Here is a 72,089-nt window from a genome sequence, read left to right on the forward strand (position 1 = left end):
AAACCCTCTGACGACGAGTGGCGCTCTGCTTTTATCCGGAAAGTGAGAAAAGTGACACAGTGCAGTGAATTAAAGCTTTTACTCTGCAGATCTGAACTTTTTCATGATAAAATAAGAGCTCCTGTTTAATGTTGTTCACAGTGATGAATCTGTGTTCATGTTGTCGTTTAGCATCAGTCTCCTCTTTTATCCTGACGTGCAGATGAACAAACATCTGTTTATACACTTACTGTCAAAGACTTGGTTCTTATTTAAAACATTCTGCTCTGTGTTTGACAGAATAAAATCAGTTTATACAGTTTTTAAGAATAAAATGAAAAAAGTTTAACAAAAGCAGTTATCAAACTGATCAATATGTTTATTGGTTGTTCCAGGTGTCGACTGTGGCAGCTGTTAAACATCTGCTTGTGGAAATTGTGTCTGATTTGAGAAAAGAGGAATTCCAACAGTTCAAGGAGATCCTACAGATGTTTATCTCTTGGAAGGGTCTCTCAAGCTTCTCCTGGGGTTTGGATAAGTGTTCAACCGTGGTACAAGTCGTGGACGTGATGGTGCAAACACTTGGCCGGCAGTCGGTGGAGATGTCCCGGCAGGCTCTGCTGTACATGAACAGGACTGATCTGGAGCAGAGGTTTCCAGACACCAGCTCAGAGCTTGAAGGTAACATCAGGAAAATCCTCCGGAGTCTGTCCTCTGGATTCTTAGGAGGACAAATCAAGGACCAGGCTGAAGGAACAAAACTCAGATTTGAAGGACCAGCACTGTGGGAGAAAGTGAGTGTGATTTTACACAACACAGATTTGATTCATGGAGACAGAAATACTCACGTTTAAGATCAGACAGTGTTGATCACCTTCAATTCCTAGCAGATTGAAGCCTTTTATCCTGTTAAGTGGTTTTAAAGGCTGGTTCTGTCGTTTCATCAGATTTGATTTCACCAAACGGTGAAATGGTTCCTGATCATCATTTAGGATTTCCTCCTGGAAGATGACGGTTCCCCCACAATCCTTCCAGTTTTAATGATGCGTTGGACAGTTTCCGACCCGCATTTAGTAGTTTCTGCATCTCTTTGAATGTTTTCTTCACTTTATACCAATAATCTGACCCTTCTGAGACAGATGAATGTCTTTTCCACGTCTACATAGTTGTTTGAAATGAGAAGCTCCTCCCTGCATCAGTGAGACCTAAATAACTCGTTGCTGAAAAATCATCATCCATGCGGGAATTATCCGAATGTCCGGATGTCCAAGTGTTCAGATAAAGATGATAAAAACAGTTACTGACAAAGGTTGATAACTGGAGAATCAGCACCTCAAACTCTGAGGGCCTGGTCCTCAGCTGGAGGAGAAGCAGGAATGATCTACTGAATCAGGAGCAGGAGTTCAGGGCTGTTGTACTGACACCTGGACCCAGTGATTTACACTTGAGAATAATCTTTCTGAAGGAATTCCGCTTTAAAAAAAAGAAAAATGCTTCCCAACAATTGCCTCTCTAAAGCCCGTTTTACACCGGTGGACATCTCGTGTTTAAAACCTGAATATAACATGTAGTTGGTCGTTTTTACATTCACTGACGCGGGTCAGGGGTCGAGCTCCACCTGGAATCACTCGCCTCTCAGGGTACACTTCATGTAAACCTAGTGACGCGGTGGTGAGTCCTGAGAAGGACTTGTTGATGACCTAACCTGAGTGCAACCTACCAGGGGAGGTTTTGTTTTCAGGATAAAAAAAGGAAGCTGGGACCTTCAAACTGACATCACTTTCTGATGTTACAGTGGTGAGCAGCACCTGGCTGCTACCAACCTCCTAAACCCTGCAGAGGCAGTTAGGCTGCTCTGGGTTTTAACACAAAAATGTTATATTAGGTTTAGTTTTTGTCCGTAAATAAACCGTAAATCCCTGGATAAAGAAACTTTCTTCTTATTGATTGTGTTTTGGATATTTCAGAAAGCAGAGACTAAACGGATCCTTTCAGCGAATCTTGCAGACATCAAAGGAAATGAGCTCCTGAAGTTCAAGTGGTTTCTGCAGTTCACCTGCTTCCAGAAGAGTCTCCCACAGATCCCAAAGTACAAATTGAACTGCGCAAACACCCCACCTAAACTGGTGGATCTGATGCTGGAGATACTGGGAGAGCGCTCTGTGGAGGTGATTCGAGAGGTTTTCCAGGATATGAAGAAGATTCTGGTGACAGAACCCAGTGCATCAGCCGGAGGTAAGAACAAGAAACTCTCACTTTTCAAAGAAGTTGAGCATCAAACTTGGTGGTGATGACATGACCATTAAAGTGGACATGGCAAGGATGAATAATATTCATCCTTGCCATTCATTGAATATTTACCATAGATGTCGTCAGGAGCTCAATAAAGAAGCAGAAGTTGTGTGTGGTTGTTCGGTGGGCTGGAACCTGCCCAGGTGTGTCCTTGAGTTTCACCCTAAGTACACTGAGATACGCTCCAGCAGAGCCCTGAGATGGATGGATTGAAAACATAAATAACCTCAACGTTTTGTTCATCCTGTCTTTGTTTAGAGCGCGGTGTTCCGGTTCATGTCAGGTTAAGTCAGTGCTTCTCAATTATTTTCTGTCATGACCCCCCTAGGAAGAAGAAAACACCTTGCACCCCCCCGCGTATCATTTGTCTATAAAATTGTTATAAATACACCTCTGCATAACACTGTATCCTTATTAACGTATAAGAGAATAAAAAAGAAAGAAATATGGACCCACTTACAACAAAGAATAGCTTTATTAACTGTAACAGAAAATATTTAAAGTGCATCTGAAATTCAAAAGTAACATTAAATCCTTAATTAAACTATAAACATTTTTGGCTGACCATGTCAAACCATATGATACTGAAAAATAAAATTACATATATATTACAATAAATAATAATGCGTTCAAACTGATCACCAGCATTAACTCAGGATCACAATATAAAAAAAAAACTTTAACTTGCAAAACAAAAATATATAAAATAATTTGTGCTGATTTTTTTTTTTTATCAAAGTTGATGCCTGGATTAATTAATTAATGGCTACAATGAGCATGTTTTGCAATGCACATCCCTGACATGCTGCAGGCCGTATCAGCTCCTCTGCTATGGTGTGGGTTTTTTGCACTGAGCAATTTGGTACAGCGCCTTATATGATGCCCACAATACTCGCTGGTTTACTGAAGTAGCAGTCACAAAGCGGGATGATTGTTGGCAATATTCGGCACGTTTTCACTGAAAAAACTCAAGCGCCTTTTCAGCGTGATTGGGGTGTAATGTCTTTAAGTGACACCTTCATTTATTTGGCTACAGTACATGCTGTCCACTGCCAACATTTTGACACAGTAAGCACACCGGTCTTTCTTTGTCTCCCACCGTAGTCACAGTGAAGCCGAGTGCTACATACGCTTCATCATCTTTCCTCGTCTTAGCTTTTGGGAGACTTTCGTTTGTCTCTTTATCTCCGTCTCTCTCCGCCTTTCTTCTCATCCCTGTTAAATATGTTTTCATGGTGTCACTTGAGGGTCTGCTACACTTCGTGTGTACACTTCATACTCGCAAACACAACCCCTACGCCTACTCCGCCCCTACCCCAGCGCACACTCTACCAATGAGAGCGCCACTGCCCCCTAATCTAGTGGAGGTGCAATTGCACCTTTTCTAGGACAATAAAAAAATCTAAATAAAAAAGCATGTTCCCTGAGGTCAAACGCGCCCCCCTTGAAGGAGTGGGGGCGCGCCCCACTATTTGAGAAGCATTGGGTTAAGTTCATGTCAGCTTTCCCACCGCTTACGGACAGATAACAGAAATCATCAAACCGTAAGACATTTCATTTAAGGAAGCTCTTGTTAAAGAAGTAGTGTGACTCATTATGTAAATGTAATTGTAAACTCATGTCGTGTGATAAAGATTTGGTTTGTAGAGACATATGGAGATGTGGTTTTATATTGCAACGTGACATTATTGTAATTCATGTCTCCGTATCTTAACCAGGACCTTCAAGAAGTTTGCAGCCTGAAAGTGTTAAGGTAATTAATAACATTTATTTGAGTAGAAAGTAAGCCAAAATGTTATTGTATGACTGTTTTTTGGAAAGCATCTCACAGTTAGGGAGCAGAGCAGGATAAAAGTCTTAGACCTGCCATACCCATTCACTTCCAGAACATTATCTCTCCTGAAATGGCTCTGATGCCCCTCCCACTGTCAGTTTCCACTGGTACAGAATGTACCAAATCAACTGCAATGAGGCGGGGCAGACAGCAATGATACGTATAGGAATGTCCGAAAGAGAATGTGTCCAAAATCACCCCTAATCCACTGGTCCATTTAGAGAACTACGCAGTGATCATCAATTGAATGAATGTCTGGACACGGCTGCTGTAATTCGGTTGTTTGCCTAATCGATTTTAAACCAGTGAGAAAAATAAGTTCTGTTTTTTTTAAATTAACATTGGAAATACAGTTATTAATTTCTTCAAATCAAATCAAACTTTATTTGTATAGCGCTTTTCAGGCATAAAAATCCCTGTGGACCCTCCCGGCCCACAGGGGGGCTCCACAGAGGATAGAGGAGTCCACACCACAGCGGTAAAGCCACCACCATCCAGGCCAGAACGACCCCCAGGACGACGCCCCTGCAGGCCAGAGTCAGTCCCAGCATGGAGGCTCCCTATGAGGAAACACTGGAGCTAAAAGCTACAAGAAAGCAGGAAAAGATAGGCTATGTAGTTAAAATACACACAAAAAAAGTATAAAAGTATAACATAAAATCCTAAGAGTAGTTCTAAAGAGCAAGCTATTAAAAACTGAGAAAATAAAACAATAGAATGTATAAAATAGACCATAAATAACGACGTTTAAATATAACATTGAGATAAAACAATGAGATAATAAAACAGGATAAACTAAACTAAAAATTAATATAAAACAGAGTAGTAAGATCCAATAAAAATAGGGGTGAGCATAGAAAATTATAGAGTATATTATAGAGTTAAATGAGTCAGGTAAAAGCCTGATTAAAGAGATGGGTCTTGAGCCTCTTTTTAAAAACATCAACAGTCTCTGCGGCCCTGAGGTTCTCCGGGAGGCTGTTCCACAATCGGGGACCATAATAATTGAATGCCGCCTCCCCGTGTGTCCTGGTTCTAACTTTTGGTATGGTTAAAAGGCCGGAAGACCTCAGGGTCTGCGAGGTCCATAGGGTAAAAGTAGTGCAGACAAATAAGAAGGCCCAAGTGTCATGGTTTGGTTTGCTAGGACCCAAGTGCAGGAGAGCAGGAGCCAGGAGTTGCAACAAAAAGGGTTTATTTTCAAAAACAAGGCGCTGCAGAGCAGGATCAACAAAAACCAGGATCAGGACAAAAACTACGAGGAGACATGGAGGTAGGAAACAGTGGCAGGAAACAGTACGGTCCGACATGGGACAAAGGAATGACAAGACAAGATATACTGAGGGGATAACGAGACATGACGAGACACAGGTGCAGACAATCAGGGCAGATGGGACACAGGCGGGGCAAGACAGAAACTGAAGGCTGGGGGGAATGTCAACCTTGACACCAAGACCATTAAAACACTTAAACTCTTGCTAATGGCCAGGGAGTGAAAATAGATGGAGGCTGGTGCCATTCACATAGCAATGGAAAATAATACACCTTATATTCTGCAGATATAGGTGGGGCCCCATGACAGAGCCATGGGGCACACCACTACTGACAGGGGAGGGTTGAGACTGGTTAATATATACGACCAGAAAGGTGTGAAGTGAACCAATAGCTGTGTGTTAGGCTGTTAAGTTGTAATTAGGTCAAGTAGGATGAAGAAGGGGTGTAGGGTGAAGAAACCCAGAGTTCTACCATCAGAAGGTCCATGTCTGTGCTGTGATATGGATGAAAACTGGACTGACAGTGTTCATAGGGGTCAGTGAGATGAGCGTGGACCTGCAAAGCCATTTTTTTTTTTTAGGTTCCTTATTTTCATCCAGTTTGTTCATGTTCTTGAATTTTTTTTAGTAATGCATGTTTTGTGTTAAAAAAAAAAACAAACATATCTGCACTAAATGATTGTCTTGTGCAGCAGGAGTCCATTCGGTGGACTGAATGTAAACCAGAAGTGAGCAGCAACGACGGAGGCCAGGCTACAGCCTACAGGTAAAAAATAACCTCCTAAATAACCAAACACAGAAAAAAAACATTTAAATTTCATTCACTAACGGATAAAACTAAATCTTAATTCTGAAATAGTTTACGTTTACCTAAAAGGTTTTAGTTTCATTTCAATTTGTTTGTGAAGCACCAAATCACAACAAAACTAATCTCAGGGCACTTTAAAGAGAACATAGACAAGTAGAGTTAAATTATAATTAAATCAAATTTGTTATAATGCATTTATAATCAATTTCATCCAAGTTGAGATTTAAAAAAATGCTGAATAGCTAAATGGGGATGCACAATAATGTTTGACAGTGTCTTTTCATGTTGTGACTGGATGATACAGTCAGATAAATGATCTCACAGCTCTGTGATTCGGTGTGTTGACGGAAAATCAGTTCTTTAATGTTTCCAAAGTACAACTGGCTCTGAACTTGACCTAGCATCCGTTTCAGGTGTACGGATTTAACAAAATATTTTGAATTTAACAATAACCTAATAAAGGGAACTTAAGATTTAAAAACATGATATTTTTCTCATTAAACCATCAGCTGGAGGCTGTTCAGAGGAAACTGAGGATGTCCTACCAGAGATGAAAGCTGCTCTTCAGTCCATCTGAAAATGGATTTTCTAAATTTTTACAGCTTTATGAGCTAAAGGAAGCTTCTGTGAAAAACATTTTCTAACGTGCCCTCCTGTGTCCATGGCGGCTGAACTTCATTCCACCATGGCCTGCAAGGACTTTGCCAAATTCTTCACAGACAAAATCAAAAATATCAGACCAGCAGTTGATGTATCAGCAGCAGGTTCAGCATGTGTACCGTGTCCACCGAAAACCGGTTCAAACACCTTGACACATTTTCAACCCATTAACAGCAAAGACCCGAAGGACATCTTGCTGTACGTCAGCTGAGCTCCTCCTCTTCCTGTTTAGACGTCCTGCCAACAGATTTTTTCAAGAAGGTCTCAATTATTTTGGAGTCACACCTGTTACTGATGGTGAACTTGTGTGTTTCCGGAGCCACTAAAAACAGCTGTAATTAAACCTCTGCTGAAAAAGGACAATCTTGGCAATACACAAATGAACAACTAGGCCCATCACAAATCTCCCATTTTTAAGTAAGATCTTTGAAAAAGGCATTTTTTAAACAGCCAAATAATACCCTTTTAACACAAAACAACTGCCTTCCAGACAGGTTTCAGACACCACCACAGCGCTTTCTGACCAAAGTGATTAATGACATACAGTATGTCTGAATACAGATGATGGAAACATGTCGGTCTTAGTTTTACTGGATCTCAGTGCTGAATTCGATACAGTTGACCACAATATTTTAATCAAACCACTGGAGTATTGGGTGGGTCTTTCCGGACCTGTACTAAATTGGTTCAAAACATACTAAAATAACAGGAAGTACTTCATATCAACAGGTAACTTGACATCTGAGCTGACAAGAATCACATGTGGAATTCCCCAAGGTTCCATGCTGGGACCTCTTCTGTAATATATATTACAATGTCACCAGGAGACCGAGGCCCTGTACAGGCTCTTGATATAAACTAACATAGCTATGCAGATGACACGCAGATATATATTAGTGTCACCAGGAGACCGAGGCCCTGTACAGGCTCTTGATATAAACTAACATAGCTATGCAGATGACACGCAGATATATATTAGTGTCACCAGGAGACCGAGGCCTGTACAGGCTCTTGGTAAATGGATTGAGGAGATTAATGACTGGATGTGCCACAACTTTCTCCAGTTAAACAAAAATAAAACTGAGGTAATTGTCTTTGGAGCCAAAGAGAAATTATTTCTGGTCACCAGAATCTGTGAAAACAGTGAGGGCCCTTAAAAGGAACTGCCGCAAATCCGAGCGCAAGTGGCGCAAGACCAAACTGCAGGCTGACTATAAGATCTATAAAGATATGCTCAGCACTTATAACAAAGAAATAAAACAATCTAGACAGCAGTACTTCTCTCAAATCATCACTGACGATTCACATAACGCTAAGTTTCACTTTAGCACAATTGACAAACTTATTAATCCTCCGAGACCAATACCCACTGAGTTCCACTCCACTGATGAATGTAATGAATTTACATTATGCTTCAAATCTAAAATCCTGAACATTAGGAACAATATTGCGGCTTCCTCTGCTGGTGGATGTGACCACTCTACCTCTGCTCAGCACCGTAGTTTCCAACTTCACCCTTACTCTGTGCAGTTGTTAGGTTCCTAAATCAACATACATAAATTAATAACTTAGGAAAGACACAGAGACTGTTAAAATGATTTTTCAGGCCTTCTGCAGAAGCGAAGCACAGTCGGAGCTTGCAGAGCAACATGGCCCTCTCGGATGCTCTCGACAAATGCTTGCTGGGTCCTTCTTTGCAGGAGGTATTTATTGAAAAACTGACAGGCGTCGGCTATGTTAAGACAACCAATGGTAGACAGTGGATGGACAATGGGAGGAAACAAACGTGTGTGTGTGTGTGTGTGTGTGTGTGTTTGTGTGTGTGTGTGTGTGTGTGTGTGTGTGTGTGTGTGTGTGTGTGTGTGTGTGTGTGTGTGTGTGTGTGTGTGTGTGTGTGTGTGTGTGTGTGTGTGTGTGTGTGTGTGTGTGTGTGTGTGTGTGTGTGTAATTATTGTGTATAGGCAATATTATGTTTGCATAATGTTATGTTCGCATGTGTTAGCTAGTCATATTTAAGGAGAGGGGGAGAGAGTTTATAAGTTTTACTTCTTCTCACTCCCTTTTGAATATGTACTTTGTTATGTTTCATGTTAAGACGATTGTATTATTTCTTTCTTTTTTTTATATGATTCATATTTGAAATAAACACTACTACTACTACTACCTTTTATGTGCGCTGCGTCAGCGCGTTGTGTCGCATTAAATGTAGTCCGGGCGAAACACCTGCTTTGAGCTGGTGAAATTAAACGATTCCTCGAGGCAGAGAAAATTCCTCGATCATTTTTTGTAATCGAATTACTCGAATTATTCGAGGAATCTTTTCAGCCCTATTTGTTTGTTTATGTATTTTTGAGCACATTGAGTCCATGCTCGTAATGTGAAATGTGCTTTATAAATAAAATTGACTTGACTTGACTTGACCACAGAGCCTCAATCTAAACACCTAAAAACCACCAACCAGGCCAGAAATCTGGGTAGGGTGGTGGACTCAGACCTAAACTTGGAAAAACACATCAAGGCAATAACGAAGTCAGCCTGCTACCACCTTAAGATTATATCCAGGTTAAAAGATCTGATGTCTCAGCAGGACCTGGAAAAACTAGTATTCATCTTTAGTAGCTTGATTATTGTAACCGCATCTTTACAGTCCACCTTAAAAGTCTGTTAGACAACTGCAGCTCATCCAGAACTCTGCTGCTCCAGTCTTCACTAGGACCAACAAAGTGGACCACATCAGTCCAGCTCTGAGGTCTTTAAACTGGCTGCCTGTCCATCAGAGGACAGACATTAAAGTTCTGATGCTGGTCCATCAAGCGCTGAATGGTCCAAGACCAGAATACACCAGGGACCTCCTGATCCATTATGAACTATTGATCATTCATCTGATTTTTATCAAAAGTATACATTTTAAAAATCATGCTTTTTATTTATGTTTTAATGTCTGTAAAGCACTTTGAATCACCTTGTTGAATTGTAATATACGGATAAAATAGCCTTGCCTTCATATTCATGTAAATCAAACTTTTTTCCCTCTAACTCACATCTCAGACTGCAGTCTGGACCGGGACACTTTGAGTGCAGTGTTTCAGGTTTACGATGGGTCTGTCAGCAGAAGTCCATCTTGAAGTACCAGTTTGGCTCCTGGCAGGGACACGTGGACAGGATGGAGAGCAGACAGTTCATGCCTGCAGGTCCGCTGATGGACGTCACCGTCATTGAAGGGAAGCTGAAGGAAGTCTACCTGCCACACTGGATCTGCATAGGTGAGGGGAGCTGAAAAAACCTTTTACTGAATATTTATTGATGTGTTTTTCTTCTTCTTCTTTCTTTTTTCTGTTCATGCAGAAGACAACCCTAAAATCTTGGACGAGTTTGCGGTTCTGCACATAGACGACTGTGGAGATGTTGTGGAGAACGTGTCAGAGGTCACAGCGACGCACGTCAAGTTGACCGAACCCACTTTCTCTGTGAAAGCCGTCTTGATGAAAGTTGGCCTTCCTGTGAAATACAGATGTAACGTGTTGATCTACAAGACCAACACAGCTTTCCTCACGCTGCATGTTTACCTGATCCCAGATGATCCTGGTTTACAGAAGGTCATCACACATTTTACTGTTACTAGAACCTAGAACTGGTGTGACAAATACATCAATAATGATGAATGCTGTTGATTACTGTAACATTGTGATAATCATTTAATGAAGATCTGTTTTTTTTAAAGACAATGGACCAGAAACAAGAATCCTACGGATACGAAGTGATCCGAAAGCCAGACCCAGAGTCCTTGAAAATATGTGACCGCTTCATCCTCATCACAGATTTGAAAGATGCAGAAATCACTCCTAAAGTAAGGTTAAAATGTTCTTCATATCTTTGATGCTTCGTAACAGACCATGAAAACTTGTTTTCTAAAGGAACCGCACTAGTTGACCTTTTAGGAAGCAGTCCAACATCACACGTCTCACCCATATTTAGACCATTAACATCGTCAAATCCCCACTAAGGTTACATCTTTTTCTTTGTAGTTCATTGTCCTCTTTTTAGTGTTTTTCTGTTTCATTATGCTACATTTGAACTATTTTATAGTTGTATCTTACTTGTACAGGGCTCTTTGGTACCTTCTTCTTATCATTATCCATTCATTGATCCATTTTCCAACTCTGATTCTGGGCTGGAAATCCTCCACCTGTTCTGTGCAAATAAATTCTGTCCATAAAGCTCATTAACAGAATCTGTGAGAAAGATTAGCTCTTGTCTTATTAAAACTGGCCCTCCAGTGAGTCCTGGGTCTGCCGTCAGGCTTTGCTCTGGAAGTCCAGGTCCACTACACGTCCTACTTGACTAGTTACTAGTTGATTAGTTACTAGCTACATCATCTCAGCTGGATCATGGAGCAGTTAGTCTTCTCTGAGTTTCTTACCTCTAAGAGTTTGTCCATCCACCTTCATTTTCTTGGCCATTGGCCACAGCTCAAGACCACAGTGCAGGAAGTGGACTGGTAAGTCCATTTTTCCTTTGTTCAGTCAGTGTCATGCTTTGTTCTACTACTACTACTACCACCACTGCTAGTGCTACTACTAATAAAACTACTACCACTACTTTTCTACTCCAGCTCCCTCCCTATCTGCCCTGCAGCTGCTCTCTGTCTTGTCGCTCTATTGGAGCCTCTCTTTTCACATCCTCTGAAACTTTCTACAATCATGGAATTGGTTGGCTGGTCTCTCAGTGCAATTGACCAAATTTTCTCGACAAGAAGACAGGGCAAAGGGGAGCCCTCTTGCCCCGACGGGACGTTTGCTGCTGGATACATGATGGACTCCTGCAAGACGTGGAGGATCATGTGTCTGTCCAAACTGTCGGTCAAGGTTGTTGAAGATGCCTTCATAATTGGATTTCTGATAACAGGATTTTTGCTTTTTAGAGCTGGTGGTTTCCTGGCATATCGACAAATTCAGAAAAAGTCAACAGCTATTCTGGCCTTTCAGAGCTGCCTGACGCGCCTGAAGGGATAAGCTGTGCGACAACACTCAGACTCAAACATTGGGGGAGAAAAATCGCAAGCTGGATGTGATTCGTGAACAGAATCACAGGCTAGGTGTCGTTTTGGAACTCATTGGCAGTGTAGAAGCCAAGCCAACGCTTTAAGCCACTGAGGTGTATTTCGACGGAAGAACCTTTTTGACGCGCTTACTTTAAATATGCCAGATGCATGATGAATGAATGTCCATTTCAACTTTCTTTGCGATGCACAATATTCATTTATTTTACAGACACGTAATCCAGTTTTCCAGTTACATACATACATCAGCCTGGTACTGCATGTCAATCCGTGCGTACATGCGTGCGTGCGGTCGATACTGTTTCCTCCTGCCAGTCGGAAACACACCTGGTGAGCCAGCACAGGTTCACGGGCTAAATAGGTTTCGCCATCACACTGAAGCCAATCAGCACCTTAATCTGCTCTTACAGGCAGGGTGGAAGAGACCTTAGAGACCTTGGAAGCTCGGCGTGGCGGGAATTGACCACAAATTTGTCTGTTTGGAGTCGCCATTGATGAACCAGAGACTTAAGGCAGACGGAAAAGTACTGGAGCCTTCCTGACCCAAATGCAATTGTTGATTCTACAATCACACTACCACTACCACCTCTACTATTACTACCACTACTAAGACTACTACTTCTAATACCCCTACTATCACTACCACCACTATCACTACTACTACTACTGCTAGGACTACTGCTACTACTACCACCATTACCACCGCTACTACTTCCACCAACATTACCACTATTACTACCATAACCACAACTACTACTCCTACTACTACTACTGCTGCTACTAATACTATTACTACTACTGCTACTACTATCACTATTCCCCCCACTACCACCACTATCACTACTACTACTACCGTTGCCAATGCTACTATTTCTACTACCATTACCACTACTGCTACTACTCCCACTACTACTATTATTTCCACTACTACTACTACTACTACTAATACTACCCGTACTTTCACTACCACCTCTATCACTATTACTTCTACTACTAATACCCCTACTACCAACACTACCACCACTACTACTAATATTACTGCCACCACTACTACTAATGTTATATCCATGACATATCCTGGGGGGGTAGTAATGTCACGTACACAGAGGTCTGAGAAACCTAGGGTGAATACTCCAGGTTCCTCAGAAAAATTCAGTGATAATTGGGTTTCCACACATTTCCATTCCCTGCACTCCTGTGCAACGATCAGTGACCGATCAAAAGACCGACATACAAGTGAAAATGACTCCACACTGGCTGTGTGGTAGTTTCTGCAACTTTGGTTTACCAAATTTTGATAATATGCAGCTGAAGTTTTTCTTTCCCTGACCTGTTTATTTTTCAGTCTGGACTAAAGTTTGAATATCCAAGAGGGAGGCCGAATTTCTTTGAAGTGTACATTGAAAAGCCAGACGGGGGCTTCACGCTCAAACTCACACCTAGAAAGGAGCACCAGACAGTGTGGGACTGCGTAGTTCGAAAAGGTCAGTCAACAAGAAGTTATTTGAGTTCTTACAACAAACATAATTTGAGGCTACTAACAACAATTATTGAAAAGCTCTCAGAGAACTATCATTTTAACGGATAAGAACCCTCGTCTGTGGGGTCTGACACTGCCTATTTCTTATCAAGCTGCTTTCCAACCTATAATTTACAATTATAATTACAATTGTGAAACTGCCATTTATTTTGCGGTATATGTTTAGGTTAAACCTCTTTAACACGCTCTTTCCAACTAGGTGAATAACTGGACTGAAAACTGAGTGTCTAAGTTACCAAGAATAAGACTTGAGAGAATAATTCAGATTTTGGTAGATTTAATTAAAAAATTGCATGCAAAAGGGTCAGAACCTACATCAGGCGCCTCGATGCAGAATGACGATGTAACAAAGGATCATACTGATTTTGAAGCGTAGAGGATGATACATTCAAGTAGACAAAACATCGGTGTGCCCACCGCTAATCTTTGTTTGGGCAGAGTACTAGTCTTCACCTGATTTCGGCCAATGCTACATCCGGCTGCTCTCAGCGGTTTTGTTTTCATCAAGTATGGGAAACACTTTTTTAATATCACATTTCACACTCACACTCTTTTTCTTAAAGAATCACTTACTACACCACAAAGGTGAAGAGTGTTTCATAGTTAATAGAATCCCTATAAAGATGCAGCACCAATCAACTCTGTGGCAACTAGAAAAGACAAACATCAGACCCCAGAAATGACAGAGGTCTGTAAAAGACTTACTAGAGACTTAACTACTCTCTCTATGGGTAAAACCCTTTATTAAGGGAAAAAACCCAGAACCCACTAAACTACAAATATAGCAGAACAATTTCAAAACCACATCACAGTTCATCTTCTGAGCTGTGTTCAGAACACACCGGATTTGCCCGCCAGTTTATACCCGGAAGGGAGGTTGCTGGAGCAGTAAAAAGATTTGAAGCCGTTGTGAAAGGAGCATTAATCTCTCTCATAATCATGGAACGTACACATGGAATCATACAGCAGAACAGAATGCAAATCACACAGATTATAGTAAAAATGGCAAGCACCGTTTCAGCATCACAGAATACCAGGAGCCCGATGTTAACCACTGCCACGCATCGAATCCCCAGGTTCCTGACGAGTCGCGGCTTTTTGGGCCTGTAGGAGATTATTAACCTGCGATACTACATGGGTCATGTTATCAGTAAATCTGGGACGTATGTGCAACACGTTTCCCCAACAATGTGACAAACACCCCTCTGGGCCGCCAAGACTCGATCCAAGGCTATTCTATTCTGTAATGCAACGTTACACAGGGCCTTTTGTTCAACTGAGAAAGCTTGGAAACCCTCAGAGGTCAATGCTGTGACATTTTGAAGATCCAAAGCTACATCATCCAGACAATAAGCCAAGATAACCTGTACCCCACCAAGGAATGAGACTCCCAAATAATTTTTCCCCCGCAGAAGTGCGAGGAGTGTCACTGGACAGATCACGTTTAGAAACTTGAGTGCTGGAATAAAAATGTGCATAATTAGTGTGATGGTATGACAACTTGTAACATATACAACTTATATATGGTAAGCATGGTTGCCATAAACCCAAATATGGCAGAAAGGTATGACACAATGGTCCAGGACATTTGTGAGGGCAGCATGAGAGGCAATGAGGTGTGGATTAGGCGTAACAGAAGTGTGTCAGGTGGAGGTGGGGCTGCATCAACAATCGGCCCTGAGCTGCTTCTTGTTATCCTGGTGATGGATCAGTTTATAGTGGAGGTCAGACAAGCGACTCATGGACTATGATGTCTTGTGGATTATATTGTGATCTGTGGTCAGGGTTCACCAGCCTTACCTGCCAATTAATAATTGCAGAAAATCGCGGAGACAATTTCCCATTCGAAAACGTGTGTTGTTTATTGGAAAACCTCAGAACGCTGAAACTAAAAAATTGAGCAGCAGCTAAACTAGCTAACTGGAGCTGAACGTCAAGACCACATTTAAAGGGACCACGATCCCTGAACAGTAATAGTTGCATGAAGGACAACATGCTGCATTTAATAATGAACGGTGTGTAGAACCACACTTAATAAACAAGGTGAAGTATGTCCGTAACATTCACTACAAAGGTATTATTTAATTTGATCGATTAATTAATTAAGGATCAAGATGACATAATATGGGGCCTTTATGTAAAAGGTGATGTTTTTCTATTAAACACAAGAGAATAATGTTGTCCTCTGTTTCTTCACAGATGAATACCAAAGCTGTACACAAGGTGAGACATGTTCAGTTGTTTGTGTGAAGAAGTTTCACCAAAAGAAATGTAAGTTTCCTTGTTTAAATTTTTTACCAAAAAGTCACGGCTGAATTTAAACCCAAAGGGAAGTTTGTCCACTGCTGTATAACCGTCTGTTTGCATCTAACGTCTTTACTTTGGAGCATCCTCCCTGTTTATCTGTTTTTACTATGACTTATATTTATTATTGCAACTAAGGCTTATTTACAGTACAATTCATCCCCAACAGTGATATAAGGATTGTACTTTATTGAAGCATAGTTTTATCTGTCCATTATACGAGAACATCGTTGTCTATCTTACGCATTCAGAGCTTAGTTCTGCATTTACAAAGTTCTGCTCCTGAACAGGTTTTAAAACATGCTTTGAGTCTCATTCTGATGTTGGGTCAATCTGTCTGGATAAAATTAAAATAAAATAGTGGTAAATGAAATAATTACATACTAGGGGGAGAGGTAAATGTGCGAAGCAAAACTCCTTGTAAAACTAGTGGTTGGTTTCAAAACACTTAGACCAAGTTTATTAAAATACACAAAACTCATGATGATCACTGATATAAATGATTAGATAGATAGATAGATAGATAGATAGATAGATAGATAGATAGATAGATAGATAGATAGATAGATAGATAGATAGATAGATAGATAGATAGATAGATAGATAGATAGATAGATAGATAGATAGTACCCTTGGGTAAATTTGGTTTACAGTCCTCATACAATCCAAAATCATACACTCAACAACACAGGATAAGATAAAGTGACGACAGTGCTTTGGCTAAAAGAACAAAGAACAAAAAGGACGGCCCCAAGATAAGCAGCAAGATAAGTTAAAACATCAGTAGATAACAACACTAACATATTCAAACCAAACCATAGAAGCTACAGAAGCCAACCTGCCCAAGCACATGTGAAGTAAAAGAAGACCTGTAGACATCACGATATACTGACTTCTGTTCGGTCACACGCGATGAGTGGATGTGGTTTTTAGAGATTACATTTATTATCTTTTAACCTAAATGCATTTCACTAGTAGTTTGTTTTTGGTGTAAGGAGAATTTCTGATGGTGTACCAAAAATGATGCAAAAAAAAAAGAAAAAAGCTCTCCTATCCAACCTTTAACACAATGTTAAACACAAACCAAGATCAGCAGTGAATTTTTGCAGCCCATCAATAAGATACTGGTTTCCCACGTGCCGAGTCTTTCATTGTAGAGGTTGAAAACATGCCTGACGGTTTCCAGTCTTCCCAGTAGTGGATAACTGTCCTATCATTGCAAGTTCACTGCACTGCTCTATTTATTTATTTTATTCCCGTTTATTTTTGTTCCAGCTGCAGCATCCTCAAGTGGAGCAACAGGCTTAACTTGTATGGCTGATGGTGAGTTGAGAAGTTTTAAGAGTGCTGTCTCCTCTCGTCCTCATCGAAGTCCTTTTATATTGTGACCCGTTTCCATCAGTGGGAGTCCAGGCTGGTTTCAAGCTGCTAAACATTGATGTTCAGCCATTTAAATGTCAATTTTGAGTATCAGTCGTCTCTTTTTAATCTCATCTTTTTTTCTATTTTTTTTCATCTTCTTCCTTTTATTGGCAAAAAGCAAGTGGTTCCCATGTTGAACATGTCTATATATTTAAAAAGAACAGATGCACAGTCAACTTTTTTCTCCATCTTTGTTCCAGTTGCTGGTGCTTTAGATGAAGCAGCTGCTGCAGCTGGTGGATATTCACCAGTGGATTACAGTTGCTATGAAGGTAAGCCCTCTCCTGACCACCTGGCCACTGATCCAAGACCTAATCATGCCAGTAAACTGTGGGCTTAAAATCCCTCCACCAATAAATCTGTTCAGTTGTTTGAGGGATTAGTTTTCTTTTTTCCTCAGAGGAGCACTTTGTGGATGAACACAGCGACAAGTTGATCCAGAGAGTGAGCAACATTGGACCTATTTTGGACCTGTTAAGAAAGAAGAAAGTTATCCAGCAAGAAACATATAATATCCTACAAACTTTGCCAACCACCCAGGACAGCATGAGGGCGCTCTTCTCCGGTCCCCTTAAAGCTGGAAAAACCAGCAAAGACATCTTCTACTCCATCCTCCAGCAAGAAGAACCACATCTAATCACCAGCCTCAAGAGAAGGAAGTGAACAATGACAGGAAATACACTTTCAAAATAAAATCAAGCACAACGAACAGACTCAGGGTTCACACCGGGGCTGGAAATATTGGATTATTACATATTTTTGTCTTTTAAGTTGGAAAAGTGTCAGATTTGAAATGAATTGTTTTAAAGGAGCTGTATGTAAGAGCAATAATAAAACGAATCATAAAATGACCCCAATATGTCAACAGACATTTAAAAATCATGTTCATTTCAAATACTTATGTCACTGACAACAGCACTCAAGCCAGGATATTCCAGTTTAAAAAGAGGAGTTGCAGCCCTCAACTGATGTTTATGTTGTCATTTTTTGTTTTGGCCTGAAGCTCCACCCTCCACCTATCTCCCAATCACCAAGTCAGTATTGTTTCTGAAGCTCCACCCTCCACCTATCTCCCAATCACCAAGTCAGTATTGTTTCTGAAGCTCCACCCTCCACCTATCTCCCAATCACCAAGTCAGTATTGTTTCGGCTTCCGGGTTGCCAGCTCGGCTCTAATTATCCCAGCCATGGCAGCCTACGTTCCTGCTGCATTCTGCAGCCTACCTGGCAACCTCTGGTCGGGGGGAGGAGGGGGGGGGGGGTACACGCCGCTCAACAATATTTTGAAAGTGACTGCAGTACCAGTTTTGGCCATTTCTTACAGACGGCTCCTTTAATACAACAACAATGCAGAGATCCTGAAATGGAAATGTGTTCCATGTGCATCAAAGACCCGCTAACACGAAAAAATGTATATGACAAGGTTGTCATTTCAAATCCCCTTTGGCTAGTAAACTAAATAAAATATCTTAAAAGTGGTGTTGTAAAAAAAATATCTACTTTCTAAACAGGTGAGCCTGTGGAGTAAATGATACGTGAAACATTTTAGTTTATTGATCTTCCATGTTCACGTAAGGAGAGACGCATCTAATTTACAGCCAAGTGGGCTTGATTTTAACTCTTTCAGTGCAGAGTAAAAAAGAAGATAAAACAGGGCATATAGACACTGTTACAGTTCTCTTTTGACAGAGCAGCCACCGCTCAATCAATTAATCAATCAATCAATCAATCAATCAATCAATCAATCAATCAATCAATCTTTATTTCTAAAGCCCTTTACAACACACAGGGTGACCAAAGTCACATCCAGGTTGTTGTTTTTTAAGTAAAGAAAAAACCTTTTCTAACTTCTTAATCCCTTTGTAACGTAGTAAAAAAGATTATCTGTGTATGTTTTATTTTTGAACTTTTTTATTAAAATAATAAAAGGCTTGCAATATTTCAGTTGATTTGTAATGAATCCAGAATGTATGACATTTTTGTTTTTGTAATTGCATTACAGAAAATCACAATATTCAAATTTTCTGAGACAGTCCTGTATGTTGTTCATTGGCAATCGAGTTATGGTGCAGCTCAGGTGATATTGCAGAGTAATCCAAAAGTAATGTAACTAGTAATGTAACTAGTTACTTTCAGCAACCAGTAACTAAGTAGTGTAAGGGATTACTTTTTTTTTTTAAGTAACTAGTAATATGTAATGGATTACTTTTTTTGAGTAACTACCCCAACACTGCCATTAACTACTGACAGCAGTCCTGGTTATAGAGTCTAATGGCAGCGGGGAGGAAGGACCTGCGATGCCTCTCAGTGACGCATCGCGGGTGACGAAGCCGGTCCCTGATGGAGCTCTCCAGGGTTCTGATGGAGCTCTCCAGGGTCCTGATGGAGCTCTCCATGGTCCTGATGGAGCTCTCCAGGGTTCTGATGGAGCTCTCCAGGGTTCTGATGGATCTCTCCAGGGTTCTGATGGAGCTCTCCAGGGTTCTGATGGAGCTCTCCAGGGTTCTGATGGATCTCTCCAGGGTTCTGATGGATCTCTCCAGGGTTCTGATGGAGCTCTCCAGGGCTCTGACAGTCTCATGAAGGGGGTGGGAGACATTGTCCATGATGGAGGACAGCTTAGCCACCATCCTCCTCTCCCCCACCACCTCCACCGGGTCCAGACTGCAGCCCAGGACAGAGCCGGCTTTCCTCACCACCTTGTCCAGTCTCTTCCGCTCTGCTGCAGTGATGCTGCTGCTCCAGCAGACACACAATAAAAGATGGCCGTCGCCACCACCGAGTCATAGAAGGTCCTCAGGAGGCCGTCCCTCACTCAAGGACCTCAGCCTGCTCAGCAGGTGGAGTCTGCTTTGGCCTTTGTTGTATAGAGCCTGGGTTTTTACAGTCCAGTCCAGTTTTTTGTTTAGGTGAACACCCAGGTACTAGTAAGAGTCCACAATCTCTATGTCCGTTCCCTGGATGTTCACCGGCGAGGGGGGGACATTGCGCCGGCGGATGTCCGCCACCAGCTCCTTTGTTTTTCCAGCATTAATCTGGAGGCGGTTCCACTGGCACCAGTCCACAAATCTGTGGTTCAGTTCCCGGTACTCCCTCTCATCTCTGTTGTGTGGTTCTTTTTGTGAGGAAGTCCAGGACCCATGATGTCAGCGGCTGGCAGACTCCAGCAGGGTCTAGTTTGTCCCCCAGCAGTTCTGGCTGGATGGTGTTGAAGGCACTAGAGAAATCATAGAACATGATCCTCACAGAGCTTCCAGCCTGCTCCAGGTGGGCCAGGGACCTCTGTATGAGGAAGATGACGGCGTCCTCAACCCCGATGCTCGCCTGGTAGGCCAACTGCAGCGAGTCGGCGGAGGAGCTCACCAGGGGGGCAGGTGGTGGTGGACCAGTCTCTCCAGGTGGTGGAGGACCAGCCTCTCCAGGTGGTGGAGGACCAGCCTCTCCAGGTGGTGGAGGACCAGCCTCTCCAGGTGGTGGAGGACCAGCCTCTCCAGGTGGTGGAGGACCAGCCTCTCCAGGTGGTGGTGGAGGACCAGCCTCTCCAGGTGGTGGAGGACCAGCCTCTCCAGGTGGTGGTGGAGGACCAGTCTCTCCAGGTGGTGGTGGAGGACCAGCCTCTCCAGGTGGTGGTGGAGGACCAGTCTCTCCAGGTGGTGGTGGAGGACCAGTCTCTCCAGGTGGTGGAGGACCAGTCTCTCCAGGTGGTGGTGGAGGACCAGCCTCTCCAGGTGGTGGTGGACCAGCCTGTCCAGGTGGTGGTGGAGGACCAGTCTCTCCAGGTGGTGATGGAGGACCAGCCTCTCCAGGTGGTGGAGGACCAGTCTCTCCAGGTGGTGGTGGAGGACCAGCCTCTCCAGGTGGTGGAGGACCAGCCTCTCCAGGTGGTGGAGGACCAGCCTCTCCAGGTGGTGGAGGACCAGCCTCTCCAGGTGGTGGAGGACCAACCTCTCCAGGTGGTGGAGGACCAGCCTCTCCAGGTGGTGGAGGACCAGCCTCTCCAGGTGGTGGTGGAGGACCAGCCTCTCCAGGTGGTGGAGGACCAGCCTCTCCAGGTGGTGGTGGAGGACCAGCCTCTCCAGGTGGTGGAGGACCAACCTCTCCAGGTGGTGGAGGACCAGCCTCTCCAGGTGGTGGAGGACCAGCCTCTCCGGGTGGTGGTGGAGGACCAGTCTCTCCAGGTGGTGGTGGAGGACCAGTCTCTCCAGGTGGTGGTGGAGGACCAGTCTCTCCAGGTGGTGGTGGAGGACCAGTCTCTCCAGGTGGTGGTGGAGGACCAGCCTCTCCAGGTGGTGGTGGAGGACCAGCCTCTCCAGGTGGTGGAGGACCAGCCTCTCCAGGTGGTGGTGGAGGACCAGTCTCTCCAGGTGGTGGTGGAGGACCAGTCTCTCCAGGTGGTGGTGGAGGACCAGTCTCTCCAGGTGGTGGTGGAGGACCAGTCTCTCCAGGTGGTGGTGGAGGACCAGTCTCTCCAGGTGGTGGTGGAGGACCAGCCTCTCCAGGTGGTGGTGGAGGACCAGCCTCTCCAGGTGGTGGAGGACCAGCCTCTCCAGGTGGTGGAGGACCAGCCTCTCCAGGTGGTGGAGGACCAGCCTCTCCAGGTGGTGGTGGAGGACCAGCCTCTCCAGGTGGTGGTGGAGGACCAGCCTCTCCAGGTGGTGGAGGACCAGCCTCTCCAGGTGGTGGTGGAGGACCAGCCTCTCCAGGTGGTGGTGGAGGACCAGCCTCTCCAGGTGGTGGTGGAGGACCAGTCTCTCCAGGTGGTGGTGGAGGACCAGCCTCTCCAGGTTAAAAACTGTTACTTGAATTGAACTGTGATAAATGTATAAGAATTTGAATAAATGCAATGTCAACATTTTTAAGACCATAAACAAATCTGACTTAATTTAAATAAGTATAATTTTGAAAAATGAATTCGATTTTTTTTATAAAAGAAAATACAAAATCCCAACCTCAGTTTGAATTTTTTTTCATTTCAGTATCTACTTTAAACATATACTGAATTATTTTATTCAGTTACACCAACACAGAGCTTACGGCGTAGGGTACGCCGTAAGCTCTGCGTTGGTGTAATGCGGGACCATAATTCAGGCTTTACAGCCAATCGGCGTTGGCTCACAGCCCCAATGCGTTCAGGACAGTTGTAAAGTAAGAATTAGCAGGCTAAATGAAATAATTTTACACACTCTTGTACAGTAGGTGGCGGTATGCACCTTAAAGTTGTTTGCGATCCGCCAATGAAACTGAGAAGAAGAAGAAGAAGAAGAAGAAGAAGAAGAAGAAGAAGAAGAAGAAGAAGAAGAAGAGCAGTGATTCCTTTGAGGAGGACGGTTCTGTTGTTTCCTTTGTTTTTCCTCTTCAACAATGTCTAAGGTGAATCATCTGAGAGAGTTTATCGGTCAGCGACTAACAGCAGCTGCTGTAGAAATATTGTCAGTGTTTGAAAAAAGCATCTTGGAGTATGAAGAAGAGCTCGACCGTCAGCGCAGACTGTTGGACCTCGCCTGGAAACCTGAAATCAGACTCCACAGAGTCGGTACGTAACCCTGGAAAGTTGAATGAATGAACACATGAGTATGACTCCTACAAGATCCCTTTGTTTCCAGTTAAAAGCCGTGGTGATGAAGCAAACCAACTCAATGGGAAACTCCCCAGCTCAAGCAGCTGCTGATGTGGGATTCGGAAACATCCCGAACTAACTTGTTGTTCTGTTTACTTGGTGCTGCCTTTCATGCTCCATTCACACTCTGGACCAGACTCATATTTCACACTTTACACTTAATCCTTTATTCTGTAGAAAAGATGCAGATCACAGTGGCTCCTTGTAGATTTTTTTAGAGCAAATTCATAGTGTAATAATTTTTGAAGAAGAATATAAAAAAAAAGCTTTGGATAAATCAAGAAACATTCCCAAAGTGTATTCATTATTATTGATTGCAGTGTGAATTTTATCAACTAATTGAAGTAAAGCCATTTCTGTAGAATGATTTTTCCTAAATCCATATTGGTGTTTATACAGTATATTACAGTCCTGCAAATGTTTCATCATTCTGTTATAGACCCATTTCTCCAGGATCTTTGAGAAACATGGGAGAACAGAAATGGGCCGGTAGTTTCTAAATACACTATGGTCTCCAGATTTGTAAACAGGGACTACTTTGGTAATTTTGAGGTCATTGGGTATTATTCCAGTTTCTAGAGATTTGGTGAAAATATGGCCGCCTAATGGTCACACAGAGTAATGCACTTGTTTTCAAATATACTACATAGATGAAGGGGAAGACCGAAGGTTCAGGACAAACTTTAAACCTCACAAATACAACCAAACAATCAACACTGGGAAGCACTTTTGAATTGTTAAAATCCTGTCTTTTTGTCCCTTTTTGTAATTCCAGAACTCCCACAAGAAAATGTTTGTAAGGTGGAGGAGGACGGGGTTTTCAGTGACCAGCACCTGGATAACCTGGAGAGGAGCTGCAGCCCGGACCAGGAGGAACCAGGGCATCCACAGACTACAGAACTGGAGGAAGACTCCAGCGGTCAGGAGATGAAGCACGAGGACGTAGAGGTGGATGTCTCATTGGTTAATGTCGCTGATGTGAAAGTTGAAAATGGTGAACCAGGACCAAACTGTGGCCAGCTGCTGTTGCACACTTCTCCTGAAGCTCAAAACAAAGATGAGGAAGGAGCTGAAAGTTTACGCTCAGACTCCAGTAAAACTGCAGATCCGGAGCCAATGAGACGACACGGTGACCACGAAGATGCTGCTGTCCCGTCAGACAGCAACTGTAAATCAAAGCTGACCAGGACCCACACGGGGAAGAAGGTATTTTCTTGCAGCACTTGCAGGAAAGAGTTCAGTAAAAGTTGTATTTTAATGGATCACATGAAGATCCACACTGGTGAAAGGCCGTACCTGTGCAACACCTGCAGAAAAATCTTTACTGAATCATCAGATCTTAAACGGCACATAACCACACACAAACATTATTTTTGGAAGATTCTAGGTTTCAAAGTCAATAGACTGTAATAATTTACCTTGTTGACTAACTAAGAAACATTTTGAGTGGATTTCTTTCCCTCAAACACTCAGAAACACAGCCATGAAACCTTTTGCATAATGTTACACAGAGAACAACCTGCCATCAAGACATTTATGAAAATATCTATATTTTTCTGTTTTGCAGGTTTCTACTGAGGAAATGCCTCCAGAAGATTCTGGTGTTACAAAGTCTTCCTCCACAATTGAAGATTTGGAACAGGTATATATTGATACTTTTAATAAACATTGTACATTATCCAAGTATGAAATACTATTTTCTGAATGAATAGCAGCGCGGTGCAAAAAAGATTACGGTAGGTTTTAATCTTAACTCGCACACTGTGCTCGTAAATTATTTCTTCCAGTTCGCACATTTCCATTTTTAGGGGCAAGTGAAATTCTCGCTCTGTAGAGCCCTGCAGTAACGTCACATTGGACGACCAAAACAGCCAAATCACTGACCAAGTGCAACACTATTAAAATATGCTCCGTTATCTCCATAGTAAAGCGATACCAGAATAATATGGAATATATCATATATACATATATATATATATATATATATATATATATATATATCAGTAGCCATAGTTTTGTAAACTTGTACATAGTAGTAGCTATTAAATATTTAGCTGTATGAAAGTGAGCTTGCAAGTGTCTGAATGCACAGACTTGTAAAACGGAGTTTGCACACATGTAGAAGTTTACGAAACTAAGCTTACAGATAAATGCTTGTACTTAAATGTACAAGTTTGCAAGACTATAGTTACTGGTACAAACATAAATGCACAGCTTTACAAAACTATGGTTACAGATACAAAACCCTGTTTTCAAGCACTCCTTCCTGAATGATACAATATTCCATAAAAAAGGGTGCAAACTTTCTCAGTTGTCGCACCAGTGGACAACCTAGTCTGGAGCCTGTGCGAGACATTTTTGACCTTCTAAAGCTGTATTTCCACACTTATTTTTATCCTGTCACTTAATGGAAATGAACAAATGAACACAGGCAGACCACGGTGTTAATTTTGAACACGTCTGCTCTTGTTCTCTATCTTAGATGGACACGGAGAATCAGTTCTGCAGTCCAACTGAAATGGAGACAGTTGTCAACAGTGAGAGGGTAAGTTGAATGTAATGTAGACATTTGATGGAAATTTGTTGTTTTTAAATACTTTTAAGATAAATACATATGATTCTGAAATATCTTGCTGCTCAAACTGTCTGGTAACAATAAATGTTACAATAAAAACATTCCAACAGTGTCAGAAACATAGCCTGGTGTGTGCAACTGTCTCCCCCTTGGACAAGTGTCTCCAGTGTGTGGGACCTGTGTCCTCCCTCAAGTGGCTTGGCTATAAATGCAGAGGTGAGATATTAAATGAATTGGCACTGTCTGGTGAAAGGTAGTAGGTGTATGTGCTGTGTTCTGTGGTACGATTAACCCCTCTATTAACACCTATGGAGAATGATCCTGGTACAGCATAGGCTACTGTACCTACTATTGTTTCAGTTTAACTATGGTGTCATTATGAAATTGAAGACCGCTACCTTACTTTATTAGAGTGAGATTGATTGCAGTGTGTGTCATATATGTCATCTAATTCAGATTACATAAAGATGTTTCATTCTGCCTTATTGGCACTGACCAGTTCTGCGAGTGTCATACTGTAGGTTTTCCTCAATCCACCTTTTTCTCCACTTGGATGTGCGAACATTTACATCAATAAGTGTCAGTCAGTACGTTTACATGCAGCAAAGAGATGGGATTTCTGATCGTATCAGATAACGACATGCAGAAGACCGGATCACTGGTCTGAGTTTACATGTTCTTTCCTCTCTCTTATTGTTCAACTGTTGCACTGTAGGGGGTAAATCCACAAAGAACAGATTGCGCCCGCAAATAGCGCTGTGAATTGCGCTGCATTTGCGCCCGCAATTTGCCCCGCTTTAAGGTCCTCTTCACAAAAGACTTTGTCCTAATGATATACCCGGGCAAACACGCCAATAAAGTTTTGCGGCTGAGTGCAATTTGCCCTTGTCTCAGTAAGTGAGCGGAGCTGTTTCCAGTGTTCTCCATATTTCAGCACACAGATTTGTCCATAATGAAAACTGCAGAAATAAAAAATAAAGCGAGTGAAAATAAAACGCTGTGAGGCGCAAGGGCGCAATTTCCACTGGGAACAGGGGGGGCATGTCCCCCCCCACTTTTCAAACTCATGCTTTTGTCTGAGTTGAATAATAACACATTTAACAGAGAATTAGGTTATAATTTATGTAATGTGTTATTGGTAGTGAAACATAACATGGGCATAAGTTACATTGAATAACCCCTCACCCCCGCACGCTTGAGGGTTAATTTAAATGTACAAGTAAATCGTTATTTAGCAGACGCTTTTATCCAAAGCGACGTGCATAACATACAGAACAAAGGCAACAAGTTAGCAACTCACGTTATTTTGATCTGCTCCAGTGACTCCGTCCCCGTCCCCCTATCACTTCCGGGTACGGGTACCCCCCCCCCCCCCCCCCCCCCGAGGAAATTCTCGAGCATGTGCAGACTGCAGTATCCGATCCCCCGTATACATGGCGTTAACAACCCGATTGCGGGTTATCTAGGTGTTGCAACCTGATTACTAAATGTCCGACATAGGGCCAAAGTAGATCCGGTTCAGGTGTTTACATGCAGTTTAAAAGTCCGAACGATGTCTTATACGATCATAAACCCGATTAAACTGCTGCATGTAAACGTAGTGAGTCGGTGAGGTGCTCAAACTCGCAGTGTTTCACTTTGTTTTTTAAATCAGTCACATATGCATCAACAGTCTCTGATATTCCTTGCACTTGAATAAAGAACAGGTGCCTCAAATACGTCACATTTTTCCTTTGCTCACAATGTTGGCAAAGTTCTTTCAATGTATCATAGTCATCTACGTCTTCATTGAAGTCAAAAGTGTTATATACCTTTAATTGCTTCATCCCTGGCCACATGTAGGAACGTGGCTCTTTTCACTGAATCAGACTTTTCGTCGATTCCGCTGGCGACAAGAAACAGTTCAGATCTCTGGATCCAGACTCCAATTTTCTGCTAGATTTCCTACAGTCACAGTGCCACCTAGTGGTCACACAGAGTAATGCACTTGTTTTCAAATATACTACATAGCTGAAGGGGAAGACGGAAGATTCAGGACAAACTTTAAAACTCACAAATACAATCAACAGTGGGAAGCACTTTTGACTTGTTAAAATCCTGTCTTTTTGTAATTCCAGAACATCCACAAGAAAATGTTTGTAAGGTGGAGGAGGACGGGGTTTTCAGTGACCAGCACCTGGAAAACCTGGAGAGGAGCTGCAGCCCGGACCAGGAGGAACCAGGGCATCCACAGACTACAGAACTGGAGGAAGACTCCAGCAGTCAGGAGATTAAGCACGAGGACGTAGAGGTGGATGTCTCATTGGTCAATGTCGCTGATGTGAAAGTTGAAAATGGTGAGCCAGGACCAAACTGTGGCCAGCTACTGTTGCACATTTCTCCTGAAGCTCAAAACAAAGATGAGGAAGGAACTGAAAGTTTACGCTCAGACTCCAGTAAAACTGCAGATCCGGAGCCAATGAGACGACACGGTGACCACGAAGATGCTGCTGTCCCGTCAGACAGCATCTGTAAATCAAAGCTGACCAGGACCCACACGGGGAAGAAGGTGTTTTCTTGCAGCACTTGCAGGAAAGAGTTCAGTAAAAGTTGTAATTTAATGGATCACATGAATATCCACACTGGCGAAAAACCGTACCTGTGCAACACCTGCGGAAAATCGTTTACTAAATCATCAGATCTTAAACGCCACATAACCATGCACACGGATGAGAAGCCCTACAGCTGCGAAACATGTGGAAAAAGTTACAGAGAACGTTCCAAACTGGTGGCTCACTCGAGGATCCACACCTGCGAAAAGCCGTACCTGTGCAACACCTGTGGAAAAACCTTTATTAAATCATCAGCTCTTAACCGGCACATAACCACGCACACGGGCGAGAAGCCCTACATCTGCAAAACATGTGGAAAAAGTTACAGAGAACGTTCCAAACTGGTGATTCACTCAAGGATCCACACGGGCGAGAAGCCCTACTTTTGCAAAACATGTGGAAAAAGTTACACAGAAAGTTCCAGCCTGGTGATTCACTCTAGGACCCACACCGGCGAAAGGCCGTACCTGTGCAACACCTGCGGCAAAACATTTACTAAATCATCAGCTCTTAAATGCCACATAACCACGCACACGGGCGAGAAGCCCTACATCTGCAAAACATGTGGAAAAAGTTACAGGCTACGTTCCCACCTGCTGGTTCACTCGAGGATCCACACTGGCGAAAGGCCGTACCTGTGCAACACCTGCGGCAAAACCTTTACTAAATCATCAGTTCTTAAACGCCACATAACCACGCACACGGGCGAGAGGCCCTACATCTGCGAAACATGTGGAAAGAGTTTCAGGCGATGTTCCCACCTGGTGGTTCACTCGAGGACCCACACTGGCGAAAAGCCGTACCTGTGCAAAACCTGCGGAAAAACCTTTACTAAATCGTGTACTCTTAAACAGCACATAACCACGCACACGGGCGATAAGCGATAATTGTGCAAGACGTGCAACAAAGGTTTTAGCCGCAGAATTGATTTGCTGAGTCACATGAGTTCTGCATTGATGTTTGTTTGAATCCCTGTTCCTTCTTAAAATCGTATTTTTTGTTGCTGTTGGTAACTTGCCATCTCTACGGTGCAAATAAAGAGCTGTTAGTATTTGCTGGAGTTTCTTTAAATGTTTATTTCGTTCATCTACATTGCCTCTCTCACACATCCTTTTTCCCATCTGTTTATTCTTCATTCACATTCTCTTGGTAAAGTTAATCTGCACTAACCTCTGAGCGGAGTAGATGGAGAGAGTTTAACAACATGGAGCATGTTGTTAAACTTTCTCCATCTACTCCGTTCAGAGGTTAGTCCAAGTTTGATATTTTTACGTGTTGAGTTTTTACAACGTTCCTCTGAAAAACATGAAGAATCTTCAGAGAAACGAGGACAAAAGAAGAAACGCAACCATCAACACGTCAGAAACAGAACAGCCAACCATCTGTCACCATTTTATAAATTTTAATGTCTGCAGCATTAAACAAAAAACCTTGAAGATTTCAGAAGTCAGTGCAGTCAGATACGGTTTGCTTTTATTTCCCTTTTAAAATGTTTTTATTGATTTAGAAAACAAGAACATTTGGTTTAAAGTTGAATGAGGAAATGAGTGTGATGTGGGATACACATTGACGATACTTGAGTCACGATACAATACGATATTGCGGTATCCAAATTTTACGATAAATTGTGATATTATAGTTCGCTGAAAACTGTAAAAGGGTTTAAGCATTTTAAATCTGAGCTGCGCGTACATCAGATTATCGTGTAATTCATGGGACAAACTAAGTCAAAACAATGTAATTCAAATGATCCATGCTGTGTTATTATGATATATTATGTATGATGATATGTTACAATCTAAAGTTACAACATATCTGTGTAAGTTTTTCATATTATTTAAATAATATGAAATTAACAATATTATTGAATCACATGTATAAAATCAAGTTGTACTAGATTTACAACTCGTCTCACACATGATTTCTTCTAAAGCTGATGTTGAGATCCGTGTTGAAGCTGCAGATCTGCAGGTTGGAGAGCAGGAAGAAGAGGGAGGATCATCGGGATCAGATTCCAGGAAGAGGACACACTTTGGATTTAACCTTTTTATATCAGACATCCGTTTAGAAGTAAATGTCTTTTTACCTCAACTCATATTTAGTCAGAAATAATCATGAAAAAATTAATTAAGTTTTCATTTTAGATGGATGAATCATTTTATTGTTTATAATTCTGGAATATTACACTATCCATATATAGAAAGAGCAGCAGTGCCCCCTGGTGGTGAGTTATAAAAGCTCAACATAAACCCAAGAGTGAACAATCTATCTTAATGATAATAATAAAAAATGTCTCTCCACATTTCTAGTCCATGAAAGAAGCAGATTTTATGTCCATCAATTGCAGTGTCCATTGTTTTTGATAACTTCCTGCCACAAGGAGCCTCAGAGACTGAAGCACAGGTTGGAGATTCCTTCTGTAGCAGAAACTTGCACTTCCTCAAAACCTTGTGCAACAAGCCTGGCTTTTGGTACCAGTCCATTTTCCATCTCTTTCAAAGTGCAAACTCAACAAGTGGAGATGCACTTTTGTAATAATAATTACAATAATAATAAAAATAATATGATAATGGAGGGAGGACTTTGCTGTTTCAGAGCTGAGACCACTTGCCTTCATGGAGAGGGACATGAATTCCTTCATGAATAAGGACTAAAAATAACGTTAAAGGTATTTGGAATATATTGAATGATGCCATTAGGAAAAGTTCAAGACAGACTAATTATCCACAATATTTAACCAATAACGATGAAGTCATTAATGATATGAATGAGGTGGTTAATCATTTTAACAGGTATTTTGTGAGTGTTGGACCAAAGCTGGCAGAAAAATGTGTGATCCTGGATCAGCTGATGGATGGAAGGAAACATTAATAAGTAGAAATCCAGATTCAATGTTTCTCACAGCTGTGGAGGAGAGAGAAATCATAGATATTGTAAGTAAATGTAAAAACAAGGTGTCAACTGACTGTGGTGATATGACAATAGTCAAAAAGGTTATTGATGGATTGTTAACTGACATACAGCTGTAATCAGTCACTCAGAACTGGGACATTTACAAAAAAAAATGTAAACTGCAAAAGTCATCCCACTGTACAGAACTGGAGACAGACACCAATTCACTAATTACAGGCCTGATTCTTTACTCCCAACATTCTCTAAGATCTTAGAAAACATATTTATTTACAGGTTGGACAAATTAATGCCAATCAAAAGGCCACGCCACTAATTACGCATTAAACTTCTTGCTTTATATAATTCCAACCTGCCACAATACGAGGAAAAAGAGGCTTCAAACCCCTGCAGAAAACCTGTGGGTGATTCATGCAGGAATGAACCGTCATTCTGAGTTTGGGGGTTAGTTTGGGATCTTTATTCCCTCTAGTGGTTAAATGTTGGAAACTGCAGCTTTAAATGAGTCTTGTATATCTATATATTTCACACCAAAATCAGTTTGATAGTTTGATCAGTTTGATATTTAAATGTTTTAATGTCTCAAAGACTTACCATGTGTATTATTTTGAAGCCCATTGCAATAAAACTTTCTTAACAACATAAATGTTTTATAACAAAAAATAAAGAACACATTAATTAAAAAATATTTTTATTTTATATATTGATATTAACAATCAGAAGCTTATCATATAAATTGCGTCAGCTCTCATTGTGTCGGAAAAGATAAAACTCTTTCTAAACCTTCTTGCTTGTGTTGTTTTCTCAGATGTAAATCACTTTGGATAAAAGCGTCTGCTAAATGACAGAAGTCGTAGTAAACCAGTGATGGAAAGAATGTTGTATGTATTTTGTTGTAATTACTTTCGTTGGTAAATGAAATACTGACTGTAACTGCGAGAAGGAACTATGTCATTTGTTCAGACTCCACTGCAGCCCTTCAAAGTTTGACTTCAAAGAAAACAACAAGAGAAGATCTAGTGTTGGAAATATTAATGGTGTTGTGGAGGTTATGCAGAACTGGAATTACTGTGCAGTTTTGTTGGGTTCCTGCCCACATGGGTGTTGATGGCAATGAGAAAGCAGACAATATTGCTAAAAGAACATTGAAATTGAGTAGTGAGGTAATTATGGAAATTCCTTTTGGTAAAGGTGAAGCAAAATCATGAATTAGAAAGGCAGTGAGGGATTCATGGCAGAAGGTGTGGGACAACGGTGTAAAAGGGAGACATTTTTATAACATACAGAAGTCAATTAACGTGAAGGTTTTCAAAGGAAAGTGTAGGAGAGAGGAAGTCATCATTTCTAGATTAAGATTAGGTCATTCATTCATTCATTATCTTACCCGCTTTATCCCTTGCGGGGTCACGGGGGTCTGCTGGAGCCTAAACTTAAACTTAAACTTTATTTATTTGTATAGCGCCAAATCATACAATATAAAATGCAACACATGGTGCTTTACATGCAGAATAAAATAACAATAAAAAACACAATTTAAAACATTCCATACGACCCCACCCCCCACGCGTACACACACACTCACTCACACTCATATACCTGTGCACACACTCACACGCCCACACCCACACACACACACACACAATAAGTGGACTGGTGACATGGCTTAGCACTAACGATCCAGGTGAGGAAAACACTACCTATGGGTGGCCGTCCACACCGAGAGGCATCACCGACCACGACCACCAGAAGCATCCCCACAGAGACCCCCCCAACCCGGACAGACCGGGGCAGACCCCACACAGAAGGTGGAGCCCCCCCCAGCTACCCAGGCCTGAGGGATCCCCATGACGACACCCCCATGGGCGGAGCAGGCACACCTCCCAGTGTGGACGACCCCCCTGAGGAAACACTGGAGCTAAAAACTAAAAGATTAAAAGAAAGTAAAAAATGCCTAAAAGTGTAAAATTTTTGAGAAATATATATAAAACTTAAGATGAATAATAAATAACATAAAGTAAAAAGTCACTAAAATGGATTAAAGTTTTAGAGATGATAAAAGAGCTAAAGAAGTACACACAATACATAGCTAAAAACACTAGGTAAATGAGATCAGATAAAAGCCAAACTAAAAAGGTGTGTCTTGAGCCTCCTTTTAAAAATATCAACATTCTCTGCGGCCCTGAGGTTCTCTGGCAGGCTGTTCCATAAAGAGGGGCCATAATGGCTGAATGCAGCCTCACCGTGGGTTTTGGTCGCGGTTCGGGGAATGGTTAAAAGGCCGGTACCAGAGGACCTCAGGGTCCGTGAGGGTTGATACAGTAAAAGCAGATCAGATAAATAAGATGGCCCAAGACCGTTAAGACACTTAAAAACCAGTAAAAGAACCTTAAAATCAATCCTGAAACGGACGGGGAGCCAATGCAGCGATTTTAAAACAGGTGTAATGTGCTCCCGCCCTCTGGTCCTCGTCAGCACGCGAGCGGCTGAGTTCTGTAATAGCTGTAAGTTCTTAATACTCTTTTTAGGAAGACCAGAGAGCAGGGCATTACAATAATCTAAACGACTAGAGATAAAAGCATGCATCAGCACCTCCGTGCTGGCCTGAGAGAGAAACGGGCGGACTCTGGCTATGTTCTTAAGATGGTAAAAACCTATTTTCGTGATATTCTTTATGTGTGGAATAAAAGTGAGCTCAGAGTCAAAAATAACACCCAGGTTCTTTACACGTTGCGAAGGTTTAAAATCTTGTAGTTTTGGTAAAAGTTTCTCTCTCCGGCCTTCAGGACCAATAACTAAAACCTCTGTTTTGTCCTGGTTGAGCTGTAGGAAATTATCTGCCATCCATGACTTAATATCTAAAATACAGTTAAAAAGGGCATCAAGTGGCCCTGTGTCATCAGGAGACACGGCGATGTACAGCTGTGTGTCGTCAGCGTAACTGTGGAAGCTGATGCCGTGTCTCCTGATGACGTCCCCCAAGGGAAGCATGTAAAGGTTAAAAAGAAGCGGACCTAAAATTGACCCTTGGGGGACCCCACACTTAATTTCATGCATTCTGGAGGAACATGTATCCAAACTTACAAAGAAAGATCGATCTGTGAGATAGGAGCGGAACCAGTTAAAAACAGTACCAGAGAGGCCCACCAGGTGCTTCAGTCTGTTTAATAAAATGTGATGGTCTACTGTATCGAAGGCGGCACTAAGATCCAGTAGAACCAAGACTGTCAGTTTGCGGTTATCTAAATTGCACCTGATGTCATTTAAAATCTTTAAAAGGGCTGTCTCGGTGCTGTGGTTCATCCTAAAGCCAGACTGAAATTTCTCTGAAATATTGTTTCTTATTAAAAAATAATTTACTTGGTTAAAAACCAGCTTTTCTAAAATCTTACTTAAAAAGGGTAAGTTGGATACAGGTCTGTAGTTATTAAAAATGCTGTGATCTAAATTACTCTTCTTCAGAAGGGGCTTCACCACCGCCATTTTAAAGGCGGCAGGGAAGACACCCGTCTGAAGAGAGTAATTTACTATATTTAAAATATGTTCCTCAAAGAATTCATAAAATGTCTTTAAAAGTGATGTGGGAATGGGATCTAAAAGGCAGGTTGTTGGGTTTACCTGGGAGAAAACTCGACCAAGTGTCCTCGCATCAACCAGGGCAAAACTCTCCAGTGTTTCCTCGGGTAAAAGCAACTGTCCAGATGTGTTAAAAATGACATTTTGATGTGGTAAAAGACTGGACCTAATGTTGTCAATTTTACTTCTGAAGTGGTCTGCAAAATCCTCACAAAGATTGTCTGTTGGTGGTTGTGAGGAATTCTTAAAATGTACATTTGTTAAAAGATCGAAGGTGGAGAAAAGAAATTTAGAATTGTTTTTATTGTCTGTAATGAGTTTTGAGAAATGGGCAATTCTTGCTTGTTTGACGGTTTTATTGTAGGATTTGAGTTGATCACGAAATATCTGATAATGTGTTGTAAGTTTGCTTTTTCTCCACCTTCTCTCAGCACTCCTGCATTTTCTTTTTGATTTTTTGACTTCCTCAGTTCTCCATGGGGGTGTAGGCTTAGTTTTTATGGTTTTTGTTAAAAGTGGAGCAACTGAGTTCAGAGTGGATTCTAGTTTCCTGTTAAAATTATCAACAATAAAATCACATGATGCAGGTAAAACATCAGCAGGAGTGCTCTGTAAAATCTCAATAAAATTTGCAGCCACTTCAGGAGTTAGGTAGCGTTTCCTCACCGTTCTCATCGAGGCTTCCTGATGATTAAGACTGGTGACGTTAAAAAACACGCAGTAATGGTCAGACACAGCCAGATCGACAACAGAGGACACACCGGTGGACAGGCCATAGGTTATGACTAGGTCCAGGGTGTGTCCTCTGTTGTGAGTCGGCTGTGTGACATGTTGGGTAAAATCCATGCAGTTTAAAAGGTTTAAAAATTCTCTCGACAGTGGGTCGGAGGTATTGTCAATGTGTAGATTAAAATCACCAGTTATTAAAATTCTGTTGTAAGTGGTATGTATGATTGATAAAAGCTCTGAAAATTCACTGATAAAAACAGTGGAGTGATGGGGTGGTCTATAAACAGTTAAACAAAGAATAGGAGGACTGCTAAAAACAAAGGCAAGGTGTTCAAATGAGGAGTAGTTGTTAAAAGGGACCTCCTTTGTAGCTAATATGTTTTTAAAAATTGAAGCTGTGCCGCCTCCCTTTCTAACACCCCGTGTAGTAAATAAAAAATTAAAATTTGGTGGAGAAGCCTGGATGAGGGAAAATGCAGCGTCCGTGCCAAGCCATGTCTCTGTTAAAAGAATACCATCAAGTTTATGATGCACAATAAGATCATTTAAAATAAAGGTTTTGTTTAAAAGAGAGCGCACGTTCAACACAGCCAAGTTAATGTCTGTGTTGGACGTGCGCTCGCGACCACAACGTACCGGGTTGATAAAAACAAGATTGTCTCTGTTAAAACCAGTGGGTCTGTGGATCTGACGGGGAAAACGGGCGGTGACCAGGGGATGAATTGGTTGAGGATCTGGTGTGTGGGTGGCGCCAGATGTAGCTGGTTTTATGGAAGAATTATCTGGTGGGGGTGGCAATGATGACTGTGACCTGTGGGGGAAGCTGGAGAGGGGGGCAGTGCTGTGAGCGGCTGGCTCCACAGGTGAAGAGGAAGACTCCGGGCCAGAGCTGGGAGTGTGGGTGTGGCCAGAAAATAGTCACTCCCGTGGAGCCGACAGAACCGCGTGCTGAATGTTTGCAGCCAGCACGCAGCCCCCCAGCCTATTTGGGTGAAGTCCGTCGGGTCTGTAAAAGGAGGGACGATTCCAGAAAAGATTAAAATTGTCGATAAAACCAATGTTAAGAGCTCTGCAGGTGTTCTGAAGCCAAGAGTTCAGATAGAGCAGCCTGCTGAAGCGCATTGCTCCGCGGGACAGCGTTGGAAGCGGGCCGCTGATAAAAATGGACTTCCCACAGTTTTTAAGGAAGGTGAACAGCTCATTAAAATCATTTTTTAAAAGCTCAGAGCGCGGTTTGGAGCAATCATTGGATCCCACATGGACAATGACGCGAGCAATGGTGGATGGAGCAGACTGTAGCAGAGCGGGGAGTTTCCCTAGAATCACCGGGACTGTGGCTCCAGGGAAGCAATGCGTGGCTGCGTTGAAGAACCTAATGTTCCGGGATATTGAGTCTCCCACGATCAGTGCGGTTGGGGAGAAGAGGGGGCGAGGAGAAGAAGGTTGTGGGGACTCACGGTTGGAGGATGCAGGGTCCCCGCTGGGTGCCCGGGTAGACGGGTGAGGTGGTGAGGCTGTGGCCGCGGCATCAGACGAGGAACGGGGATTTCCTGCCGGCTCCGGACGAGGACGAGGAGGGCCCCCGGAGCACCGCCTCCCTCAGGATATCCCAGCTCATTTTAGGTGAGAGGCAGGGGTTACACCCTGGACAGGTCACCAGTCCATCGCAGGGCCACATATAGACACACAAACCATGCTCACAATCACACTCACGCTCACACCTACGGGCAATTTAGAATCATCAATTAACCTAATATGCATGTTTTTGGACTGTGGGAGGAAGCCGGAGTACCCGGAGAAAACCCACGCAAGCACGGGGAGAACATGCAAACTTCACACAGAAAGGCCCCTGCCGGGCCTGGGAGTCGAACCGGGGACCTTCTTGCTGTGAGGCAACAGTGCTAACCACTAAGCCACCGTGCTGCCTAAGATTAGGTCATATTAGTTTAAAATCAACTCTGTATTTAATGTCAAAGTCCGTGTGTGATAAATGTGATGAGTGTGATGTCACAGAGAATGTAGAGCATGTGATTCTTAAATGTGGCAAGTATGAGGTAGAAAGGAACGCTTTAAGAGACAGGATGTACGAGCTGGGACGGGAATGGAGTTTAGTAGGTTATTAGGGAGGAGTGAGGTGATGAGGGATTGTTATAAGGAAATCCTTGTCTTTCTTAAAGATGCAGGGATAGATAATAAGATTTAAATGTGGTTATCTTATTTTATTTAGGTATTTCCTTTTCCCCCCCCTTTAAGTTAGACTGTAACCTGGTGTAATAATGATCCTGATGTTACACACTCCGGTACAGCAGGTGGCGGTAGAACCTAATAACGATGGTTGTGATCCGCCATTAAACCTAGAGAAGAAGAAGGAGAGGACGGTTCTGTTGTTTCCTTTCTTTTTCCTCTTCAACAATGTCTAAGGTGAATCATCTGAGAGAGTTTATCGGTCAGCGACTAACAGCAGCTGCTGTAGAAATATTGTCAGTGTTTGAAAAAAGCATCTTGGAGTATGAAGAAGAGCTCGACCGTCAGCGCAGACTGTTGGACCTCGCCTGGAAACCTGAAATCAGACTCCACAGAGTCGGTACGTAACCCTGGAAAGTTGAATGAATGAACACATGAGTATGACTCCTACAAGATCCCTTTGTTTCCAGTTAAAAGCCGTGGTGATGAAGCAAACCAACTAAATGGGAAACTCCCCAGCTCAAGCAGCTGCTGATGTGGGATTCGGAAACATCCCGAACTAACTTGTTGTTCTGTTTACTTGGTGCTGCCTTTCATGCTCCATTCACACTCTGGACCAGACTGATATTTCACACTTTACACTTAATCCTTTATTTAGTAGAAAAGATATAGATCACCGGTTTTTTTTAGATTCATTAATTCATCACAGTATAAAAACAGAACAAGTAACATACAAATGTAAAAGAGAGATTGGTAATGTGCTAGGCTGAGGCAAAAAGCCCAAGGGGTTTATACGAGGCCTCTACCTGTAAAATACAGCAAAAGATTGTACAAATATTTAAAATATGCAGAATACATGATTGCAGTCTAAAAACAAAGACAAAGCAAATAAACAGCACCATGAATAGAATACATGGTTTCTACATGATTAAAGAAAAAAATAACAAATCTAGAAATATCATTAGATAATCTGATCAATCAAATGTGTCCTGAGTTTATGTTTAAAATGATTGAATGAAGTAGAGGTAGACGAGATTGCTGTAGGTGTTCCATAACTGTATCTGATGGAGAACTGACACAAACCAGTACGGAACTTCAGGAGATTTAAATGATTAGCCTGTCTTGTATTAAAATGGTGCATATCACTGTTGAACTGAAAACAATCTTTACATGGCAAAGAAAATGAAAGTGGAAGGAACAATACTTTGAAAATAAAATTGCAGGTTTGATATGTATTTAATCCCAATTACTGTGTGTGGCTAAACTACGGAATTTACCAATAATACCAATAGATTTAGATATTTTTTACAGACATGGTTGATGTGGTTTTTCCAGCTTAAACTTTCATGGATAATTACACCAAGGAAGGTTGTTGATGTAACCTGAGTGAGCGGGTCATCTCCTATAGACAGACCGGTGTTAGATTTACAATATATTTTATTTTTGGATGTAAATATAATAAAATTTAGATTTTTTTTTTATATTCAGTGAATTTTTAATATTAAACCATTTTTAAATGTTTTGTGAATCATGGCCTTTCCCATTAAAGATGAAAAATCATTATGTGAAATAAATAAGTTCATCGGCAAAAAGTACAGGAAACAAGGAGTACAAGGCTGCGGCCAAATCATTTATATGAATCAAAAACAACAGGGGCCCTAGTATAGACCCCTGGGGGACCCCGCATTTTAAGGCGGCCCTCTCTGATGATTTACCATCAATGATAACAAATTGCTGATGTTTATGAATATAATTGAAAAGCCACACATGAATGATTCCAGCAAATTCATAGTGTAGTAATTTTTGAAGAAGAATATCAAAATTAACTGTGTCAAAAGCTTTGGATAAATCAAGAAAGGTTCCCAAATTCATTATTATTGATTGCAGTGTGAATTTTATCAACTAATTGAAGTAAAGCCATTTCTGTAGAATGATTTTTCCTAAATCCATATTGGTGTTTATACAGTATATTACAGTCCTGCAAATGTTTCATCATTCTGTTATAGACCAATTTCTCCAGGATCTTTGAGAAACACGAGGGAACAAAAATAGGCCGGTAGTTTCTAAATACACTATGGTCTCCAGATTTGTAAACAGGGACTACTTTGGTAATTTTGAGGTCATTGGGTATTATTCCAGTTTCTAGAGATTTGGTGAAAATATGGCCGTCTAATGGTCACACAGAGTAATGCACTTGTTTTCAAATAACTACATAGATGAAGGGGAAGACGGAAGGTTCAGGACAAACTTTAAACCTCACACATACAACCAAACAATCAACACTGGGAAGCACTTTTGACTTGTTAAAATCCTGTCTTTTTGTAATTCCAGAACTCCCACAAGAAAATGTTTGTAAGGTGGAGGAGGACGGGGTTTTCAGTGACCAGCACCTGGATAACCTGGAGAGGAGCTGCAGCCCGGACCAGGAGGAACCAGGGCATCCACAGACTACAGAACTGGAGGAAGACTCCAGCGGTCAGGAGATGAAGCACGAGGACGTAGAGATGGATGTCTCATTGGTCAATGTCGCTGATGTGAAAGTTGAAAATGATGAACCAGGACCAAACTGTGTCCAGCTGCTGTTGCACACTTCTCCTGAAGCTCAAAACAAAGATGAGGAAGGGACTGAAAGTTTACGCTCAGACTCCAGTAAAACTGCAGATCCGGAGCCAATGAGACGACACGGTGACCACGAAGATGCTGCTGTCCCGTCAGACAGCAACTGTAAATCAAAGCTGACCAGGACCCACACGGGGAAGAAGGTATTTTCTTGCAGCACTTGCAGGAAAGAGTTCAGTAAAAGTAGTAATTTAATGGATCACATGAAGATCCACACTGGTGAAAGGCCGTACCTGTGCAACACCTGCGGAAAAATCTTTACTGAATCATCAGATCTTAAACGGCACATAACCACGCACAAGGATATTATTTTGGGAAGATTCTAGGTTTCAAAGACTGTAATAATTTACCTTGTTGACTAATTAAGAAACATTTTGAGTGGATTTCTTTCCCTCAAACACTCAGAAACACAGCCATGAAACCTTTTACATAATGTTACACAGGGAACAACCTGCCATCAAGACATTTATGAAAATATCTATATTTTTCCGTTTTGCAGGTTTCTACTGAGGAAATGCCTCCAGAAGATTCTGGTGTTACAAAGTCTTCCTCCACAATTGAAGATTTGGAACAGGTATATATTGATACTTTTAATAAACATTGTACATTATCTGACTATGAAATACTATTTTATGAATGAATAGCAGCGGGGTGCAAAAAAGATTACTGTAGGTTTTAATCTTAACTCGCACACTGTGCTCGTAAATTATTTCTTCCAGTTCGCACATTTCCATTTTTAGGAGCAAGTGAAATACTCGCTCTGTAGAGCCCTGCAGTAACGTCACATTGGACGACCAAAACAGCCAAATCACTGACCAAGTGCAACACTATTAAAATATGCTCCGTTATCTCCATAGTAAAGCAATACCAGAATAATATGGAGTATATCATATATGTATATATACATATATATATATATATATATATATATATATATATATATATATATATATATATATATATATATATATATCATTCAAAAAGGTGTACTTGAAAACAGGGTTTTGTTTCTGTAACTCATATTTGTTTGTATCTGTAACCGTAGTTTTGTAAACTTGTACATAGTAGTAGCTATTAAATATTTAGCTGTATGAAAGTGAGCTTGCAAGTAGGGCTGTTCGATTTTGCCCAAAAATAAAATCTCGATTTTTTTTTTTCTCTCAAAATCCGATTTTCGATTACGATTACGATTATTTTGTGAATTGACAAAAGGCAAAGAAATGATTTCAAATATGCTGTTTTTTTATTGAACATTTGCCCCATTGGGTTTTAAGTGCAAACTTTGCTCTTATTAAACCAAAAATGAATGAATAAAGTGCAAAACTCTGTAAAATAAGTTGAAAAAAATGTCAGTCATTACATTTGATATTCACATTTGCAAGTTTTTTGCAAGAAACACGAACCGGTCTACCGCATCTGGCTTGAGGGATGCCCGGTGGCATGTTACAACGCCCCCTCCTACACTAAAGAGCCTCTCCGATGGGGCACTTGTCGCAGGTATTGAGAGGTATTTCCATCAATCATTAATATGGTATCAATCATTAATATGTGTGCAGACAAGGTAAAAAAAAAAAAAAGTGAAAAATCGATTTTACGATTTTCACGTTTTAACATCGTTCTAATTACATAATCGCGATTACGATTTAAAATCGATTAATCAAACAGCCCTACTTGCAAGTGTCTGAATGCACAGACTTGTAAAACGCAGTTTGCACACATGTAGAAGTCTACGAAACTAAGCTTACAGATAAATGCTTGTACTTAAATGCACAGCTTTACAAAACTATAGTTACAGGTACAAACATAAATGCACAGCTTTACAAAACTATGGTTACAGATACAAAACCCTGTTTTCAAGCACTTCTTTCTGAATGATACAATATTCCATAAAAAAGGTGCAACCAAATCATGTGCTGGTGCAACCAACTTTCTCAGTTGTCGCACCAGTGGACAAGTTAGTCTGGAGCCTGTGCAAGACATTTTTGACCTTCTAAAGCTGTATTTCCACACTTATTTTTATCCTGTCACTTAATGGAAATGAACACATGAACACAGACAGACCACGGTGTTAATTTTGAACACGTCTGCTCTTGTTCTCTATCTTAGATGGACACGGAGAATCAGTTCTGCAGTCCAACTGAAATGGAGACAGTTGTCAACAGTGAGAGGGTAAGTTGAATGTAATGTAGACATTTGATGGACATTTGTTTTTTTTAATACTTTTAAGATAAATACATATGATTCTGAAATGTCTTGCTGCTCAAACTGTCTGGTAACAATAAATGTTACAATAAAAACATTCCAACAGTGTCAGAAACATAGCCTGGTGTGTGCAACTGTCTCCCCCTTGGACAAGTGTCTCCAGTGTGTGGGACCTGTGTCCTCCCTCAAGTGGCTTGGCTATAAATGCAGAGGTGAGATATTAAATGAATTGGCACTGTCTGGTGAAAGGTAGTAGGTGTATGTGCTGTGTTCTGTGGTACGATTAACCACTCTATTAACAACTATGGAGAATGATCCTGGTACAGCATAGGCTACTGTACCTACTATTGTTTCAGTTTAACTATGGTGTCATTATCAAATTGAAGACAGCTACCTTACTTTATTAGAGTGAGATTGATTGCAGTGTGTGTCATATATGTCATCTAATTCAGATTACATAAAGATGTTTCATTCTGCCTTATTGGCACTGACCAGTTCTGCGAGGGTCGTACTGTAGGTTTTCCTCAATCCACCTTGTTCTCCACTTGGATGTGCGAACATTTACATAAATAAGTGTTGTGAGGTGCTCAAACTCGAAGTCTTTCACTTTCTTTTTTAAATCAGTCACATATGCATCAAAAGTCTCTGATATTCCTTGCACTTGAATAAAGAACAGGTGCCTCAAATACGTCACATTTTTCCTTGGCTCACAATGTTGATTGCAGAAATGTTCTTTCAATGTATCATAGTCATCTACGTCTTCATCAAAGTCCAAAGTGTTAAATACCTTTAATTGCTTCATCCCTGGCCACATGTAGGAACGTGGCTCTTTTCACTGAATCAGACTTTTCGTCGATTCCGCTGGCGACAAGAAACAGTTCAAATCTCTGGATGCAGACTCCAATTTTCTGCTAGATTTCCTACAGTCACAGTGCCACCTAATGGTCACACAGAGTAATGCACTTGTTTTCAAATATACTACATAGGATCACCCCTGAAATTAAAAGCCTGCTCAGGGACAAAAGGAGGGTCTTCAAATCAGGAGACAGGGACCTGCTGAAGACGGTGCAGAGGGACCTGAGGAAGAAGATCAGGGAGGGAAAGAGCAGCTACAGGAGGAGGATGGAAGACCAGCTGCAGCGGGACGACATCAGCGGGGTCTGGAGGAGCCTGAACACCATCTCAGGACGTAGCAACTCCAGACCCGTGCTGGACAGGGACCAGGAGTGGGTGGATGACCTGAACCGGTTCTTCAACCGGTTTGAACAAACAGACACCCCTCCCACAACCCACCCAGCCCTGCTGCAACTTCCCCCGACTGGAGCCTCTTCTGCTCCAAGGACTCTCACCTCAACCCCCCTCCCTGCTACTCCCCCTCCACAACCCCCCAGCCCACTCTCAACTCCACCGAACCTACCAACCCCCCTCCCTGCAACCCCGCCCAGCCCACTCACCACCCCCCCGCCCAGCCCACTCACGACCCCCCCGCCCAGCCCACTCACCACCCACCCTGGAGAGTTCCATCAGTGACCGGCTTCGTCACCCACGATGCACCACCGAGAGGCATCGCAGGTCCTTCCTCCCCGCTGCAATCAGACTATATAACCACGCCTGCTCTCAGTAGCCAACAGACAAAAATATGTGCAATAACTTAAGATGTGCAATATCTACCAATCTACCTCACAACACTCCACCTGCTTTTCTGCACTGTTTAACTGTATATACTGTTCATATCCTGTTTATACAGATTTTATACGTATCTTTTGTATTTTTTATATATTTTTTATTGTCTTCTTACCCCTCCCCTATATGTGTGTACTGCAACAAATAAGTTTCCCCACTGAGGGAGAAAATAAAGGATATTCTATTCTATTCTATTCTATTCTATAGCTGAAGGGGAAGGCAGAAGGTTCAGGACAAACTTTAAACCTCACAAATACAACCAAACAATCAACAATGGGAAACACTTTTGACTTGTTAAAATCCTGTCTTTTTGTCCCTTTTTGTAATTCCAGAACCCCCACAAGAAAATGTTCGTAAGGTGGAGGAGGACGGGGTTTTCAGTGACCAGCACCTGGATAACCTGGAGAGGAGCTGCAGCCCGGACCAGGAGGAACCAGGGCATCCACAGACTACAGAACTGGAGGAAGACTCCAGCGGTCAGGAGATGAAGCACGAGGACGTAGAGGTGGATGTCTCATTGGTCAATCTCGCTGATGTGAAAGTTGAAAATGGTGAACAAGGACCAAACTGTAGCCAGATGCTGTTGCACACTTCTCCTGAAGCTCAAAACAAAGATGAGGAAGGGACTGAAAGTTTACGCTCAGACTCCAGTAAAACTGCAGATCCGGAGCCAATGAGACGACATGGTGACCACGAAGATGCTGCTGTCCCGTCAGACAGCAACTGTAAATCAAAGCTGACCAGGACCCACACGGGGAAGAAGGTATTTTCTTGCAGCACTTGCAGGAAAGAGTTCAGTAAAAGTAGTATTTTAATTGATCACATGAAGATCCACACTAGCAAAAGGCCGTACCTGTGCAACACCTGCGGAAAATCGTTTAGAAAATCATCAACATTCAAGAAGCATAAAATGATCCACATGGGCGAGAAGCCCTACGTCTGCAAAACATGTGGAAAGAGTTACAAGCAACGTTCCCACCTGCTGGTTCACTCGAGGACCCACACGGGCGAAAGGCCGTACCTGTGCAAAACCTGCGGCAAAACCTTTACTAGATCATCACATCTTAAAAGCCACATAAACACGCACACAGGCGAGAAGCCCTACATCTGCAAAACATGTGGAAAAAGTTACAAAGATTGTTCCAACCTGGTGATTCACTCGAGGATCCACACGGGCGAAAGGCCGTACCTGTGCAAAACCTGCGGCAAAACCTTTACTAGATCATCAAATCTTAAAAGCCACATAACCACGCACACGGGCGAGAAGCCCTACATCTGCAAAACATGTGGAAAAAGTTACAGGCTACGTTACCAACTAGTGATTCACTCGAGGACCCACACTGGCGAAAGGCCGTACCTGTGCAACACCTGCGGAAAAACCTTTACTCAATTATCAGATCTTAAACGGCACATAACCACGCACACGGGAGAGAAGCGATATTTGTGCAAGACGTGCAACAAAGGTTTTAGCCGCAGAATTGATTTGCTGAGTCACATGAAAAATCACCCGGAGGAGAAGTCTGGTGACTCGTGACAAATGAAGCTCATGTTGTCGTCCTCCGGGGGCAGCTGTCCACTCCTGTCTGACCCACAGAAGAAGAACCCGCAGAAGTCCAACCACCACCTCCTGTGCCTGATGAGCCTAATCCCCTCCCCACAAGGGTTGCAGGTTCAACCCGGATTTATGCTTCTCCGTCAACTTGAGGCAGAGGGAACGATGTGGACGTGTACTTTTTTTTTTTTCTTCAAAGTTCTGCATTGACGTTGTTTGAATCCCTGTTCCTTCTTAAAATCATATTATTTGTTGCTGTGGTAACTTGCCGTCTCGACGGTGCAAATAAAGAGCTGTTAGTATTTACTGAAGTTTCTTTAAACATGACAGTTTATTTTTTTCATCTACAAAGCCTCTCTCACACGTCCTTTTTCCCGTCTGTTTCTTCTTCACTCACATTCTCTTTGTAAAGTTAATCTGCAGCTCCATGTTGTTAAACTCTCTCCATCTACTCCGTTCAGAGGTTATATATTGTGATGTTATACATAGTTCGCTGAAACCTGTAAAAGGCTTTATGCATTTTAAAATCTGAGCTGCACGTACATCAGATTATCGTGTAATTCATGGGACAAACTAAGTCAAAACAATGTTATTCAAATGATCCATGCTGTGTTATTGTAACTATAAGTTACAACATATTTGTGTACGTTTTTCATGTTATTTAAATAATATGAAATTAACAATATTATCTAATCACATGTGTAAAATCAAGTTGTACTAGATTTACAACTCGTCTGACACATGATTTATTATAAAGCTGATGTTGAGATCCGTGTTGAAGCTGCAGATCTGCAGGTTGGAGAGCAGGAAGAAGAGGGAGGATCATCGGGATCAGATTCCAGGAAGAGGACAGACTTTGGATTTAACCCTTTTATATCAGACATCCGTTTAGAAGTAAATGTCTTTTTACCTCAACTCATATTTAGTCAGAAATAATCATGAAAATGTAATTAAGTTTTCATTTAGATGGATGAATTATTTTATTGTTTATAATTCTGGAATATTACACTCTCCATATGTAGAAAGAGCAGCAGTGCCCCCTGGTGGTGAGTTATAAAAGCTCAACATAAACCCAAGAGTGAACAATCTATCATAATAATAATTATTATTATTATTATAATAATGATAATAAAAACACAAATAAAAAAGACTTCAGTGCATCAACAAGGAAAGTTGTCAGTGATGCAGATTATTGGTACAGCGTGATCAGTACAACCAGCAACTAGGTCAGAAAACAATGTGGAAGGAGAAATGTCATCAAATGAAGTTGAAAAGTGGAGATGCACTTTTGTCCTTTATCCTCAACTTCCTCAATCACGTCATTTTGATCCAGTTTGTTATTTCACTGGTCTTGGCTTCATCAAATGACACATCCAGGGACAGAAGCCGTGCATAGGTGTTCATCCTGTCCAGGTGTTGGAAGGTGAAGTGAAGCCGAAGCCATCGCTTCATCCACTGATCTGTTGGCACGGTAGGAAAACTGATAGGAATCCACTGTGTCAGGAACCATGGAGTGGATGTGGGTTAAAAAAAGATGATCTGCTCTGTTGGTCTCTGGAGAAGGTTTAATGAAAATGTCTCTCCACATTTCTAGTCCATTAAACAAGGCCGATTTTATGCCCATCATATGCAGTGTCCATTGTTTTTGATAACTTCCGGCCACAAGGAGCCTCAGAGACTGAAGCACAGGTTGGAGATTCCTTCTGTAGCAGAAACTTGCACTTCCTCAAATCCTTGTGTAACAAGCCTGGCTTTTGGTACCAGTCCATTTTCCATCTCTTTCAAAGTGCAAACTCAACGAGTGGAGATGCACTTTTGTAATAATAATTACAACAATAATAAAAATAATAATATGAGGACTTTGCTGTTTCAGAGCCGAGACCACTTGCTTTCATGAATAAGGACTAAAAATAACGTAAAAGTTCAAGACAGACTAATTATCCACAATATTTAACCAATAACGATGAAGTCATTAATGATATGAATGAGGTGGTTAATCATTTTAACAGGTATTTTGTGAGTGTTGGACCAAAGCTGGCAGAAAAATGTGTGATCCTGGATCAGCTGATGGATGGAAGGAAACATTAATAAGTAGAAATCCAGATTCAATGTTTCTCACAGCTGTGGAGGAGAGAGAAATCATAGATATTGTAAGTAAACGTAAAAACAAGGTGTCAACTGACTGTGGTGATATGACAATAGTCAAAAAGGTTATTGATGGATTGTTAACTGACATACAGCTGTAATCAGTCACTCAGAACTGGGACATTTACAAAAAAAGAATGAAAACTGCAAAAGTCATCCCACTGTACAGAACTGGAGACAGACACCAATGCACTAATTACAGGCCTGATTCTTTACTCCCAACATTTTCTAAGATCTTAGAAAAAGTATTTATTTACAGGTTGGACAAATTAATGCCAATCAAAAGGCCACGCCCCTAATTACGCATTAAACTTCTTGCTTTATATAATTCCAACCTGCCACAATACGAGGAAAAAGAGGCTTCAAACCCCTGCAGAAAACCTGTGGGTGATTCATGCATGAATGAACCGTCATTCTGAGTTTGGGGGTTAGTTTGGGATCTTTATTCCCTCTAGTGGTTAAATGTTGGAAACTGCAGCTTTAAATGAGTCTTGTATATCTATATATTTCACACCAAAATCAGTTTGATCAGTTTGTTATTTAAATATTTTGATGTCTCAAAGACTTACCATGTGTATTATTTTGAAGCCCATTGCAATAAAAGTTTCTTAACAACATAAATGTTTTATAACAAATAATAAAGAACACATGAATTAAAAAACATTTTTATTTTACATATTGATATTAACAATCAGAAGTTTATCATATAAATTGTGTCAGCTCTCATTGTGTCGGAAAAAATAAAACTCTTTCTAAACCTTCTTGCTTGTGATGTTTTCTCAGATATAAATCACTTTGGATAAAAGCGTCTGCTAAATGACAGAAGTCGTAGTAAACCAGTGATGAAAAGAATGTTGTATGCATTTTGTTCTAATTACTTTCGTTGGTAAATGAAATACTTACTGTAACTGCGAGAAGGAACTATGTCATTTGTTCAGACTCCACTGCAGCCCTTCAGAGTTTGACTTCAAATAAAACAATAAGAGAAGATCTAGTATTGGAAATATTAATGGTATTGTGGAGGTTATACAGAACTGGAATTACTGTGCAGTTTTGTTGGGTTCCTGCCCACATGGGTGTTGATGGCAATGAGAAAGCAGACAATATTGCTAAAAGAGCATTGAAATTGAGTAGTGAGGTAATTATGGAAATTCCTTTTGGTAAAGGTGAAGCAAAATCATGAATTAGAAAGGCAGTGAGGGATTCATGGCAGAAGGTGTGGGACAACGGTGTAAAAGGGAGACATTTTTATAACATACAGAAGTCAATTAACGTGAAGGTTTTCAAAGGAAAGTGTAGGAGAGAGGAAGTCATCATTTCTAGATTAAGATTAGGTCATACTAGTTTAAAATCAACTCTGTATTTAATGTCAAAGTCCGTGTGTGATAAATGTGATGAGTGTGATGTCACAGAGAATGTAGAGCATGTGATTCTTAAATGTGGCAAGTATGAGGTAGAAAGGAACGCTTTAAGAGACAGGATGTACGAGCTGGGACGGGAATGGAGTTTAGTAGGTTATTAGGGAGGAGTGAGGTGATGAGGGATTGTTATAAGGAAATCCTTGTCTTTCTTAAAGATGCAGGGATAGATAATAAGATTTAAATGTGGTTATCTTATTTTATTTAGGTATTTCCTTTTTTCCCCCCTTTAAGTTAGACTGTAACCTGGTGTAATAATGATCCTGATGTTACACACTCCGGTACAGCAGGTGGCGGTAGAACCTAATAACGTTGGTTGTGATCCGCCATTAAACCTAGAGAAGAAGAAGGAGAGGACGGTTCTGTTGTTTCCTTTCTTTTTCCTCTTCAACAATGTCTAAGGTGAATCATCTGAGAGAGTTTATCGGTCAGCGACTAACAGCAGCTGCTGTAGAAATATTGTCAGTGTTTGAAAAAAGCATCTTGGAGTATGAAGAAGAGCTCGACCGTCAGCGCAGACTGTTGGACCTCGCCTGGAAACCTGAAATCAGACTCCACAGAGTCGGTACGTAACCCTGGAAAGTTGAATGAATGAACACATGAGTATGACTCCTACAAGATCCCTTTGTTTCCAGTTAAAAGCCGTGGTGATGAAGCAAACCAACTAAATGGGAAACTCCCCAGCTCAAGCAGCTGCTGATGTGGGATTCGGAAACATCCCGAACTAACTTGTTGTTCTGTTTACTTGGTGCTGCCTTTCATGCTCCATTCACACTCTGGACCAGACTGATATTTCACACTTTATGAATGAATGAATGAATGAATTAATTAATTAATTTTTATTTCGAACGTCTATATCAAAAATAAACATTAACATCTTCATATTCACATATGTTTGAAAAAAGGAGTAGGAAGAAGTCTACACTTTTTCCTAGTTCCTACCCCTTTATAACTCTATGAATTTACATTTTTGCTATTATTATATCTACACAATATCCACATAAATATAGTCTATAAAAATACTATGTAAAACATGCCTATTACTATAAAATCTGTTGTCAAATATCTTGGCATTTCCATCTCTAAAGATTCAGCAGAACGTGAAAATAAAAATGTCTGGAGGGTAATTAATGAATGCCAAACCAAACTTAACTCCTGGTTATTAAGAGACATCAGTTTATTAGGTCGTGTGTTCTTAACCAAAATGGAAAGTCTCTCCAGATGTATTTATCCAGCAAACTCGTTGTCTATTCCCAATAACGTAATCAAAAAGATTAATCAGGTTAACTTTGATTATATCTGGAGAAAGAAAATGAATAACTTTAGGAAAACTGAACTGACCAAAGAATTCAAAGATGGAGGCCTGCAAGCTATAGATTATGATTTTATTAATGGAAACCTAAAAAAGGAACTGGTTGAAGTCTTTTCTACACAATAAGAGCTTTTGGTATCATATCCCCAGAGTCATTTTTTTTATATAGATATCTTTATTGAGGGCAGTAAAAAAAGAAAAAAAAGAAGATTTACAATAACAATATAATTATCAATATTTTCCCCCCCTTTTTTTTTTTTACTTTTCATAACATTAGTTAAACCAAAATAAATAAATAATAAGATAAAAAAGAAAAATAAGAAAAAGAAAAAATACAATAAAAAAGGAATAAATAAATAAGTAAATAAAAATAAAAACAACAGCACACCCTCTCCCCTTCCCTCAGTCACATGGTCAATGAATTACATCATTCAAAATCATTTAACATATGTCTATTAATACTAGAACAAAAATGAATAATACATATAATCAAGTCCTGTGTAAACACATTCATTAATACAGTAGATGATTCAGATCATTTCAGTTCAGAGTCATTTTTAATAAACTGGGAGGCATTGAACTGTTACTAAGATGCAACTTTACCGTTCAAACTTCATGCTTTAGACTTAATCGTTTATTTTGTAGAAAAGATGCAGGTCACAGTGTGAGATGTGAGATGACAATGGCAAAAAACGTGATGGTTGGAGGATACTCATATATGTGTTCATATGCTGTACTTGTAGTTAGATCGTTATATATGACACTGAAGAAGCCATTTCTGGAACAACAACTTTATTCTTCAACTGTCTCGATACCAACGCAGTAACACAAGAGTACAGTCACAGTGCCAACTAATGGTCACACAGAGTAATGCACTTGTTTTCAAATATACTACTGTATTTTCACGACCATTCGGCGCACCGTGTGAAAAGGCGCAGCCTCATTTTTGTGTCTCATTTTTAGATTTAAAACACACATACGGCGCACCGACCAAAAGGCGGAGTCTACAGACACGGAGCTGCACACACGCGTGCCGCAAAACACACACACCCGCTGCAGAACACACACACAAGCACACAAGTGTGCTTATTTAAAAATAGAGCGGGAGCAAAACTTAGTTTGATTATATTTTATTTCAGTTTTTACATTAATCAAACCCTTCAAAGTCCCGTCTTTCCCCGGCGCGGACCCCGTCTTTCCCTGGCGCGGACCCCGTCTTTCCCCGGCGCGGATCCCGCCTTTCCCCGGCGCGGATCCCGCCTTTCCCCGGCGCGGATCCCGTCTTTCCCCGGCGCGGATCCCGTCTTTCCCCGGCGCGGACCCCGTCTTTCCCCGGCGCGGATCCCCTCTTTCCCCGGCGCTGGCACCATTTCATGAAGCAAAAGCACCAAGACAGACCTCCATGAAAATGTTCCATTTTAATTTCTTCCGCCAGCGCTTCTGCTTTCAGTTTGAGGATGGTCTCATTCACGTCCGCAACTCACAGGTGCTTCACACGCCCCCTTCTCCCTTTACCGTTCTCATGGTGGCCGTCCGCCTTACATTACCGTAATACAGGTAATAGATACGGCGCACCGTTTCATTGGGTGCGCAGCACATTTAAAAAAAAAAAAAAAAAGAATTTTATGTGCGCGGTATGGTCGCGAAAATACGGTACATAGATGAAGGGGAAGACCGAAGATTCAGGACAAAGTTTAAACCTCACAAATACAATCAACACTGAGAAGCACTTTTGACTTGTTAAAATCCAATCGTTTTGTCCCTTTTTGTAATTCCAGAACTCCCACAAGAAAATGTTTGTAAGGTGGAGGAGGACGGGGTTTTCAGTGACCAGCACCTGGATAACCTGGAGAGGAGCTGCAGCCCGGACCAGGAGGAACCAGGGCATCCACAGACTACAGGACTGGAGGAAGACTCCAGCGGTCAGGAGATGAAGCAGGAGGACGTAGAGGTGGATGTCTGTTTGGTCAATTTCGCTGATGTGAAAGTTGAAAATGATGAACCAGGACCAAACTGTGTCCAGCTGCTGTTGCTCACTTCTCCTGAAGCTCAAAACAAAGATGAGGAAGGGACTGAAAGTTTACGCTCAGACTCCAGTAAAACTGCAGATCCGGAGCCAATGAGACGACACGGTGACCACGAAGATGCTGCTGTCCCGTCAGACAGTAACTGTAAATCAAAGATGACCAGGACCCACACGGGGAAGAAGGTATTTTCTTGCAGCACTTGCAGGAAGGAGTTTAGTAGAAGTAGTAATTTAATGGATCACATGAAGATCCACACTGGCGAAAGGCCGTACCCGTGCAGCACCTGCGGAAAATCGTTTAGACACTCTTCACATCTTAAAAACCACATAACCACGCACACGGGCGAGAAGCCCTACATCTGCAAAACATGTGGAAAAAGTTTCACGCAACGGTCTAGCCTGGTGGTTCATTCGAGGATCCACATGAGCGAGAAGCCCTACAACTGCAAAACATGTGGAAAAGGTTTCACGCAACGTTCTGGCCTGGTGATTCACTCGAGGACCCACACCGGTGAAAGGCCGTACGTGTGCAACATCTGCAGAAAAACCTTTACTGTATTATCAGCTTTTAAGCGCCACATAACCACGCACGAAGACGAACTGCGATATTTGTGCAAGACGTGCAACAAAGGTTTTAGCTGCATAATTGATTTGCTCAGTCACATGAAAAATCACCCGGAGGAGAAGTCTGGTGACTCGTGACAAATGAAGCTCATGTTGTTCAATTCAATTCAATTCAATTTTATTTATATAGCGTCTAATACAACAGATGTTGTCTCTAGACGCTTTCCAGAGAACCAGAACATGAACATAAACATAAACCCCCCGAGCAATTGTCGTCCTCCGGGGGCAGCTGTCCATAGGCCTGGGACGATAATCAATAAATCAATTAATCGGGCAGACTGCGCGGACCGGACCCCAGTTTCTTTTCCTCCGCTTAGTATTATGCTTAAATTCAGCGGGTTGTCTCGTCTGATCTGAGGTCGTAGGCAAAAAAAAAAAGGGGGCACGGGTGGAGAGGAGAGGGGCGGTGGCGGCCCGGAGGCCGGCCGTCTCTCTCCCTCCAACCCGCGGCTCAGTGCTCGGGTGATTGCCGGGCACGCCGGCGCAGCGAGGGGACGAGCCGGAGCTCCGTCACCCCACACGTCAACCGCCAAGATCCCCCAAGTGGATGGGAGCGTGTGTCCGCCTCCGCCGGCCTTCGCAGGCGCAGTGGTACGCGGTCAGCGCGGAGACCTGAGTCCACCGCGCAAGCGGGGGGCTCGACGGAGACGGCACTCCTTTTTTCCTCTCACCCCCGCGGGTGAGAGCTGCTGTTTGGGGGGTGGCGGTTTCTGCGAGGGGTGCGGAGGTCCGGGCATCCCGACGGTCTGCACTTTGGGGCGCGAAGGCTCGAACCTCCCATTTGCTTGTTTTATTTGTTTTGCATATTTAAAAGTTCTCCAATGTCAAATAAAGGTTTAATTATTACATTTGAAAGGGTGTACTTGCATTATTATGATATATTAACATTACATAAGTGCTTATTTTGGTCTCGACAATGTCGACAATAATATTGTTTATCGTCAATAATTTGTGGGACAATATATCGTCCAGCAAAATTTGTTATCCTCCCAGGCCTAGCTGTCCACTCCTGTCTTTTTTTTTACCCATTTCATCACCCAGTGCTCCTACCTAGACAGTCCTAGACAGCTCAGTTCTCCTTCCTATCCTGAGGAGTGATGGACCGCTTCTTTCCACCAGACAGGGTGAGGATTCTCCGGCCGGATCCTCCCCACCCCATCTGGCGCCCCGGTTGGCCAGAGGGGGCATGTATAGCCCAGGACTGTGTGCATGTTTTTGTGAGGGTAGCTCCCATTAGCTACCCAAGGGAACACGGGGAGAACATGCAAACTCCACACAGAAAGATCCTTTCACCAACCCCACCCAGGGTGTGGGCACTGAAGTCATGGGGGAACTAACACGCACTTCAGCGCCCACAGCATCCCCGGCCGGAATCGAACCCAGGACCTTCTTGCTGTGAGACGGCTACACTACCTGCTGCGCTACCGTGCCCCCCGGATTTATTATTATTATACAAATATTTTTATTGAGTTTTCAGTGTTATGAATTACAAATATCACACATATGAACATCTCAGACATATAGACAACTACACATTGACAAAAGATGGAAACAAACAAAAATAATACATCTCTGTAGGTGTTAGGGAAGGTGAGAAACATGTCTTAAGTAAATTCGAATCTGCAGATACCTGAAGAAGTGAGTTTTTGGAATTTTGTGATGTGCCTTTGAATATTCAAATGACATGAAAGACCAGTCTTTAAAGAAAGCCGTTACACATATGAAGCCTCTACTTTTCCACAATTTAAATGCCGGGTCCATGAAAGAGGGAGGGAAGAAGGGGTGAGCCAGAATAGGACTCGACAAAAGTGATTTCTTGTATCCAAAATGCACTCTGAATTGTGACCAAATTCGGAGGGAGCCCCCGATTACCGGATTATTTGTGTGATAGCGCTTACTAATTGGCATCGGAGCACAAGCTAAGGCAGCCAATGAGTTTGGGGAGCTAGAATATTGTTCCAGTATGAGAGGGCGTGGAGGTTAGCCGCCCAGTAGTAATACATCAGGTTTGGCAATGCCAGACCCCCATTTCCCCTTGGCCTTTCTAAGAATGCCTTTCTAATACGTGGCACAGTTCTATTCCATATAAAGACGGATATGTACTTATTCAGTTCAGTGAAGAATGCCTTAGGAATGAATATAGGGATTGTCTGAAAAAGAAATAAAAATCGTGGCATTATAGTCATTTTGATGGAGTTAATTCTTCCTGCTAGAGATAGTGGAAGGGACGACCACCTTGTCAAATCCTGTCTAGCTCTGTCCAGTGCCACCCTTAAATTGTGTTTGAATAAATCCTTGAATTTCTCAGTAACCTGGACACCTAAATATTTAAAAGAGTCATGTGTAAATGGGAACATGTCAAAAGACCTCTGCTTTGCGGCTGAGCTTATGGGAAAAATTAGGCTTTTCGAAAAATGTATTTTATAGCCGGAGACTACCCCAAATTTAGTAATCACATCTAATGCAACAGGTATGGATGTATCTGGCTGCGAGAGGTACAAGAGGAGATCATCACAATATAGAGAAAGTTTATGATTGAGCCCACAACGGTCTATGCCCTCTAATCCAGTATTCTCCCTCAAGCACACAGCGAGAGGTTCAATAGCGATATTAAACAATAGGGGTGACAGGGGGCACCCCTGTCTTGTGCCCCTCCGAATGGGAAAGTAATCTGATGTAAGATTATTGGTCCGCACAGAGGCCTGTGGATTACAATACAAAAGCTTTACCCAGTTACAAAATTTCTGTCCAAAACCGAACTTTTCAAGAGCTGCAAATAAATAATTATACTCCACCCTATCGAAGGCTTTATATGTAAATGTAAATGTACTTTATTTGTATAGCACCTTATATCAACCTCAAGGTGAACCAAAGTGCTTTACATAACATACAACAAAATAAAACAAGAATAAAACATATGAACATATAAAAACATCAAGTATAAAAAGTGTCGCCACACTACTGGGTATTAAAAGCCACCCTGAATAAATAAGTTTTAATTTTAGATTTAAAAAGGCCAAGGTCAGAGATGGTGCGTAACTCACAGGGGAGCTTATTCCAGAGCCTGGGGCCGGAAACTGAAAAAGCTTGGTCACCCCAGCGCTTCTGCTTTGACCTGGGCACTTCCAGCAAACGTTGGTTGGAGGACCTCAGAGCTCTACCAGGCTCACGCACCGTTAAAATCTCTGTTAAATAAGGAGGGGCAAGGCCGTTAAGAGCTTTAAAAACAAACATTAAAAGTTTAAAACCAACTCTAAAATGAACAGGCAGCCAGTGAAGGGAATAGAGGACCGGGGTGATATACTCTCGTCTGGGTGTGTTCGTTAAAAGACGGGCAGCTGCATTTTGTACCAGCTGAAGACGGCTAAAAGAAGATTGGGCAATGCCAACATAAAGTGCATTACAGTAGTCAAATCTGGAGCTGACTAGAGCGTGGACAGCTCTCTCCATATCGTGACGGCTCAAAAATGTTTTGACTTTGGTTAAAAGACGCAATTGATAAAAACTTGTCTTCACGACATTGTCCACTTGTCGGTCAAATTTTAAAAAGCTATCAAAAATAACTCCCAGGTTTCTAACTTTGGGACTAAAAGATCCGGACAAAGAGCCAAAGTCAACCGTCACGGTGTCACCAAACAAAATGCACTCCGTTTTGTCCTCATTTAAATGTAAAAAATTGAGTGCCAACCACTGCTTGATGTCAGCAATGCATTCCAGCAGGGAGCTTTGTGCACTAGTGACTTTAGGCTTCAGTGGCAGATAGATCTGTAGATCATCTGCATAACAATGAAATGATAAGTTATGTCTGGCTATAATGGACCCAAGTGGCAACATATATAATGAAAAAAGAAGTGGGCCTAGAATAGAACCTTGCGGGACACCGCATGAGAGGGAGGCACAGGAGGAGCAGGAATCACCAAGCATAACAGAGAAGGTTCTATCTGACAGATATGACATAAACCACTTGAGTACAGTGCTGTGAAGGCCAACATATTGTTCCAGGCGTGACAGAAGGACTGTGTGGTCGACTGTATCAAAAGCCGCTGTGAGATCTAGCAGCACTAGGACAACAGGGCACTTGACATCAACAGACAGGGCAATATCATTGTGCACCTTTAACAAGGCAGACTCAGTGCTGTGACGAGACCTGAACCCAGACTGAAACTTTTCAAAAACAGAGTTGTTCTCCAGAAATGATCTTAACTGGGTAAAAACAACTTTTTCTAAAACCTTAGACAGAAAAGGCAAATGAGAGACTGGTCTAAAATTTGACAAAACTGAGGAGTCAAGATGCGTTTTCTTGTATCTAAAGATATCAAAACTTCTTGAGCATGGTTATGGTTTGGTGTATACATTATGTTAAAGAGACGACGTAAATTGCCAGCTAGCTGCCTGCCAGTCATAAAACCTGTTTGATCTCTGTGGATTATGTTTTGCATGGTTGGTTCGAGTCTTGCTGCAAGGGTCTTTGTTAAAATTTTGTAATCACAACAGTGCAAACTAATTGGACGGTAGGAGTCACATTTCAGTGGGTCTTTACCCTTTTGGAGGAGTACAGATATAGTTGCCTGTGTCATTGTTAAGGGCAGGGTTTTATTCTGCAGAGCCTCTTCATATACTTCGCGTAGAAGTGGTACCAATTTGACAGAGAAGGCTTTATAGAATTCGACGGGGTAGCCGTCTGGGCCAGGTGACTTCCCAGATTTTGATTTATTTATTTTTTTCTATGTTTTTATCCCGGTTTTTTTCCCCATTTTATCACCCAGTGCTCCTACCTAACAGTCCTGTGCATTGCCATCCTCTACCAACCCCGGGAGGGCCCTGCACTGAGCTCAGGTCTCCTCCTTAACCTGAGGAGTGAGCAGGCCGCATCTTTTCACCAGATAGGGTGGGGCTTCTCCGGCCAGACGTAGCGCGTGGAAGGATCACGTTATTCCGGCCAGATCCTCCCCACCCCATCTGGCGCCCCGGTTGGCCAGAGGGGGCATGTATAGCCCAGGGGCCTCATCTATAAAGCTTGCTTGCGCAGAAAAAGCGCCTGAAAGTTGCGGAAGCCACCTTCTACGCAAATCCTCGGATCTAAAAAGAAAAAACTAACCGAAAAATCTGCTTATCTTTACGGCAACTCGGACCCTCCCGTAAGAATTTACTTAAGACACGGGAACTGGCGACGCAGGGATTGAGGTGGTGAAATGAAGCCAGATTCATGTCATACTCTTAATAATGTAATCACACTTCACAACATATATCAGACTTAAAATAATAAAATAATAAAATGAAATAAAATAGCGCTGATCGTGTCCTCTGTGTGTAAAGCTCAGTCAGTCAGGACTCTGCTGCTGCTGGAGCTGCAGCCTCTTCTTCACCCGCTTTAGGACAGAACAAATGAGGGGCTGCGTTTAGGGAGCCCCACGGAGCCCCTAAAGGGACTCAGATTTTTTTTCATGAGTTTTACGCGCGCGTGAAACCTTTAGGTGCAGGTGTATGGTGCCTAAATTAGGGTCCCGCGTTAAAACGACGCAGAGCCTACGGCGTAGGGTAAGCGGCGACGCGCACCTACGCCGTAGGCTCTGCGTTGGTGTAACGCAGAACCATAAACCCGCCCTGAGCAGCTCTGAGGGGAGGGAGGAGGAGGCGGAGGAGGAGGAGGAGGGGGGGGGGGGGGGGGGTGGGGGGGGTGCGGGGGGTGAAGCGGGGCTGCGGGGCCGTTTTCATATCGCTTTCATACAGTGTCTTGATAATTTGCAATTTAAGGTTGAGCCTACCGTTAGTTTTTAAACTGTAAAAAGTAAGGGGGAAAAAAACATGATTTTGAAAAGACGGGGGGACGTGTGTCCCCCTGTTGCACCGGGGAACTCACAGCGTTTAGCGCAGCAACGGCGTGCTGCCACTCACTCGCTTTATTTCATTGTATACTATTTATATACTTATTCTAACTTTTACTGTGACCACCAAATAATGTGGTTTTCCTGTCCTCCACATCATCTACAACATCTCTGTCTCCCTGAAAGTCAGTGTCACTGTGGCTGCTACTACTAATTCATTCTGACGCCAAACAGGCTGGAGGAAGCCACTGCGCATGCTCAGTAGGCTCATCCCATATGCATTTATGGGCGTGTAGAGGGCGGGATTAGAGGCGGATTCAGCTGCGCAGCTTTCCAGCTGGACTGTGATTCATAAAGGAACGTAGCGTGCAAATCTGCGTGCACATGGTTTTATTGATCCGGATTTTTTTTTGCGCCCGGCATTTTCGGCTTTTGAGCGTACGTGCACTTTTAGTATGACTCCTACGCAGTCCATTTTAAATGAGGCCCCAGGACTGTTGCATGTTTTTGTGAGGGTAGCTCCCATTAGCTACCCAAGGGAACACGGGGAGAACATGCAAACTCCACACAGAAAGATCCTTTCACCAACCCCACCCAGGGTGTGGGCACTGAAGTCATGGGGGAACTAACACGCACTTCAGCGCCCACAGCATCCCCGGCGGGAATCAAACCCAGGACCTTCTTGCTGTGAGACGGCTGCACTACCTGCTGCGCCAAGGACATCGCACATTAGTCGATGTTACTCATCCAGAAATGATCAAAATCTCCCGCGACATTGCGAGATCGAGCACGGGAACGCACGAAAAAAAAGCCGTTTCAACCGGGAATTCGCGAGTTCGAGCCCAGGGACTACCGATAACAAGAACGTTTTTTTAGTAAAGTAAAAACAAATGAAATGGTAGAAATAAAGGTTCATTCTACACATTTTCTTCCCTAAGCTATGTCCAATTTCGGACAGTTAGCCTTGTATAGATTCTAAAGGATCTTACTATTTGAGTTTATAACAATAGAATAAGAGGAAGAAAGTCATAAAATCAATTATAAACATAACATTTTATTGAAATAATGACAATAACAAATAACAACAACATAACAAATAATAACAAATAATAACAATAGAAACAGTAATAAAACAATAAATGCTGACTCATATTTATAAACTTCTATTAACTTATATAAATATATATTTGCATGGTAAAATAAAACAGCAATAACAACAATAACAATCGTAGCTGTAACGTTAAGATGTAGAAAGGCACTCATTTATATTTACAATACTAATATTTCACAATAAGATGTAAAAAGGCATGTAATGACTAATATTTAGAAATAAAAAAAAGAAAAACACCCATAACAATAACAATTTTCCCAAAAAGATGAAGGTTTAAAAAAAAAAAGCTGCTAAACCCAAAGACAAAAACATAAAACAGCAAAAAAGTTACCACCAAATAAACTAAACCCAACTAATTAACTTTTAAGAAGCAGGAGGGTTCTTGTTTTCAGTTTTTTTTGCTTTTTCTGTAGCCCTTTTTCTCCAATTCAGCCCTCCATTGATCATATGACTGTGTCTCTGTTTCTCCACAGTACCAGTTGCCGAAATACTGCCTGTGTGATGGCGTTTTTCGGCTTTCTTTGCACTTGCTGCAAATAATCACATCTGTCTTTCTGGTGTATTTTCTTTTTCCTTGGGCTGTGTGCTCTTCTACCCGTTTCCTACGTCCGCTTTCATTGTGTGCTTGTGTCTGGGTGGATGGTGATGATAATGGTGTATATGAAAGTATGTATTGTGAGCGTAAAAATTGTGAGCATTTTTTTTTTTGTTATGGCTAATACACTCTTGGGTAATATCCCCCCCCTAGGTATAAACAACACAGAATCTGAGCTGCCATCTTCTGCTGAAGCTGTAGCTCTAACAACAGAGGATGACACTCAAGATCTTTGTAATTTTCTTAAGGATAAGATTTTCAATCTCGTTGAAGTAGATACTAATAATAAATATAACATCAACATTGATCCTGATCTGAATTGTCTTAAATATGCAAACAGATCTATTACAAGTGAATATTATAATATTAAAACATTTAATACATTTAAAGTGAGTATCAACTCTCACTCTATGTTTTCTACTTTTCACCTAAATGTACAAAGCCTTAATAGTCATGATAAGTATGACAATTTTGTTAATTATTTATCCTCACTGAATCATGAATTTTCTATCATTGCTCTCTCAGAAACGTGGCTCTCAGAAGCTACTAAATCTCAGTATGATTTGTCATTATATAATGCTGTTCACTCCTACAGATCAGAGAGAGTGGGTGGTGGTGTGTCAATTTACATTCACAACAAGTTTCAATTTTTTATTAGGGATGATCTTGCTTTCAAGCATCAAGCAGCTGAGATGGAGTCTCTCTTTGTCGAAATACCTCCATGTTCACTTTTTGATGGCAAAAATATTATAGTGGGATGTGTCTATCGACCCCCGGATTCAGATCTAAACATTTTTTGTGATAATATTGCATTAACATTAGACATAATCAATAAAGAAAACAAATTATGTTATTTATTAGGGGACTGGAACATTGACTTATTTAAGAAGCATGCAGCAATTACTGAATTCCTTAATACCATGTACTCTAACTGTTTTTTTCCTGTGATTTATAGACCAACAAGAGTGACCACTTATTCTGCCACTCTTATTGACAATATCTTCACAAATTCTTTGAATAATGTTGCCCATTCAGGTATTCTGATAACAGATATATCGGATCACTTTCCTGTATTCCATATTTCTTTGCCAATTAAAAGTGAACATGTGGAAAATAACTACAACTTTAAATTTAGAATCTTTAACAAAAGAAATACAGAGAAGTTTCAGAGGTTGGTTGACAACATTACCTGGGACGATGTTTATGAACATTCTTCTGTCCAACTTGCTTATCAGTCATTTATGAGTTATTTTAATTCTGCCTTTAATCATTGTTTTCCCCTGGTTAAACCCAGGAAGAAAACTGGTGAAGGTCTTCGGAAGCCCTGGTTTACAACAGGTCTCAAAAGATCCTCTATGATAAAAAACAAATTGTATAAAAAATTTCTTACTAATCCTACTCCACTGAATTCTGCAATCTATAAAAAATATAAAAATAAATACATCCATCTATTGCGGATGTCTAAGAAACTGTACTTTTCAAATAAATTCAGAGAATCGTCAGACATTAGGTCCACCTGGAAGGTTGTCAACGAACTTCTCAACAAAAAAAAGTGTACTGCCCCTCTCCCATCTCAGTTTAAGAATGGTAAAAAGATTCATGATAACCCTACCGATATAGCAAATGAATTTAACAGTTTCTTTGCAAATGTGGGTTCTTCTCTCTCAAAGGATATGGGAGTTTCAAGTAGTAATCATTTAGATTACATTAAGGGCAATTTCCCTACTATTTTACAGTTTGAAGATACTAACGAAACAGAGGTCTTAGATTTAATTTCTAATTTGAAGATATCAGCAGCTGGTCACGATGATATTGCTGCTTCATTGGTTAAATCAGTGTCTTTCTCAATTAGTAAACCCCTTATGCATATTTTCAATTTATCTCTGCAATTTGGGGAGGTTCCTCAAGACTTAAAAATTGCCAAAGTTATTCCCCTGCACAAATCTGGAGATCCAAGAATCTTTAATAATTATCGCCCCATATCAATTTTACCATGTTTCTCAAAAATATTGGAAAAACTGGTTTACAACAGAATGTTGCACCATCTAAACAAACACAATATCTTATACGAGCATCAATATGGTTTTAGAAAAAATCACTCCACAGATATGGCCCTTTTACAACTGGTGGAAAGAATCTATACTGCTATTAATAATAAAGAATTTGCTCTCGGCATTTTCATAGATCTTTCCAAAGCCTTTGATACTGTGGATTATACTATTTTACTTGACAAATTACATCATTATGGTTTCCATGATATTACTTTGAAATGGTTGTCTAGTTATGTTCATAACCGTGAACAATATGTGCATGCCAACGGTTGTTTTTCGTCCAATGTTAAGATGTCGTGTGGAGTCCCTCAGGGATCAATACTAGGACCCCTTTTATTTCTCATTTATGTAAATGACCTGGCTACTGTATCTTCATCCTTTACACCAATCTTATTTGCTGATGATACCAATTTGATACTAACTCACAGAAATTTTGATTCACTTATTGAGCAAGCTAATTCTGGTATAGCAATGCTTTCAAAATGGTTCCTTGCAAACAAGTTGTCGTTAAATGTTAACAAATCTAATTTTATTGTATTTGCAAGTAAAAACAAAAAATATTGTCCGCAAAAAGCTAAGATCTCTATTGGTGGTATTGCAATCAATCAGGTTTCATCCACCAAATTTCTAGGTGTCTTTGTGGATGAGAATTTGTCCTGGAAAGAGCATATACATTCTGTAACTAACAAAATCTCTAGATCCCTTGGTATCATCAGAAGAATCAGAGGTTTGGTCCATCAGGCTTGTCTCGTTACTCTGTATTACAGTTTAATTTATCCTTATCTCATTTATGGCAACATTGTTTGGGCAAGCACATATTCATCAAATCTACACAAATTACTCATTACTCAAAAGAAATTTGTAAGAATAGCTACTTCTGCCTCCTATTTGGCCCCATCTGCCCCTTTGTTTAAAAAATTAAATTTATTATCCATCTATGATATTAACGTACTTCAATCATGTGCTTTCATTTACAAATGCACTTATCTTGCAAATAGGCTTCCAAGTACTTTCAAAGATTTTTTTAAGACCAATTCGCAAATTCATAACTATAATACCAGACAATTTGAGGATCTCCATTCTTCATTCAGTCGTACCAATAGCACTCAGTTCTCCATCAAAGACAGAGGTTCCTCACTCTGGAACTCTCATATACTTATCGCAAAATCTTCACTGTCTATTAATAGTTTTAAACAGAGATTGAAGACCAGCCTTATTGACCAAGCGTCTAGAAGTGCTTCCACTTAATGTGGACTCACTTCTGCACGTGCACACCGAGAAATTGTCTGTTTATATCCATCTTTTTTGAATGCTGTTTTTTTTTTTGTTTGTTTTTTTTGTTCTTGCTATTATTTCAATACAATCTATTTTTCCTGGTGAGAACTTTGAATAAGCCCATTTAGGGCTTCCTTTCTCACCTGCACATATTTTCATGTTTTTTTTATGTTCATTTAAACTTTTGTACCGTTTTTTTATGTTGTGCAAATAAACAAATCAAATCAAATCAAAGCGTCCAGGTGCAGCCGTCACCTGTGAGGATGCAGCCCCTGACGGGACAACGTAGCCAGGTGGCAGTTGTGACAGGAAGTGCAGCTGTGGATGGGGCTGTGGAGTTGGGAAGATGGCTTGGGGTTGTGGCCTCCCTTTCAGATGTGCTTCCCCAGCAGTATTTAGTGGCAAGATGAATTGATGAGGCGGAAGTAAACTGGCTGAAAACAGGGAAGGATCTTTCTGTACCGCTGGACATAGTTTTTCTGGGGCAGCCATGGGTGGATCTGGAGCTGGGACGCCCCGGAGCAGAATTTTTTGTTCCCGTCCCCTGCTGCGCCTGCTGTACCTGTGTAAAATAAATATATAAGAAGATTAGTACTTTCTTTTCAAGGCTTTAATTACCTCGGAAATGCAGCTAAATGTGAGGTAAAGTGAAATCTCTGTAAAGCTGTCAGCAGCAATACAGGTGAAAGATAACACTTGATTGTTTTCATTGTAAATCCATTTTTTTGGTGCAAAGTTGTACAGATTCTGTCATTGTTCAAATCCTTCTGTACTGAACTGTATATGAAGTATGCTGAGGTACTCACCATTGTGTGAGTGTGGCAGCGTTTACTTCGGGGAGCTGGATGGTGGTCTCACTCATCACTCTACTGTTTGTTATTACACACTCCCGGATGTGTTTGTATAAACGAGCCATCATTGTGAACCGGGACACCTTTTTACCATCACAGTGCACAGCATTTGGGTAGAGGGCACAGAGTCTCAGGAAGACGGCCTCCACCACCCTGTTACAGTCAGGCCACTGAGCTGGACTGTGGGCCCCGATGAAAGATCTGAAAAATAGAATCCCATATACACTATTAAAACACAACTGTTTTCAGTGTTATTATTTTGTAATTAGATATTTTGAATTGTGAATATATATTTTTTAAACAGTCAAGACCTTGTTCTTGCTTAGATTTATCTACCTTTTGGTGCTCTCTACACCTGGTGCCACAATCTTTTTGGTTGCCCGGAATCGACCCTGTTCCAGGTTGGTTCGGTGACGTATTGGGTAAATGGTTTTCCTTTTGTCGTACTCCCCCAGCATTTGCCACAGGGTGATGACCTGGTTGGCCTCTTCTCCACTCAAGGCAAGACGGTGGTGTCTGAGGCCAACCAAAAACTCTGCCAAGTCTTGTACTGCTCCATACCCTTCGATGTTGTCAGGCCCAACTGAATCCTAAAACAGAAAAAAAAAAACCACAAAAATACAATAAGCTCTATGTAAAGCAGCAACGTATAATTTTAATACCTATTTTCAAATTCCTTCTTACATCATGTGAGGAGGAGGCTTCAGAAGCTTGAGCAGCAGCTCCTGACGAAGGTTGCTGTGTTGGGGCTACATAGAAGAACAAGGTTATTTCTTAAAATGTATATGTGTTCCTGGCTAATTTTACTTCTACCCATTTGTGTATTAAGAGTTGGTGTATTTACATATACTAAAAGTTCTATTAATACTTCAGTAAAACTCACAGCATTGAGTAGCAGGAAGAATTGCTGGCCTGGATTTAGCCATCAGTAGGCTGTCCAAAGGAGAAGCCGTAGCTGAAGGAGGGACTGCTGGCAGAGACATGGAGCTGGTTGATGGAGCTGAAGGAGGAACTGCTGGCAGACATGTGGAGCTGATAGATGGAGGAGCTGAAAGTGGTGGAATAGGAGCAGCTGCAGACGATTGTGAGACGGCAGGTCTTCGCACTGTCTCCAAGGATGGAATGGTCATGTTTACAAACTCCTCAGTCTCAATGAAACTCTCATCCACCTGGACCACATTATTCTCTGACTGCTCAATGGCCACGTTGTAATCCTGCAGCACTTTACCAGTTTGCTTGTAGAGATACTCCACTCCAATAAGCTCATCTAAAAACATATAAAGAAAATAAAACAATGTGACCACGTCAAAGTTACAGGCAAGCCTTGAAGTTAGAATGCAGGGGAACTGCACCCTGTGGCCGATGTCAAACTTCTCACCCGTGTGCGTGGTTATGTGGCGGTTAAGATGTGATGATTTAGTAAAGGTTTTCCCGCACGTGTTGCACAGGGACGGGCTTTCGCCGGTGTGGGTCCTTGAGTGAACCACCAGGGTGGAACGTAGCCTGTAACTCTTTCCACATGTTTTGCAAATGTAGGGCTTCTCGCCCGTGTGGATCCTTGACTGAATCACCAGTTTGGAACGTTCTCTGTAACTTTTTCCACATGTTTTGAAGATGTAGGGCTTCTCGCCCATGTGCCTGATTATGTGGCTTTTAAGAGCTGATGATTTAGTAAAGGGTTTGTTGAAGGTGTTGCACAGGTACGGCCTTTCGCCAGTGTGGATCTTCATGTGATCTATTAAAATACTACTTTTACTGAACTCTTTCCTGCAGGTGCTGCAAGAAAACGCCTTCTTCCCCGTGTGGGTCCTGGTCAGCTTTGATTTACAGTTACTGTCTGATGGGACAGCAGCATCTTCGTGGTCACCGTGTCGTCTCATTGGCTCCGGATCTGCAGTTTTACTGGAGTCTGAGCGTAAACTTTCGGTTCCTTCCTCATCTTTGTTTTGAGCTTCAGGAGAAGTTTGCAACAGCAGCTGGCCACAGTTTGGTCCTGGTTCACCATTTTCAACTTTCACATCAGCAACATTGACCAATGAAACATCCACCTCTACGTCCTCGTGCTTCATCTCCTGACCGCTGGAGTCTTCCTCCAGTTCTGTAGTCTGTGGATGCCCTGGTTCCTCCTGGTTCGGGCTGCAGCTCCTCTCCAGGTTATCCAGGTGCTGGTCACTGAAAACCCCGTCCTCCTCCACCTTACAAACATTTTCTTGTGGGAGTTCTGGAATTACAAAAAGGGACAAAAAGATAGGATTTTAACAAGTCAAAAGTGCTTCCCAGTGTTGATTGTTTGGTTGTATTTGTGAGGTTTAAAGTTTGTCCTGAATCTTCGGTCTTCACCTTCATCTATGTAGTATATTTGAAAACAAGTGCGTGTGTTTTGCGGCGCGCGTGTGTGCAGCTCCGTGTCTGTAGACTGCGCCTTTTTGGTCGGTGCGCCGTATGTGTGTTTTAGATCTAAAAATGAGATACAAAAATGAGGCTGCGCCTTTTCACACGGTGCGCCGAATGGTCGTGAAAATACGGTAGTATATTTGAAAACAAGTACATTACTCTGTGTGACCATTAGGCGGCACTGTGACTGTACTCTTGTGTTACTGCGTTGGTATCGAGACAGTTGAAAAATAAAGTTGTTGTTCTAGAAATGGCTTCTTCCGCGTCATAAATAACGATCTAACTACAAGTCCTGGATATGAACTCCTATATGAGCATCCTCCAACCATCACGTTTTTTGCCAGTGTCATCTCACATCTTACACTGTGACCTGCATCTTTTCTACAAAATAAACGATTAAGTCTAAAGCATGAAATTTGAACGGTAAAGTCGCATTTTAGTAACAGTAACTTAGTAACATGCCTCCCAATTTATTAAAAATGACTCTGGGGATATGATACCAAAAGCTCTTATTGTGTAGAAAACATTTCAACCAGTTCCTTTTTTAGGTTTCCATTAATTAAATCTAAATCTATAGCTTGCAGGCCTCCATCTTTGAATTCTTTGGTCAGTTCAGTTTTCCTAAAGTAATTCATTTTCTTTCTCCAGATTTAATCAAAGTTAACCTGATTAATCTTTTTGATTACGTTATTGGGAATAGACAACGAGTTTGCTGGATAAATACATCTGGAGAGACTTTGCATTTTGGTTAAGAAGATACGACCTAATAAACTGATGTCTCTTAATAACCAGGAGTTAAGTTTGTTTTAGCATTCATTAATTACCCTCCACACATTTTTATTTTCACGTTCTGCTGAATCTTTAGAGAATGAAATGCCAAGATATTTGACAACAGATTTTATAGTAATAGGCATGTTTTACATAGTATTTATATAGACTATATTTATATGGATATTGTGTAGATATAATAATAGCAATAATGTAAATTCATAGAGTTATAAAGGGGTAAGAACTAGGAAAAAGTGTAGACTTCTTCTTACTCCTTTTTTCCAACATATGTGAATATGAAGATGTTAATGTTTATTTTTTACATGTTCGAAATAAACATTCATTCATTCTTTCATTGATAAAGTGTGAAATATCAGTCTGGTCCAGAGTCTGAATGGAGCATGAAAGGCAGCACCAAGTAAACAGAACAACAAGTTAGTTCGGGATGTTTCCGAATCCCACATCAGCAGCTGCTTGAGCTGGGGAGTTTCCCATTTAGTTGGTTTGCTTCATCACCACGGCTTTTAACTGGAAACAAAGGGATCTTGTAGGAGTCATACTCATGTGTTCATTCATTCAACTTTCCAGGGTTACGTACCGACTCTGTGGAGTCTGATTTCAGGTTTCCAGGCGAGGTCCAACAGTCTGCGCTGACGGTCGAGCTCTTCTTCATACTCCAAGATGCTTTTTTCAAACACTGACAATATTTCTACAGCAGCTGCTGTTAGTCGCTGACCGATTTCTCTCTCAGATGATTCACCTTAGACATTGTTGAAGAGGAAAAAGAAAGGAAACAACAGAACCGTCCTCTCCTTCTTCTTCTCTAGGTTTAATGGCGGATCACAACCAACGTTATTAGGTTCTACCGCCACCTGCTGTACCGGAGTGTGTAACATCAGGATCATTATTACACCAGGTTACAGTCTAACTTAAAGGGGGGAAAAAAGGAAATACCTAAATAAAATAAGATAACCACATTTAAATCGTATTATCTATCCCTGCATCTTTAAGAAAGACAAGGATTTCCTTATAACAATCCCTCATCACCTCACTCCTCCCTAATAACCTACTAAACTCCATTCCCGTCCCAGCTCGTACATCCTGTCTCTTAAAGCGTTCCTTTCTACCTCATACTTGCCACATTTAACAATCACATGCTCTACATTCTCTGTGACATCACACTCATCACATTTATCACACACGGACTTTGACATTAAATACAGAGTTTAAACTAGTATGACCTAATCTTAATCTAGAAATGATGACTTCCTCTCTCCTACACTTTCCTTTGAAAACCTTCACGTTAATTGACTTCTGTATGTTATAAAAATGTCTCCCTTTTACACCGTTGTCCCACACCTTCTGCCATGAATCCCTCACTGCCTTTCTAATTCATGATTTTGCTTCACCTTTACCAAAAGGAATTTCCATAATTACCTCACTAGTCAATTTCAATGCTCTTTTAGCAATATTGTCTGCTTTCTCATTGCCATCAACACCCATGTGGGCAGGAACCCAACAAAACTGCACAGTAATTCCAGTTCTGCATAACCTCCACAATACCATTAATATTTCCAACACTAGATCTTCTCTTATTGTTTTATTTGAAGTCAAACTCTGAAGGGCTGCAGTGGAGTCTGAACAAATGACATAGTTCCTTCTCGCAGTTACAGTAAGTATTTCATTTACCAACGAAAGTAATTAGAACAAAATGCATACAACATTCTTTTCATCACTGGTTTACTACGACTTCTGTCATTTAGCAGACGCTTTTATCCAAAGTGATTTACATCTGAGAAAACAACACAAGCAAGAAGGTTTAGAAAGAGTTTTATTTTTTCCGACACAATGAGAGCTGACGCAATTTATATGATAAGCTTCTGATTGTTAATATCAATATATAAAATAAAAATATTTTTTAATTCATGTGTTCTTTATTATTTGTTATAAAACATTTATGTTGTTAAGAAACTTTTATAGCAATGGGGTTCAAAATAATACACATGGTAAGTCTTTGAGACATCCAAATATTTAAATATCAAACTGATCAAACTATCAAACTGATTTTGGTGTGAAATATATAGATATACAAGACACATTTAAAGCTGCAGTTTCCAACTTTTAACCACTAGAGGGAATAAAGATCCCAAACTAACCCCCAAACTCAGAATGACGGTTCATTCATGCATGAATCACCCACAGGTTTTCTGCAGGGGTTTGAAGCCTCTTTTTCCTCGTATTGTGGCAGGTTGGAATTATATAAAGCAAGAAGTTTAATGTGTAATTAGTTGCGTGGCCTTTTGATTGGCATTAATTTGTCCAACCTGTAAATAAATACTTTTTATAAGATCTTAGAAAATGTTGGGGGTCCCACATCACCCGCGTTCCCTCACCGGCCTGGGCCTGGGACGGGTGGGTCGGGTTACCCGGGCCTGGCGGGGCCCGCCGTGCAGCCTGGGGTGCCTTCTGGCGGTGCTGGATCCCCCCGGGGAGGGGGAAACGGTGCGTGATTGTATGTCTGTGTCGGTGAGAATGCGGTATGGAAGGGTCCTGCCATGGAGGATTTGAGCCTCCATTGGCAGGACATCAAAAACTTAATAATTTATCAATATTATTTTATACAAAGATGGTTATTATTATTATTATTATTAGTATTATTATTAGTATTATTATTATTATTATGTATAGTATATTATATTATTATTAGTATAGGTATCGGATAGGTGAATGGATGAATGAATGGGATGCCTGGGTCTGGGGCCCTCCGTTGTCGGGCCTGCGCGGGTGTCGCCTTGTTGGGGGGTTCCCTCTCTCCGGGCCCGTCTCCGGTCCCCCCCGCTGCCTCTACGGCGGGGCGCCCCTCTGGTCTTGGAGGGCCACTTTCGTGGGGGACGGGTGCGCCTGCCCGCGTCGGCGGCCGGGGCGGCTCTGTCTCTCCGGGCGGGCTGGCCCCCTGCCGGGTGGGGGTCGTTGGCCTGAAGGGTGAGGGCCTCCTGGCCGCGTGTCCGGCCCGGACCGGGTGGCCGGGGATTGCCTGGGTCGCGGTCCGCCGCCGCGGGATCCCTGGCTGCTTCTTTCCGCGCCGTGGGGGCCCCGCCCGCGGGCCCCCTCGGCCGCCGCCGGGTGGGGGGGGGGGCCTCGCAGGCGGTGGGTTGCCTCCCTCCTACTTCTCCCCTCTGTGGGGTTGCCGGTGGCCTGGGTTCCGGGCTCTTCCTTGTCGGCCTCTGGTCTCGCGGGTGGCGGGGTTGCTCCCCCCCCTCCCCCACTATAGATACACTTCAGGTGGAGCTTTGTTTGGTTTATTACACACACACACACACACACACACACACACACACACACACACACACACACACACACACACACACACACATATAGTCACTTAGTCACATGCATACACACACACACACACACACACACACACACACACACACACACACACACACACACACACACACACACACACACACACACACACACACACACACACACACATGCATGATCATATACATACACACACACACACATAGACATACACACTGGCTTGTTCACCTGCATGCTGGCTCTCTAGTTTTTGGGTTTAGGTAGCGGTAGCGATAGCTTAGCTCAGACTGCGATCAGATCTCAAGATTTAGGTCGATTGCTGTTCGTGTTTTGGATGGCTCCGTGCCGGTTTCGTGCTTTGTTTGTGGTTTTTTTTGTTGCAGATTTCCAGTGCTTGACGTGTGTCTCCGTGTGTTCCTGCTTCCTGGATTGGCAGTGGATGTCGTCACCCCCTCCCCCCCCCAAAAAAAAAAAAAAAAACACTGGGTTTGTATGTGTATATTTATGTATGTGTACGCATATGTGTGCGTATATATATGTATATATTACATATAGTAATAATGCACATATATACACTTTTGGTTTCTACCGTCATGGTATCAATCAATAATATGTGTGCAGACAAGGTAAAAAAAAAAAAAAAAAAAAAAAAAAAGAAAATGTTGGGAGTAAAGAATCAGGCCTGTAATTAGTGAATTGGTGTCTGTCTCCAGTTCTGTACAGTGGGATGACTTTTGCAGTTTTCATTTGTTTTTGGAAATGTCCCAGTTCTGAGCGACTGATTACAGCTGTATGTCAGTTAACAATCCATCAATAACCTTTTTGACTATTGTCATATCACCACAGTCAGTTGACACCTTGTTTTTACATTTACTTACAATATCTATGATTTCTCTCTCCTCCACAGCTGTGAGAAACATTGAATCTGGATTTCTACTTATTAATGTTTCCTTCCATCCATCA

The 72,089-nt window shown here is 41.7% G+C and overlaps 2 protein-coding genes, 1 long non-coding RNA gene and 1 pseudogene across 3 annotated transcripts in view; 3 read left to right on the forward strand and 1 right to left on the reverse strand.

Annotated features, from left to right (window-relative positions):
* The window catches only part of LOC133440740 (uncharacterized), a 9,629-nt gene extending 7,359 nt beyond the window's left edge, over nt 1–2,270 (forward strand). Inside the window, exons 7-9 of the mRNA XM_061718057.1 lie at nt 1–42; nt 375–773; nt 1,947–2,270. The exon at nt 1–42 is cut by the window's left edge and continues 2 nt beyond it. Of these exons, the coding sequence (XP_061574041.1) occupies nt 1–42; nt 375–773; nt 1,947–2,270 (765 nt within the window). The remainder of the gene's footprint in view (nt 43–374; nt 774–1,946) is intronic.
* Nucleotides 2,271–3,556: 1,286 nt separating this feature from the next.
* Nucleotides 3,557–10,694, forward strand: LOC133440472 (uncharacterized). Its single transcript, XR_009782342.1, has 4 exons — nt 3,557–4,024; nt 6,075–6,145; nt 9,896–10,443; nt 10,569–10,694. It is a non-coding gene; the product is annotated as an uncharacterized LOC133440472 (long non-coding RNA).
* A 13,677-nt stretch (nt 10,695–24,371) lies between these two features.
* Nucleotides 24,372–45,504, forward strand: LOC133440741 (zinc finger protein 850-like; annotated as a pseudogene).
* Nucleotides 45,505–64,008: 18,504 nt separating this feature from the next.
* On the reverse strand, nt 64,009–65,634 carry LOC133440742 (uncharacterized). Its single transcript, XM_061718058.1, has 5 exons — nt 65,524–65,634; nt 65,325–65,389; nt 64,977–65,230; nt 64,596–64,841; nt 64,009–64,351 (listed from the first exon to the last, which is right to left on the reverse strand). The coding sequence occupies exons 1-5, from the start codon at nt 65,621–65,623 to the stop codon at nt 64,009–64,011; spliced, it is 1,008 nt and encodes a 335-aa protein (XP_061574042.1). The 5' UTR covers nt 65,624–65,634.
* Between the last annotated feature and the right edge of the window lie 6,455 nt (nt 65,635–72,089).

The sequence above is a fragment of the Cololabis saira genome, chromosome 3, assembly GCF_033807715.1.
Source record: "Cololabis saira isolate AMF1-May2022 chromosome 3, fColSai1.1, whole genome shotgun sequence".
Classification (NCBI taxonomy): domain Eukaryota; kingdom Metazoa; phylum Chordata; class Actinopteri; order Beloniformes; family Belonidae; genus Cololabis; species Cololabis saira.

Bases quoted from the DNA above. Each gene is read 5' to 3' on its own strand.
- LOC133440742 (XM_061718058.1), bottom strand. From the start codon at position 65,623: ATGTCTCTGCCAGCAGTCCCTCCTTCAGCTACGGCTTCTCCTTTGGAC. The intron at 64,842-64,976 runs GTAGATAAATCT...TCTATTTTTCAG, and splicing joins GGTGTAGAGAGCACCAAAAG to ATCTTTCATCGGGGCCCACA. The intron at 64,352-64,595 runs GTGAGTACCTCA...TATTTTACACAG, and splicing joins GCTGCCACACTCACACAATG to GTACAGCAGGCGCAGCAGGG.